Source organism: Clarias gariepinus, chromosome 16 (assembly GCF_024256425.1).
Source record: "Clarias gariepinus isolate MV-2021 ecotype Netherlands chromosome 16, CGAR_prim_01v2, whole genome shotgun sequence".
Lineage (NCBI taxonomy): Eukaryota > Metazoa > Chordata > Actinopteri > Siluriformes > Clariidae > Clarias > Clarias gariepinus.
This window is the reverse complement of record NC_071115.1, coordinates 30,746,091-30,818,179: the sequence shown is the minus strand read 5'-3', so window position 1 is coordinate 30,818,179 and position 72,089 is coordinate 30,746,091. Positions and strand designations below refer to the sequence as shown.

The following is a 72,089-nucleotide window of genomic DNA, read 5'->3' as shown; positions in this document are numbered from 1 at the left end:
CTCTGTTCCGCGTCGTCGTTTTATTATTCTGTTTGTTAGAATTTATTGCAAATTTTTCCTCATACAGTTTATTTTTATTTATTTATTTCCCATTTTATCCTCCATGAGCTGCTAGTGTAAACAAGAATCCTTTCTTAATGACTTGTTTGTTTAAATTACGAATAAATAAATAAATAATGGATCAGGTGGTGTTCGTGTATCCTTGGGCAAACGGATGAGAAAGCCTTGCGTCCTTAGGTTCGGGATGTAAACCATCATTGGTGTGAGAGCGTTTCTAATGAAACATTAACTCTGGAATTAATAGACGCGGCGAAGAAATAAATTCTGCGCAAACAACTCCCAGATGGTGTTGCTTTCACTAGCAATGCAATTAATATGAGAAATGCGCTTTCTCTAAAACGTTAGCACTGCCGGATGATTGCTAATTTATTACGCATTGAAAAAAGTAAATGGTTAAAATGATTATTTGAAAATAACAGTTTATGTTATTTATGGTGTGAGCTCCGCCACGCTGCTGTCTCTAAACGGGCACTGAAGAGCGTAAAGCGGTCTCAGTTTGATCCTCGGGATGCTAACACCTGTTTCTCATGTCACATAAAATGTGTTTAGAGACATTCGGAGGGATATAAAGCTGGGAGGAAACCCGCTGGCATCACTGGGGTGTCTACAGGACGTAGCTAGCGAGGTTAGCTCGCTTTGCTAAGCTATTCTGAGAACAGGCATGGCATGGAAATGTCACTCTAATGAATGCATGATTTTATTCAGGTTTAATTAGTTAGCTCGAAAAGTTATATTTGCAGACACAAAAATTCCCCGCTGGACAGGGCACGCTTATTTTTTTGCACGAGATTGGCATTTATATATTTTTGAAACATATCTTTAGCGTAAGGGCGACAGGGTGCGGTTAGTGTTTGTAGATCGTATGAGGTTTCTTTCAAACGAAGCGTACGATCGAGCTGAAAGCACCGCCCTGAGAGCACTGACCTGCTCCGCCCCTCCACAAAACAACTCTAATTTGTACTCGAAAAAATTGACATGCTTTTTTTTTCTCTCCAATAACTGAATCCTTCATGCAGGAGTCTAATTTTAAAAATATATTTGGCCTTCCTCTGCTTAGCCTCTCTATCTCCTGCTCCCACGCGCCTGTCACGCCTGGCAGTGGTCCTAATTAAGGGAAGTTTGCAGGAGCTGGCACAGCCGAGCCGCGGGCAATTATTCAGTGCCAAGTGTCATCACCCCTGCAGCTGAAGCGGTGGGCACAGCGGCACATCTCACACCTCGACTACTGCACCTCCTCCCTGTCACGAGGGGCTAAAAGCCCTCACACACACACACACACACACAGCCTACGCATATAAAAATGAGAAGTCTGCATTTTTCGTTGTGCTGATATTGAACTTTAATCACAAACCTTTTGTCACTGTTTATGTCTATTATAGTATAATAATTAAATAAAAAAAAACCTTGATATGCATCTTCATGAAGCCTTTAAAGCAGGCTCTAAAATCCACCCCAGTACATGATGTCATCAAAAAAAAAACCTCTAATAAGCTCCTTTGCCGTGCACGTCACATCATAAACAAAACTCTTCCTAACACGCCAGGTCGTAAAAAACTTTTCTTAATGCGTTATGATTGACAGGTTAAAACTTAAATCAGATAGTTGAGAAAATGCGGGGGAAAAAATAATAAAAGACTCGAGTGTTTAAAGTTGTAATCAATCACCTGACCTGTTTAGTCCGTGACCTTCGCCCTTCTCAGTCCCGGTTCTTAACCCTGACATTTCCAGCGAGCAGGTGGAGTAATCAATCAGGTACAATGACCTTTTCTTCTGTACGTACGTAAACTTGTTTCTCAGCACTTAACCGCACTAACGTGAAGTTTTACAATAACTGCTTTATATTAAATATATTAAACACTGCATGACGTTATTATCAGACAAGTACAAAGCGTAAAATAATATCAGCCTAAATCGAGCAGCTGGAACGTGTCAAGATTTTTTTTTAGATTTTTTTTCCCCGCCTGAGAGCATGTGGAAAGACCCCCCTGCTGGAGACCAGCGAAGTTATTCTTCATATTTATTTCCAAGTGCCGAGATGCAGGCTATGGGTCAGGAAATATTCACCCCGACCTGCGGGATATTCACGGCTTCTGAGAGGTGATAAATGAAGAACATACACATTTATGTGCCTGTAGATGGAAGTGGATTCTTCTACAGCCAGAAGCAGGCAGTTCCACTGACCAATGGTGCATTAACGTCTAAAAATAAGAGAGTGGTAAAGAGCAGAAGTCTGGACCACCGGGCATTTTTCTTCTTCCCTAAATGAGGCTGTGGAGAATTCACTCGTGTAGGCGGAAGACGTGTTTCTTCTGGGTTTTTTTTTTGTTTTTGTTGCTTTTGGATTAATGCTGTCATTAGCATCTGAATTTAAAAACTGTGAAAGCTGCAGTGGAAAGAAGTTTTAACACGCAAAATGGCAAAAGAACGAAACCAACCATATTTAACCTACAAAGGCGTGGTAATGGTGATGATCATCCTTCGTGTTGGTCCATTTGCTTCCAGCCCAGATGTGAAATCCACTTCAATCAGAACTTAATGCATCTGATTACAATGTGACATGGAATCAGAAACTGGTTGGGTTTTGAGCTCAAATGCCCAAGTCGTTTCCCCAAAGAACCCTTAAAAAACTCAACAGCTCCCAAAGAGGGTTCTAATTGGAACCCTTTACATGTTTTTAAATGTTCCTACAGAGGAACAACCAAAGAACACTTAAGCATGTAGCCACCATGTTGCCCTGAAACAAAACCTAAAATGTTGCCTGTCTGATGTCATACAGTAAACCTGTGTGCTTTCTGGATTCTGATTGGTCAAAAGTTGTTGATTTATTTTCTACAACATCAGCTCAGACGATAGAACAGGTCTATATTAATGTGCTTGTTCTAATATGTTATTGTTGCTATGGCAACATCTCACAGCAGACACGTCAAATAAACACGACATAAACAAATAAAAAATAAATATGGTAAATAATGGTAAAATCTTTCTTTATTTACCTCTCAGGTTTTAAAGGTAATGTTAAGTTAAATGAAGTAAAGATTTTTGACACAACAAGCCCTGTTTTTGCTGTTGTTTTTGTCCAGAGAGTTTAACGAGACACAACATTAAACTATAAATATACAGAATATTACATCTTGTTGTAATCGTTGTACTTGTAATTGGCACGGTGTCTTCAATAAAGCAATAAAGCACGTGCAGACAGGCCGTTACTGAGAAATAATCTCCAGAGTGGTAAGCACTGACTCGGCTCCATCACACCACCCTGTCGCTGATTAGTTTCCTGTAACTGCACTACAGCGTGTTATTTCCCACAGCAATTCTTTATTAAAACAAACAAGTTTTAGTGTTTTTTTGTTTTGTTTTTTTGCTCACCAGTCTTGCGTAAAGCTTAAGAAACTGAGTTGAGATAACCAGAGGTGGGACGTAACTGAGTACATTTGCAGTGGTCCCTCGGCTTACGAACGACCCTGCCTTTAAAATTTTTACTTTGGGAAGTGAAATTTTACAGGGAATTTGTCTCGGCATGTGGGGCATTTTCAGCATATGAGCTGAATTTTGTGCAAGAAGCTAATACAAGTCCTGTACTTTTGATACTTAAGAAGAAAAGGGAGTTGCTTGCAGTTTGGTTTTTAAACCAGCTGGTGCCAAGAGGAATCATAAATTAAGGTTGAAGTGAGGTTTAATGTCTATTTATTTCATATTTTAATTAATTTAAAGTTTTGATTGTGTGTAATATGCTAAAATATGATTATAGTTAAACCTGGGATTGCGAACATAATTCGTTCCAGAAGTACTCACATATCAAAGTAAATTTCCCCTATAAGAAATAATGCAAAAAAATAATAAATAAACCTGTACTTTACCTTCGAAAAGAATCTTGACAGAGCAGTTTTATGTTAGTGTGTGTGTGTGTATTTGTGCGCGCATGGAAAGGTGAACAGGAAAGAGGGAAGGAGGGGGCTACTGTGTAGGACGACTTTTGCACACAAACACGCACACACACACACACACACATATACTTACTAACGGAAACACTGCTCTGTCTGTAAGTTTCATTAACAAGGAATCTCTCTTACAACACTTGCTTTTGCTATACGCGCACACACATTTGGTCACAATGGTATAATAAATAGTACATGAGCGCACAGATGTTGACTATACGAGTGACTCATGGGCACTGAGACTGAGCATGAGAGACGATTACCCACAATCCCACAGTGCACAGTGCAAGAACAATTGGCTCAGTTGTGAACACGTGACGCTCGGCAGACAAAGGGTATATGTACTACTCATATATCAAGACTTCGCTCATTTATTAAGTTAAAATTTATTTTAAAGAACCTTTTTTAAAATTGCAAAGTGCTCGCAAACCGAGTTACCAAGGTTCCACTGTATAGTGTTGGAAATTGGTAATATTGATTACATATTTTTGTATGCAGAGGTACCGCTGTATTTTGTTACTGTACTTATGTACACATTTCATTATCGATAATTTACTTGTGTAGTACTTTGTACTTCCACTTGACTCAAAAGTACAGCAAATTTCTGTACTTTTACTTTATTTCACTTCTGCATTGCGTTGCGTTACCCATCCACAGTGGAGTGGAGTATTTTCAGAATAAATTTCACCACCTGCTGACTACATAGTTATGTTAAACATAATTGCATGACTTGCATTTCCAGTACATGTCTATTAACAGGCATTTGAAATCAGAAGCGGAGCTGGTTGGAGACGGCAACAAAAACAGCACGATCAGGAAGCAGAAAAAGAAAGAGAGAGAGAGAGAGAGAGAGATTTACTACTGTGAGCTAATACAAGTCCTGTAATTTTGATACTTAAGTAATTAAATGGAGGACTTGTACTTGTACTTAAGGCTTTACTTTTACTCAGGTACAGGATTTGTGTACTCTGATCAGAAAACTAAAGTGTTCAGCTTTGATCTTTTTAGTGCTAACTAGGCCTAAATTGAACATCACAATCACACACACACACACACACACACACACACTAAAGCATAATGAGTGTAATACTCCAGCTTTTGAACTCCAGGGGCTGTATTCGTCTAATTCCACAGTGTTAATTACAGAAGCCCATCAGTGGTAAGGGAGTGACGAGCGTGCCGACGAGAAGCTGCGCCTGTTCCCCGTCATTAAGCCGGCACTAACGACGGTGTCAGATAAATAATAGGATAAAAGGAGGATAATAGGGCCTGCTGATCTTCAGGCTAGCCCACGGGGAGAGAGAGAGATCCGAGTCACGCTTCTGCCTGAACACACCAGGAGACATGGGACATGAGCGTGATCTTGCCTCGCCTCGCCTTGCCTCACGACGCCTCGCCTTTCCGTCGATCTGATAGCAGATGGGAAGGAAAAGAGCAACTCTCAGCGCAGATGCAGAAATGTCAGCGCTTATTCACGCCTGAGTCGAGGTGACACTGAATTTATACTGAGTCACACTTAAGACACACTGGTTTTGCACGATCGAGGCCGTGCCAAGCGCAAAACCACCTCACGCTGCTTTCTCACTTATTTGATTTAGCTGAGTTACAAAAATTAACTCTGAAGTACGTGTCCTTTTAAAGTGTTACAAAGTAATACACACAGGCTATTAATAATCGCTCATTTCATTGGGTTAAAAGGTTTGAGGAATGTCAGGATCTACAGTACAGTATTAATATGCATGAGTATGTAGATCTGATTATGAAAATCAATAATGTGTAACATTTATATTAATACAATAGCTAGCGGAAAGCTAACTGCTTATAAAGTATATAGATTTGCATCATGGGATATTAAATAAAAGACAAATGTTGCAAAGTATCTTGTCATCATGGCAACAACAAATTTATTCTTCGTTACCATTAGGGAACTTAGGTACTAGTATACAGTATGTTAGCATAGCGCTAGCTCACACCATCACCAGCTTAATAGTTCATGAATTAACTGTAACTCCTGAAATCATTTGCATACCTTACATGATAGGATCATATTGTGACATCACAACCCGACCTCTTAGATAGCTCCTCCTCCCAAAAGAAGGAAACTATTTATTTAAACATATGCTGCTTAGTTAAACATTTCATTGCATCATATTTTGTATCTATTTATTTTTTCCACATATTCAGTTAGCTGTTTCCTGCATTACCCATAATGCCTTTCTGATCATGATGCAGTGGGATTTAGCAATAAACACCTATCAGATATTTTAAGTGTTTTGCAATTAAGTTTAGCTTTAAAATTTACAATAATAATTTTATAGAGTTTTACAATTTAAGAATGTAAAACATGCATTTAAATAACATATGCTGCTATTTACTCTTTGGCACTGGCCAATTGGATTTTCCCCCTATGTGACCTCATATAGGAAGAGCCCCTCTCTTGTTTTGTTGCTCAGCAGAATTTCACAAGAGGAGTGAAACTAATGTAGTCTAGGGCATTAACACACACACACACACACACACAGTAACACACAGACCTGAGATAACTTGTTAAATAAACAGTAAAATATGAGACCTTTAAGGCTCATAACTGAGTCGAGGATGATTTAAACAGCTGACATTCTCTCCGCAGTGGCATTGGTGCTGAGCTGCTTTTTAACCTTTTAATATTTTTTTAATGTTTCAAAATAGAGCCGAGAAATTCAAGGACGAATGTGAAGCAACGATTTATTTACACAAAGAAGCGCAAAAATAAAAGCCAGCTGTGCGTCTGGTCTCTTAGATCTGACAAGTCTGACTATCTGAGAGCTTTCATAGGTGTAAAAGTTGAGCTTCACGTTTCATTCTTGTCAGCTCGGCGCAGCGGGTCGTGGTCAAACCTCCCACATTAACATTTCAGCTCCTCGGCCTTTCAGCTTTCAAACACACAAGAGAAAAAAAAAACACACACACACCCCAGGAGAGACGCTAAAAGACTTTAGGATCGCTAGTCTCAATTCAAGCACGCATTCCTAGCATAAAGCTTTGCCAGAATTCAGCAGAGGAAGCTGAAGATATCGCACAGATGCTAATAGAGTTCACTCTGGATATTGATAAAGCGGTGCAGGATATGAATTGACAGTCGGTGCAGGAAACAGAGCGCTTCTGCCAGTGCTCTTACAGCCCAGTCAATTTCAATCAACCTCACTTTATTACACGAGCTCGCCACGGAAAATTAATTTCCTTCACAATCGCCCGAGTTACTTAAACCAAGCACGTGCCGGGTTTGATTTTTCCCCTCGCATTTAGAAAAGCTATAAGGGAAAAAAAATCCACCAAACTTGTTTTATACTAAAAGATGAAAAGGTTTGCTGCAGCTACAGGATGCGCTCCAGCTTTAATCAACACACCTGGCAGTCATTTTCAGGCGCTAGCAAAGACCTTGATTAGCATCGGCATTGTGTTAAATAGAACGGAAACTAAACGCTGCGGGAGGGAAGACCTGACAGTGATGCACGTTTAAAAATGCGAGAAGAGTTTTAAAAGCCAAAGAGGCCAGGTGGAAAAAAAAAAAAAACATCAAACCTGAACATGAACATTAGCAAACTCAAACCATAATTCATGCAGATTGTTAAATGATATTTTCTTGTTTTTATGAAACGACCAATAAGTGCTACAAACATCTCCACCCTTTTAATCAAAACTCTGAGAATATGCATTCATGAATATGCTAATTTCAACATATTCTCCTGCCATCTCAAACAACCAAAGATCGCTAACACGCTCATGCTTTATTCTCTGCTAGCTTGATGCTACAGTAGCCAACCAGCTACACATCCGATAACGATCTTTGGTTCTGTCCTTAGTGCTCGCTCCTTAGTAATCGCTTCTAAGTCCTTCTGAATCGCTTCTGAACCGTCCTTGTCGTTCTGTTCACGGCTAACGCTTAGCTACAAAGCTAACTAGCTTCTAACACAAGGCTGAATCCCAAATCCCTCTCTAACCCCTGAACAAGGGCACTATTGGTGTGTGGAACGAGGGATTATACACTCTACATAGTGCACTCTCTTTCCAATTAACACTATATGGGATTCAACCCCAGAACCAGGAAGTTAACAGAGCGAATATTCTAAAGCTGGATAATTAAGCAATATCACACTCAAGGTCATGCTGTTGTACTGAATATCAGCTCAGCTGTGATGCGGTCGTAGGCACAAGGGCGCAGCATGAGCACTGCAGATTATTTAGTAAAACTAAAAAAAAAAAAAAACGTTGAGTGAGATAGTGTTTTTATACAACAGTTCCACAAACACCATATATTTTTTAACCATTTATTTAATTATTTTATAATTATCAACAGATTATGATTTTTTTTATTTTTTATTTAATCAATTATTTTTTATGTCCCCCCGTGCCTGGCAACCGTTAGTTAGTGTCATTAATGATGGTAGATCACCTGGGATGTGGAGTGATACATATAGACTCCGTCCACACAAAGCCTTACAAAGTTCCCTATTCGATCATTTTTTTTCGTGAACACGGCGTCGTCTCAGGAAATATCTGCGTACACACGAAACCACTGAAAACGGTGTAGTATATATGCCAGACCAGTATGGGCCGCTGTAATTTTGCCATAGAGATACACTATACACGGAGAAGAAGACTTTGAGCATGCGCATAACCTTGCGCGTTGTATACGGACCAAGATCAAGAGGTGTTGTCCATTATCGCTTGTTGCTCATAACAGTTGCATAGAAGCAATAGATTTTGCTGTAATAAAGCAAAAAATAGCGGTTTCAGTCTCCTAAAACGCCGGATCCGTGTGGACGAAATGCCAATACGATAAAAAATGTATACGTATACAGCGAAACGCGTCTCTGTGTGGACAGGCCCATAGTTAAATGTCCCAGTGCTGTTACTGTCTATTATCACCACTCATGGAACGCTTCTCGTCCAGTCAGATTAATCATTTAATTAGTGTATAAGTGAAAATATAAAGTAAATTTGGTGAATTTCTCAGGACTGTTTAACACCTCCATGGTTTATTCTTCTCACCTTTTGGCTACAGAGTACCGCTAAGGGTTTAAAGCTACTTTCACACCTGTTAACTGTCGCTCGCTAAGTGTCAGTCGCCAGCTCCACCAGTCGCGGTTAGATAGTTCCAGCAGGTGCGGAAGAATATGTGTGCGCGGAGCAAAATAACTGGCTAAATAAAGAAACTAATATTTACTGATAATAAATAGTGTTTGTGGAACTGTTGTATAAAAGCAACACAGCAACTGTGTGGATATTTAGCTAACGCTACTTATGATAAACTTAACTGGAAGGCTTGTTACAGTAGTCTAATTATTACTAGGACCTTTGTGCCTCTTTCTCTCTCACACACACACACACACACACACAGTACAGATACAATAGAGGGTGATTAGGTTGAAAAACGCTGGAGAATTCCTTTCATATTAGCTGCACATCTATTCACAGCCTCAATCAGGAGCTATTACAGTTTTACGCTGTGTGTGTGTGTGTGTGTGTGTGCTGAAATATCTCACACCCTGTTCAGAGCCCAAAATACACAAGTGACTATTTTTTTTTTTTTTTGGCTGAAATGAAAATCTCTTATGCTACAAGCCGGGACACGCTTTCGCTTTGTACTCTTGTTTACGGCTTTCCATCGTGAGCGAACCAGAAGCCGAGTCACGGTCTTAATTTGAAATTCCGCGTCTTTGATTTATGCTATAAGGTCCGAGAGTTTTTCCTCCAGTGACCTCCGGGGTTGTCAGAACTTATATCGGATGCTGCGGAGGTATTAGCGATCCCCAGCCTGACACTGTAATCTCTGAAATAGAAAATGACCTTTTTGTTGAGAGGAAAACAAACGAAAGTGAGCTGTTTTGCAGCGTAAATGTAAATCATCGCTCTGTTGTAACAGTGCTGGGCGGCCTTTAAATGGCTTTCCTGTCAGCACTGTGGACTTGGGAAACTTTAGTTTTTACAGCTAGTAGGTCCAAGTGCAGTGTATAAACCTTACAGCTATCACCTATGTATAAAAAAATTAATTGAAAACAAATTGCCCAGAGTTTCTGCAATCAATAATCGACATATATTCATAAATCGATCGTATCGCCTTTAAAAGCAAGTGTGTATTTTTTTGATAATGCTTCTTGTATATTGTGGTTTAAAACTCTCAAGAGTGCAAACTAAGCAGTGAGATGATTTACTCTGTGCATCCCTGATAAATGTCAAGGATTTTTGTTTTAAATGAAACGGTTTGGCCGTCTGATGATGCGAGACCTTTCTCATTTATTTTCTCCTAAGTAAGAAAGTTGTTTTTGTCACTATGTATAATATTTAAGTTTTATTCAATCATTTTTCCCCACTATCTTGAAGGGTGCCAATAATTTTGTAAATTACTGTATACCACTCACTTCATGAAAATTATCATAAAACTGATAACATGCAATGAGTTATACTTTGAGCTTAAACACAACGTTTCTTTGTCATGTAAATTTCTCTTCTGCTTTTATAAGTATTGGCACCCTCTGATTATAGATCCTGTATCTCGAAGCCTCTCCTGGAGAATATCAGCTTGTTAAGTAGTGACTCATCACCCCAGCGATGGCCCCGTCGGGGTCCAAACTCGTTCTCCTCCGTTCTTTCGGCTGTTTCAGTCAGCATGAATCCAAAATAGCAGATCAGTCGTCGTCGTTTCGTCATGTTGGAACGAAGAAAGGTACATTTCCACAGCTGATTAGGTGAGTCACAACATTCTGTAATGAAACGTCTAGTTAGCATGAATTTAACGTAAACGCTGTGTGTTGATGCACGTCTCCTGCTGGTACAAGTAACAATAACAGCTGGAAACTATTACAAACCAGTAACCAGACATACTGTACTATACACTGGATACGATGTGGGAATATTGGGATGAGTTTAATATGATGAGTAAAGATGCTTGATGCCAGCGGGTGCCAGCTAACAGTTACTGATTCGTCCTTTTTATCATCGTTTCATCACTTTGTATCAAAGCAGCAATTTTACCAATTAAATAGTTTACAGGCGTGAAAACTTCTCCCCAAACTACAACTCCAGGTCTTCGGAGGTCTTCAAAAGTCTTTGTATAAAACATCAAGTCTTCGTAAGTGTTCCTAAGTCTTTAAAGGTAAATCTTCATATTTAATAAGCAATTCTTAAAAGGTCTTTGTTGACATTTTTCCAACAGATGTGAGCTAACGTTAGCTAGCTGATGGGTTTGTCCTTTAATCATAGATGGATGTATTAAAGTAGTAAAGTTACCATTTATTTATATGCAGGCATGAAAAGTTCTCACCAACTCCACGTCTTCGTAAGTATTTATGTCTTGGTCCTCAAACAAAAAGTCTTCATAAGCGTTCCTAAGTCTTCGTATATGTCACCTTCAATCTACAAATATTTGTTAATCTTTATAACTTATCATATTTCTTCTAAGGCTACTGTAAGTCTTCATTTTCATTCAACATGTATTCAGAAATTTTCACCTTCTTTAAGTCTTTGGTGACATTTTTCCAACGGGTGTCAGCTAATGTTAGCTAGCTGACTATTTTGTCCTTTTTAACAATAGATGGATGTATGTCTTTGTAGGTCTTTACAAGTTTTTGTGTTTAATCAGCAAACCTACTGTATATAAGGCCTTGGAAGTCTGAAGTTGATTCACTGAACAAGTCCTTATAAGTCTTTGTCTTCAATCAACAATTCTTCATAAGTCTTTGTAAGTTTCTATAAACCTTTGTAAATCTTCGTTGACATTTTCCCAATGGGTGCCAGCTAACATGAGCTAGCTAACTGGTTCGTCGTTTGGATATATCAAAGTAGCATCGTTACATAGCTGAATATTTTACAGGAACTAAAAACTTCTCATCAAACTGCAACTCCAAGTCTTCATAAGTCTTCATAAGTCTATTTCAAATGTTATTTGTCACATACACAATGATACACAGCATGAAATGCAGCGTATGTGCCCGTTTGTGACGTAAAATTAGAAAAATTTCAGTACAAATGAAAATATTGAAATAGAAAATACAATTAAACTAAAGATAGAATTTTTTTATTTGAATAAATAAAATAAGTTAGGTTACAAAATAAAAATCGGATGTATTAATTAGAAAGTAAATCACACATAAACAAGTTATCGTCTTGGTAAATCTTGTAAATCTTTGACAATTTCCCAACAGCAAAGCAGCTAGGCCGTCACGCTGAGCGTAGAATGAGGTTAAGACTTTCAAATTCCATGATAATAATGAATAAATCCAGTAATGCCTCACTATATAAGGGCGTGATTGTGTAGAGGGTGACAGAGGTCCCTAAGGGGGTTTGGAACCGGAAGCAGAACATTCCGTCACACTTAACAAGCGCATAACAGCAAAGCGGGATATTTTATACACTGGGCCTCATTCATCAATCCGTCATTTTATAGAGTTGTGTGTCACTGTACTTATGAGTAAACTGAGCTAAAGATTTATTAAGAATGTGCACGTGTGCATGATAAACGACACTCAGCCAGAAATTCCTGCGCATCTCCACGGCACATTTACACATAGCCACGCCCACAGAATATTTCCCACATGCATGAATTTAATCCCGGCTTGTTGCGCTCTTTAGATCGTAGAAAATCATGGGGAGATCATTTTGTGAGAGTTCAGTACGGCGTGTAAAAGTTCAGTAGATGGTCAAGCCAATAAATGAATCAGTGCTGGAGGTTGTGGGATGTAGTCACAGACTAATAACGCATCACAGCATCGCTCACGTTATTCAGCAGTGAATTGTCGTTTCTAGGTGGATTGTGCTTCTTTATAATGAATCACAGAGTCTATACTGACTTCATTTAATCCTCATTAACAGCCGTCCAGTTTTCATTAAATCAACTCGCAGCTCTTACAGCTCAACGTATTTGTTTTTATTACTGTTTTTTTAACAAACATATACAGTATAAGGCTCGGGATTGTGCAGTACAGAGTGACACATCCTTTATTTTAGCACAACCTGGGGAATATATGGCCGGAAACATGAATTTTACGTCATTTTAACCAACATGACTGAGCAAAAAGTAAGAAAATGGGTCACGTAGGCAAAGAAATAGCAAAGATACACATGATCACATGCTTTTTTTTGTTGTTTTTGGGTGTTTCTATGACCAAAAGATTTTATATATATAATAAAAATAAATAAATATATACTGTATCTATCTCTCCTTTTTGTTATGCTTGAGCTTTTTATACAGTTTATATTTATTTTCAGATATTTAATACAGTTATTCACTTCCAGTTGTTTTGAACTAATAGAATAATTCCATTTATTATGATTACAACAGTTTTACTTTATGTTAAATTATTTTCACCGATGTTGGTACATCTCATTCCATCTAAACGTCTTAATGTTGAAATGTTTGTGGTTTATTGTCCTTTGCCCTTTTAGACTCTTTGACAGATACACCTGATCACGTATTGTTACTGTGGTTTCGGAGCAGAAATGCATGGGCGTGTCAGGGTGCCTAATGATTGGCAGGTGTGTCTCTTTGAAAACAGGAAACAACTCAACAGTGCTAAAAAAATTTGGGAAAAGCAGGCAGCTAACATGGAAGCATTAGTGCATCTTCTGATATGGCCACGCCCACATTATACAGGAGAGAGCTGATAAATTTCAGCCCTTTAAAAATAAAGATTACAGTAGCCTTACAGGAGATATGACAAAAAAAATTATAGACCTGGAAATTTTAGCATGACTTCATTTGCAATTTTCAGATTTACTTATTCATTTAAATATGTTTAATTATATTTATTTATTTATGGACATTTAATCTAGGGCTGATGTGTTTCAGAGAGTGCAACTCTCCTCCAAGCGAAGGGCATGAAAGGAAAAAAGAAAACCGGCTGCTGCTTTTTCTCATGTGCTACCTGTAGCATTGCGACACGCTGTGTGTATTTATATACGACCTGTAGCACTGTAAGACGCACACAAACACACTTACACACACACACACTCACACACTCTGTGTCACTGCTCCCTGTAGGGACACGGTGCATTAGGAAGGCAATCTTGTGCCTCCAGGGTGTTTTTTTCCTGGATGTTTGTGAACCTGTTTCACAGCAGGGACGCGTCTCTTCTCTCTGCTCTGGACCGGGAGAGCGCCGCTCGATGCTGAGACGCTGTTATTCAGCAGCAGTGCTAATGTGTTCGCAGACAGGAGACCAAACACTCACGCCAACACCACACGTCGTGGGATACTGCAGGAGCACTTACTCACCCTTGATGTTGTGTTTTATTAAAACAGCGACCAAAGATGAAACACATCTGAAGATTTATTTACAGGAAATTAATACCATCCATAAATATCTCACAAAGTCATCACGGCCGTAGCGTCTCATAAAACATCTTCATTACGCAGCAGTGTGGGCAGATGTGTTCTGTTTGTTTAATGAACTAGAAATAAATAAATAAATGTAATAGATAGATAGATAGATAGATAGATAGATAGATAAATAGATGTGTTGACTGTATTATGCATTATGCAGTAGCACAGTGGCCTCGCACCTCCAGGGTCTGGGTTCGATTCTCTCCTCATACTCCGTGTACATGTAGTTTGCATGTTCTCCCAGTGCATGGTGGGTTTTCCTCCCCGATACTCTGGTTTCCTTCCACAGTGCCAAGACACGCAGATTGGGCTAATTGGTGTTCCCAAATTGCCTGTAGTGTGTGTGTGTCGATGCATTCGATGGACTCCAGGCCCCCCAACGACCCTGTATACAGAATAAAGCGGTATAGACGATGAGTGAGTGAGTGAGTGAGGTACAGCTGTGTTATACATTTTAAATGAATGAAATAAGGAAAGAAAGAAATAGAGAAAGAAGGAAAATAATGAAGGGAGAAACACAAAGAAAGGAATAGAAATAAGGAAAGAAAGAATAAAAAAGAAAAAAGAAAGAAAGGAAAAGAAAAGGGGGAAGAAAAGGAAGTAAGAACTGAAAAATAAAGAAAGGATAGAAGTTTAAAAAAAATTAAAAATAAAAGGAAAGAAGTAATAAAAAGTAAAAAAAAAGAATGAAATAATGAAAGTAAAGGAAAGGAGGAAAAAAGAACAAAAGAAATGAAGAAAATTAAAAAAGAAAGAAGGAAAGGACAAAAGAAAGACAAATTAAGAAAGGAAGAAAGAAAAAACAAGAACTAAAGAAACGAACGATCAAGAAAAAGAAAGAATTAACATGGCCTGATTTAGGGCCAGTAAAAGTTCAACTCTTCGCTCAGTGTTGCACTTTCTCCCTGCAAAAAGCAGGGTTCCAAAGTATTGGCACCCCATCTGAGTAGCAATTAGTGATGCTCCTTTAGAAACAGACAAAATGAACTCTTATTAACGTGATCAACCTCCACGTCACCTCCTGGCAGAGGCAAGCAGGGTCACGTGTTTATGAGAGCCTGGGACGCTGTGTATTTAAAAGATAAATACAGTAATATATACAATATAACAATATAGTTCTGTTAAACAGAAACTGTTCTCACCAAGATGTTGATGAACAACGATGTTGTGATGTGGTGACGTGATGACATGGTGATTTGGTAACGTGGTGATGTGATGATGTGGCACGTGGGGACATGGTTCACAGTGCTGAGACTTCAGCAGATACAGAAGCCTGAAGATGAAGCTGTGAGGAGTCGGATTAAACCTTTAACATTCGCACATACTCACGTGACATCTCTCCTAATCCTGTCTGAAAAAAACAAAGGGATTGAGAAATAGACGGATGGAGGGAGAGGGGGATAGAGGGCTACATTAGACATGGTGGAGTCACATCTCGTGATCAGTTAAAGTTGGGAACAAACGTCTCAAACTGAATGTGTGCTAAGACAGATGAAAAAGTTATTTCCTTCCTCCAGATGTACAATTGTGTGTGAGAAAGAGAGAGAGAGAGAGAGAGAGAGAGTCTAATTCTGCATCTAAAATAAGTAATAAGGAAGTGGGGAAGAAAGGATGGAACAGGGATGAATAATTCAGGCGGAGCCGTTTCTCAGGCAGGTGGAGGCATTAATCTGCAGCGCGGTGGAGGCGGAGCTCCTGCAGCCTCCATAAAGGATTATGAGTTACAGAGCGCGGGACAGGACCGCTCCGTCTCTGTCTCAGGGCCCGAGCGCTCCCGGTTACAAATGGGCCGGGCCGAGCGCAGAGCTGCATCACCACTCACATCATGGAGAGGAAGGAGGAGACACCAGAGCACACACACACACACACACACACAGCTGCCCAGAGTCTGACCTGATGGCCTGGTGTTCCACTTCACCTCCACATAAGTATGAAATAAAATAAACCTGAGTACACGACCAGAACGAGTTTACATCTGTCCTCTTCTTCTTCTTCTTCTTCTTTCATTTGTACGACTTAAAAATATGACAGTGTAGATTTGGGTATTTTTTTCTTTTTGTTGTTATTTTCCTTGTTCCTCTTTTTATTCTTTTCCTTCTTCTTGTTTATTTATGTAGCAGTGTTTTTAGTCTAGTTTTCTTCAGTTTGCTTCTTCCCTGTTTTCTCTTTCTTTCTTCTTTTTGTATGAAGAAAAACTGCAATGTTTTTGTTTTCTTTTGCTTCATCCCCTTTTTTCTTCTCTTTTCATGCTTTCTTTTTCTGTTTTTCTTTTTTCTTAAGACGTAAAAGACACTGATTTTTTTTTTTTTTTTGCTTCTTCCTTCTTTGCTTCTTGTTTCTTTTATTGTTCTTGTTCTCATTGTTTGTTTGTTTGTTTCTTTCTTTCTAACTTTCTTCATTTTTGTAAGAAGTAAAACTTTTTTTGTTAGAATTGAAATTGTCACAGTGTTTTCCCTTTTTTTTTTTTGTTCCTTAGTTTTCTTTTGGTTCTTCCTCTTCTTCCTTTTTCATTATTGTCTTTCTTTTCTTTGTAAGAACAGACTGTGTTTCTTTTGTTTTGTTGCTTATCAGTATGAACGATTCTTTTTTTGTCTGCTCTTAATACAGTTAGACTCGAACCTGGGTCATAAAACAGAGCAGTGACTCAGAGTGCAGTGGGAGGTCTGTATGCTCTCTACATGTGTGTGTGTGTGTGTGTGTGTGTGTGTGTGTGTGTGTGTGTGTGTGTGTGTGTGTGTCGCGGTCATTCGATGCAGAGGGCAGCTTTTAAACCTGATGTAGGCGATTAATGGCGGACGTTTCCCCGGCGGAGCTGATAAGATGCTGCGTAAGATTTATGTTCCATCAGAGGAGCAGAGCATCGGGTTCTATTGAACATCTGTCAGAGAGCCTCTGTGTACACACACACACACATACACACACACATAGCATAGCATATGGACACATTCTATGCTTATTATTCAATCCATAATGATTTATTTGAAAAGAATATATTCTAATACTCCAGTTTTTTTTTTAAATCACCTTTTATTAATATACTAAATAGAAGCACCTTAATCATGTTTGCCCCTCCCACTCCCCTGGTGAACTGCCCCTGCGTCCAGAGATAAAGAGCCTAACTGATATAAATACCCCACGCGTGCCAGGTTATTACACCGGCGTGGGACTAATCACCGAGCGATACGAGACGTCATGCTGCAAACCTGCGACCCATTTGTCTGTTTGCGTTCTTATGTAAAAAAAAAACAAAATCCTGGAAGCGATGATGTTGACTCGACAGTTGTATTAAATAAAAGGCAAACCTTCCATTAGGCTGGCTGATGTAGACCGATCCGCTCCCATTAGTGCGCTAACATTAGCCACCTAATAGGAAAAGAAGATGGATGAGCTCCTGAGGAAGGAGGAAAATGATCTATTTGAAATGATCGCTGTGTGAGGACGACGCACGGCTGCTCGCAGCGCTTTAATTCGCACAATCACAGCTTGCGTGCTTTGTTTACTTTGTTTATTTATTTGCCCTGGTTTGGGAAGTTTTGTGGAGGAGACGAGTCGAGAACATGTAGATAAAATAATGGTGAACAAGATGGTGATTTTAGAACAAGAGTGTTTTATGGACACAAAGGGCAGAAGAGCTCAAGTACAAGTACTCGCCTAAAAATGTACAAAACTACGAGTAGAAGTAAAGCTTCAAAATTTTAATTTTAAATCTACTTTAAGTAAAAAAGTACAAGTCTTTCACAAGAAACTGATTTATTTGGATATCTTTTTGTCTGAGACACTTATAAACTTATTATATTTTAACATGTTTTAAACACAATTGAAGTGAGACTAGTAGACATTTAAAGTGACACTAGTTATAGTCACTTGGTCACTCTGTATAACGCAAGTAGTCTACGCAATTAAACATAGTCATAGAGAAGACAATACGGTTAAAGGACGTGCCAAAACTTTAGAACTACAAGTTTATTTTAAAAACACTACATTGTTATTGGTGTGAAATTGAACTCATTTCCTCAGTATGTTAGCTAGTTAGCTAGTTAGCACTTCTGATCTTATCCTCAATACAGTAATATGGGCACTTGGTTAAGATGCCTGAAAAAGGAAGCAGAAGAATCCACAGCTCGGAGACCAAGTGGGCGGGATCCGTTGCCCAGGTGACTGTCAATCACATTGGTGCGCTAACCAATCTGCACTTCGTAATGTCCTGTTGGTCAGTTCTGTAAACTTGGACTGGTGGAATTTGTGTTCCCGCATGGGGCGGAGCTCAGGTCACGGAATGGTGCATTTATTCATTTTACTGAACTGCAGTATGTGTGGTTGAAAAGACAATAAAAAACTACCTGATTTGACTTGAAACAAAAAGAAATGCTTAAGAACATTAACGAATTACTTGTATTACTGTATTACTGTATTATTTAGCGTGTGCTTGTCCCCCACCACTATTTACCTCCACCCCCATCTTTTAAATAAAGGCAGGGCTGAAAATGCTAAGTGCTCCGCGCAGCCAAATGAAACAAACAACAAAAAACGTCCTTGACGTCCTTCAAATTTATTACAGAAGAAGAACAAGATCAGTATAAACACCAGTAACACACTCTGTCATGGTGAGATGTATCAGTCATGAAGTTGCGTAATCCAGGCGCACAGCTACTCTAGCAAAAATGTCACTTAACTAGATTCAAGAACATTTAAAAGTTGAATTAAGGTTTAATAGATTTGTTTAAGGGTTCTACTTAATGGTTCTCCGGAGTGACAAACTAAAGTTGGGATTAAAAATTTTTTCCTATTATTTACTTTGTCATGAACGTTGTGTCTGGATGACATTTCATCAACATCATCTCGACGTCTTGACATTAAGGAAAGGATGAACGGCGCTCGTCTTCTCTTTGCGTGGTATCTCTTCAAGCATCATCAACAGAAACGCGCGTCAATTTGCATCTCTTTTTTCTAAAAATCTGATTATCATTCTTAAAAATTCAAAACAGGATGTTTTTGGACAGAGACCTGGTTTGATCTCAAGGAGCACAAACGTCCTTCTGGCATTATCGTAAAGCAGAGTGACAGCAGTGATGTGAGGGGTAGGGGGGTGGGGGGGGGGGGTGATGGGAAGGTGTAGAGAGACAGGGAGAGAGAGAGAGAGAGAGAGAGAGAGAGGGGGGCGATCTTTAAAAATGACAGGCCACATCCATCAGGTTTACTGAGGTGCCAGGAGCCGTAAAAAACACAGGATCTGATATGCATATCTCTATAATTAGGTGGATGAATAATTCATAGGGCCTGAGTCAATATCACACACACAGCTGACCACGAACCGATGAAACCTGAGTGTGTGTGTGTGTGTGTGTGAGTGTGTGTGTGTGCAACCATTCAGAAAGAAACCTTCTGATTTATTTAATCTTCGCATTTTGCAAATGATGTGCTAATCTGATTCAAACTGCCAGCAGAGTTATCAGTGATGGTGATCTGGACTGGAACAGAAATGAGATTAATAGATTAATGAGCTAAGAGGAGAGGAAAATTCTCCAAACAAACACACACACACACACAGACATACTACATTTCCCTGTCAGCACAAAGTGTAAAGGAATAGTTTGGATGATAATTAATCGACTCGGTCGAGTGTAGTCGCTCAGACAGGACATGTCGGTTAGGTGAGAAGTGAGAAGTGTCCTGTTAAACTCTGGATTCTGATTGGTTGGAGTATTTACTCCATAACATCAGTCCAGAAATAAATCACATTAACAATAATAGAAAAACAATAATAATAATAATAATAATAATAATGCACTTCTTCTAATTGTTATTGTTTCCATAGTAACGCCAAAACCGCTAAAAATATCTTAAAAAGCATGTGTGTAGTTGATGATCAGACTTTTACTTAACGTTGATAGAAGGAGTCTCCAGTTTTAGAGGAAGAGCTCTATCTTTTTCATTTTTTCCAACATGCTTCACAACAGAGGACGTTCCGCTTCCTTGCAGTTCCTCAAGAACAAACTAAATGACGGTTTATATCTGCTATAATTTGTCATACAACTTGGTCTCTAGTAAATAAAGAAGTGAAGTCCTTGGCAAATTGCTGTGGTTTAATTTGAATAACACAGCTGAATCACTTTCTATAGGTGGAGGCGGAGTTGCATAAGTGAATTTGCCTGGTAACATATAGCGGTGACGATTTAATGTTGTCTGCGTTTTCTATGAAGTTTATTGTGCAGTTTGTTGTTGATGATGCGAGTGTGTGATGATGGTAACTCCTGGCTCTGTACTTCCTTTACTTGTTAGCCACTTTAGCCACGTAGCTAAAGGCAGAACTAAAGAAGCCCAATTCAGACCCTGGACACGTAAAGAAGCTGCGGTTCGTCCTACCTGCTAAACGTGATGAAACACTCCTCCATACCTGTACCCAACGCCACACTCCTTCAGGAGCTATAAACTTTTACGATTGAAACATTTTCTTAGCTATAAACACGTCGCTCCGCTTAAAGCTCGGCTCCATCTGCGGCGGATAAACGAGCATGGACTTAATTAAAGCCCAAAAGTGCTGAAGTCACCATGACGAGAGAGACATGACCGAGCTGTGGTGTAGGGTTTTAATTACTATTATTATTTATTTATTTAATTTTTTTGTAGGAACGTTCCGGTTCCAACATGCTCCTGAAGTACCTTTAAGCCGCGCAGTGCTGATCAGGATGCTAAAGGATGCGAGCGACTGATCTGTTTGTGTTCTCCTGAGTGCCGTGTCATCCGGAGGCCCTCGTCTCCTCTCTGCACTCGACAGTCAGAGCAGATGCCTGTGTGATGCCATGCACACACTCGAGGACGCACTTGTCAGAGTATTGCGCTGTTGCAAGTGCAAAGAGCAGAATAACAAGTGTATGTGTGTGTGTGTGTGTGTGTGTGTGTCTGTGTGTGTGTGTGGCATCAACACAGTGCATGTCTTCAGACTCAGACACATCACAAATAATGACACAGATGAAACGTGGAGCGGTGTTTAACTTGTTTTAAGGAAGAAGATGTTTTTTGACTAGATGTACGTTATGTTTATTGTTTTATTAAGAAATTTAGCCTATGGATAACTGGAGCAAGCAGGGTTGTAGGATTTGGCCATGATTACTTACATTGTACTCAGTTTCCGGGTGACAAACTTCACACTCTTTGTGCAAAACAGAAAAACTTATAACGTGCCTCTAAGTGGCGCAGTGGTAAAGTGCTCGTCCTCGCTGGTTCGATTCCCGGGTGATGCTGTAACCTCTCACAGCCGGAGGTCTAGAGAGAGCTGATTGGCTGAGCTCTCTCAGAAGGGATGAGAGGGACTTAGTGATCCCACAATAATCACGGCTCTACATCCAAGCGAATGTGTTACTCTACCAACAACGGTGCATAAGCAAGCGGTTCGACACGTGGTTCGGAGGAAACACGGGATGGTCTTTAGCCCTCCTGGCTGAGTGGTAGTAGTAGCCTTAATGGGGGAGCCCCCTAGTGATGGGGAGGAATTGGACACGACTAAATTAGGAAGAAAATCGGGGAAAATCCAAAGAAAATAAAAAAAAATAACAATCAAGACCTATTGTAATTTATTAATATGCACCTCACATTTGATTTAACACAATTTATTATTATAAACCCAGAAGTATTCCTTTACATTCTATTTAAAACTATTTAACTCCTTATTTCCATTTAAACTCCTCCCTTAATAACGGATCATAGTGTTCAAAACAGAGGCTGTCTAAAAAATGAATGAAATATGTAAATAAGACCAAAAGCAAAGGCACTGCTACTGTAACAGAGTTAGCAGAGTAACGACGGCATCACCAAAAAAACAAACTGCAGCGAGTTCAGTGATCGAGCAGACGCGAGGAAAATAAAGCGATGAATGAAAATGTACAGGTTTTGGCTGGTGGACTCGCCGCTCCGTATGACAGCGTCTCCATTCAGTGATCAGTCACTATGCGGAGTCCCGGGGCCGAGCCCCGCGCCCCGGTGATGAATGTTTGTTGGAGGGTTTTTATGAAGTCGGTTACCTCGTGGACAGCATCAAACGAACCGTGTCAAGGTTAAAGACTCGGCCCGTGATGCGGCTCCGGAGGCCATTTGGAGTCCATTTGGCAGCGACGCGCTCTTTCATGATGACAGAAGCGGCCGTTTGGTTTGTTAGCGTCGTGCCATCGTGGCTCGAAAAGGAAATATGGGCAGCCGCTGGGGGATTGGAGCGGGATCTGATGATAGTGAGAGTGAAGAGAAAAAAGTATTTGTGTGTGTGTTGGGGGTAAATAAATAAAGGTGCTTGAGAAACATTTGAGATATAAAAGGCTTAGTGGAAAAAGGAAGCTCGGGGCGTCAGCACTGACAGGTCATTATCATAACGACCTACAGTCGCACGCCACATTAGCTTCCCCGAAGCAGAACATCTAGCCGCTGTGAAGCGTACAGCGCTCGGGTTTTTATTTTGGCAGTCATTAGTTCCTCTTTTTCAGGAGGGGTAAAAATAGGGATATAAATGTGCTCTGTGTGTGTGTGTGTGTGTGTGTGTGTGTGTGTGGGGCACATTTTTTAAACCCTATAGGATGAAAAACATCATCATCTTGGTTTCATAAACAGCAGAACTGTTATATATGACATCAGTTAGAGAATAGTTCCGAGTTGGTACTGATGATGGCGCTAGATTGATTGTGCAACAAAAAAAAAAGGGTTTTAAATGATGGAAGTTTTGTCACAAACAGAGCTTTAAGACAAGGTTCAAAGCAGAGACTGTTTAGGAACCTAGAAGTTTTAGAAGGATGCTGAACCCATTGTGGGGTTCTATGTTCTGTCTAGAATCTCAGCAAGAAGTTTAAATGTAATTTATTTTGTACATTCTACAACTATACTGGATTTTTTCTAAAACTATGAAATAACACGTGGCATTCGGTCATTGTGTAACAGCACTAACAGTCAGATGTTATTTTAAGTCATGAAGGTCAGCTGTGATGGAACAGTTCTTACAGGAACAGTATTGAACAGTATATTCCATGATGAAACTGTCTCTCATGAAGACCAGAACTGAGCTCTGAGAAGTTCATTTAGAGTCACCAGCCTCAGAAATCACCAGTTAACAACCAGCACCTCAGATTAGAGATGTTATGAAGCTTTACAGAGCAGAAGTAGCAGATATACATCTCAATATCAACTGTTCAGAGGAGATTATTGTGGATTTTGGAGAAACGCCTTCAGTGTTGTTTTACAGTGTAGAAAGCAATAAACATCAGGAACGACCATGGAGTTAGAGAGGGGTGTACAAACTTGACTGATAGGCTACATATTTTGGAAAAATTATTACCCCAGACTCTATTAACAGGTGAGGAATCATATACAGTAAAAGACTCTAAAAAGTCTTAAAATTAAAACATTTTTAATTTATAAAGTTTTTTATGACTGCCCTTTAAGAATAAAAATATTTTTAGAAACACTGATAAAGTTAAAGGCATGTTCATGTAAACATCAAAATGTGTAAAAAATACAAAATGATAATAATAATAGTGCAAAAATATACACATCACACAGACGTTAACACACGTGTCCAGTGAAGTGTTGAATGTCAAATGACCCCCTGATGTCCTTTTCCCCCCTGAAAGAGGACACTTTTGTAAATGTTAAACAAATCTGGTTTCTTTTGTACATTTTTGTTTTTTAGGTTCCATTGAACTCTTCATTATTAAGCTAAGAACCATTTCAAGCTTCAAGAGACAAATACAAACTTTACATAAGAATACTAATAATCTAGAAACAAAATGTTCTGATTGGTCTCTTTGGTGGAACGCTTCTGTGTGGAACAGTGCTGTAGAAGGGTTCTGTGTAGAACCCATTAAGGAGCTAAACACCACCTAGGAATTATTTTTATTCCACATAATATTTCCACTTGAGTTAGATCTAGAACTCTGAAGTGTTTTTTTTTTATTGTTCTTCTGGGACCCTATTAACTCTAGAGCTCTCTAACAGAAGCTTCCTCTATCAGAGTCGGTTCCAAGGAGAATCCCTCAGAAAGCTGTAAACCGTTATCTTTATAAAGAACCTTTATTAAAGATCTGACTTAGAGCCGTAAATTGTTGTCCATTTTTTTCTCCAGAAGGAACCGTTAAAGTGAGAGATTCCTTATGAGAAGGTTCCAAGTAGAACACATTCATGAAGCTCCGAATTGAAAGAACCGTGAATAAACCTGTGTGTGAAAACTGAAAAGTCGGCTTGGGCTCTGAGGGTTAAATAAATATGTAGTGTGGAGTGAAGCCTTATTAATTCACCTAAATACAGATTTATATTAGTTTTGGACTTTCTCTCTCTCTTTCTCTTTTTTCCCTCTCGCTCACATACACATGCAGTGGTGTAGAGCTCTGACACACTCCTCACACACTCGGAGTCTCTGTGTTAATATAAGTCGAGATCCACAGAGGTTCTTCATGTCCTCATCTCCCGAAGCCGACGTGACAGACGCTCAGACGTTCCATTTATTACTGAAGGTGAATAAATATTTGTTCGACCCGACACAGTAAGTAACGATGGAGGAGGTTCTACTGCACACCAATTTTAAATTACACTTCACTATGGACGTGTGAGAGCAGAACCGTCCTCACGTCCTGACCCCCCCAAAAAAAATTTAGTATGCTGGGATGTTTGGAGAACGTCACGGAACCATCACTGTTCCTCAGCACTTCCTGTCTGCTGTTCCCTAGTAAAGGACTAAACTACAAGGACAATGTCAGTGTATGAATCCTGTGTTTGTTTGCAAATCATAAGGAACCTCATGTCCTTGTTTATCGAAGGATAATTCAGGGAGCGAGTTCTAATTCTGTCCATGAGGCACTATCACGGTTTCACCTTTTTCCTGTCATGTTACATGTGTCCTGAGACATCGGGAAGAAGTATGAAGCTTGGCAGAGACTGTTGCTCCCTATGGTGAGTCTACATAGCTCATTTTGCAAAAGAAAGAAGGAATAAAATAAAAATCCGCGAACGAAGCTAGCACAGAGCCGAACGCATTATTTGTAAATTTAAAAAATGTATTTCACAATGATTAGCAAGCTATTAGATTTTTTTTAATTAGTCAGATTTAAAAGTGATTTATATCTACAAGTATTTTTTATATTTTATTTTTTTCCCGTAAACTGGCCCCGCCCCCTTCCAAGCAACAACAGTCGCTAAACATAGACGGACAGAGTCAGTTTGATAGAGACAAACTAAGAGCTAGCGTTAATGCTGATTAATATTACAAAGATATTTTCAGCTTATCTCTTAGATTTTTTTTTGCATATACATGTGCTTTTAGAGACTGTTAAGGTATGAAATAAATACAGTGCAGGTTAGGTAAAGGTTACGTTTTTGTTTTGTTCATGTTCCATCATCTCAGATGTGCTCTGACTCTGACCTGGTCATTAAGCTCTGAGCTGAATCAGCGTTTAGCACTGGACTCTGAGCTGGATTCAGTTTAACACCTGGCTCAGGATCATGTGGAATTACCTCCGCAGCTTTGGAGTACGTTCTGCTTCACATCACACAGTCAGTGCTTAAGCTCTGTGACGGACATGATGCTGGGATCAGGGTTCAGATCCTCGGCAAACGGGAGCGGGTTAGCCAGAGCTGAAGTAATGACAGGAGCTAGGGTGAAGGCATGGGCTCCTGTATTAACCAAGACATCAGGAACAGTTGTGGAGAGGAAGATGACGGCCAGTCATGATTCATGAACATCACGAAATATCTCCAAGATTACATTTATTGCAGTTACCTGAAATTTTATCATCTTTATAAAATCTCCAGGATTAATTTCAACCAGGAGTTCCATTCCCTAGTTCTCAAACATCTTTAATAAAATGTCTTGAGTTCCCTCCTGGAGTTACCTGGAATTCTAACATCTTTATGGACTATCTCTGTAATAGAGTTCATGGGTTCCCTAGAATTCTAACATCTCCATGGACTGTCTTCATGATGATATTCATCCAGGAATTCCTTGTAACTTGACCATTTTTGTGAAACTTCTTCAAGATGGAGTTTGGTGAGGTTCTCTAGAAATCAAGCATCATCTAATGCATTCAAACTTCTCTAATGAAATATCCCCAAGTTTATTAGAGTTATCTGGAAGTCAAACATCTTCATGGTTCTCACTCACAAAAATGGCTACAGCCCCACCTCACAACTTACAGGATCTCTGCCTGGGTGACAGATACCAGAGCACACCTCCAGAGGTCGTATGGAGTCCAGGCCTCGATGCCCGAGCTGCTTTAGGAACATAAGGAGGACCAACACAGTATCATTTAGATAGATGGTTTTAATGTTACGGTTGATCGGTGCATGTGTCTTCCGCTACCAAGGCATGATATCTTTTGTCATGTTTTTGCCAAAGCTTATACGTAACGCTACATGATTAAACGCTAATGCTTATGTGGTTTTAAGCCTTTGTTTTGATGTGAAAGCGCATTTATAAAGCCTTTAGGGACTGTGTGTGTGTGTGCGTATGAGATAATAAAACAAAATAAGTGAAAAGTTCACAGATTTCCTTTTTTTTTCTCCATTTGATAAGCAGCGTGGACGTGCCACATTTTACGATTACAGTTATACGCAGGAGGATAGCGAGAGGGAGAGGAACGCAGTCCGCGGGAATGAAACGGGGAACCGGAGCAGTCTGCCACATCATTTAATTACACCGAGATGTCGTCCATCCCTGACTCTGCATTTCATTGCGGTTAGTGTGTGTGTGTGTGTGTGTGTGTGTGCGCGTATCCCTGGCCTTTATTCAGAACGATGCCTGATTTAGACACTCGTCTCTGTTGCCTCGTGTCCTCACCCCCACAGGCGGATCAGCAGCTCTCCCTCCGCAGTAGATATGATTACCCGTTCCGATCGGGTTTCGCCGCACTAGAATAATCCTCCCCATTACTGCCATAAATATTTCATGAGTCATTTTTGACAGAGTCACAGAGGCACTTATTTTACCGATCTCGCTCTCCTCTTTTGTTGCTTCTGTCTGTCAGGAGCGTGTGTGTGTGTGTCATAGCCGGGGCATTTCCGCAACATTTCCAAAATTCTACCGAAGTCAGCTTTCACACTTATTTACTTCTTACCTTGTTGCTTCTTTATTTATTCATTTACTTTTATTTTTTTTATTTTTTTTTTACTAAAGACACAAACAAGTAAAGAAGACTTATAAGTCACCTCACACTCTGCTCAAACACCTTCATTTTAGGGCGGAGTACACATTTAAGATACGCAAGTGAACCCGATTATTGTTAGGCCACGACTCTTATCTGAAACCTGACTCTGTGCTCACACACTAGCAAGCCAGACATATATTTTTAAAGTTATATTCAGCTTTTAAAGCTGACTAGTTGAAGACTTCTAGCTTCATTCACAGATAAGCAAAGCATGTTAAGTATGCTAGTTACAGTACATTCACTCACGGAGACACAGACGATCTCTGCTACTTCCTTCCAAGCTTAATTTCAAAGATAAAAAGGTAAGATCAAAGATTAAAAAAAAAAAAAAAAAAAACTATTCACAGGTAAAAACTAAATAAGAAACCTCGGCCTACGTGCGAAAGGATCGGCCAGAGGAATCGTTCGAGACGATCGTTTGTATCCCGCGATCACAGATTCAGACGATGCTGGACACTGGAAGATTTGCGCTGACACTCTGACCTTCAAGGCTGCTGGTGTTTGTGGATGGCTGACATGAGTTGGTGTGAGAGGCCGTCGGAGGTCGAGTCAGAGCTCTACTCCTCAGGCTGTGAGTGTGGAGAGGTTCTCACCCTCTAATTAGCCCGACGTCTGAGGTCACATCCGAGCTAACAGAGTCAGGGACCTGCAGCGGCGAGAAATGAAAGGTGACATGTCTGTCTGATTAGACACACAGTAACACTGAAATATCAAGGTGAGAAATATTCAAATAGGAATAGACTCTCCTTAATATTTAGGCCACGCCTCCTACATGTACAGCAGTGTACATTATCTGTTAGCATTTCAGCACTAGTGCGGCAAAATTCAAACATGACGCATGTCTTAACTGATGAACACCGCTTAAGAAAACATTTTAGCTTCTTTCCCTCTAAACATACGGTATTTTTTTACCAGCATCGATGACGTGATGTCCGTCTTTTTAAAACATATTTCCTTCTGTTTTAAATTTCTGACTGTGGCTTTATATAACAGGATGGCAATAAAATATGTTCAGTAATTCAGCAGTAGGATTCTGCAGGGCTGGGTAGTTGTCATCTTATTCAGCATCCTGTTGATGGTCTAAGACCTGTTAAAGTGTGTAGCAACACTGCCACCTACAGGCAGAGGATGTGACAGCAAACACAGAGAGAAAAAAATCTTTTAAAAAATTTATATGGATGAGATTATGAGTTAGTTCAGGGTCAGGAAAAAGATGGAGAAGTACCACTTTATTCTAATATTCACAAAATGAACAAAGTTAAAAAATAAATGTGTGTCTGCCCTAAAACAAGGCAATTGCTGTTTAAATATTGTGGCGTGGGCGGGGCGGCGGCTGACGACCAGCATGCCTTGAGGGAATGTCGGTGTGTTCACCATGATGGGGAAAGGTGTTTGGGTTAGTGGCTTCGGCCCTGTTGTGTGTGAGGCGGGTGTGACGTGTGAAATGTGCTCCAGTTCAAGCTAGTGCTGAATTGGATGTAGGCTCCTGAGTGAAGGTGCTGCTCATGCCTTGCATGCTGTGTGCTTAATAAAGTACTCCCAGCTATTGCATTGGGTAGCAAATAAGCTCACTCGTCTCTCCAGCATTCTTCCCGGCGTAAAAACGCTACATTGGTGTCAGAAGTGGGATGGAGAATAACGGGTTCGAGCGCACAAAGGAGGATCTTCTAAAAATCCAAGCGGGCCGCCGAGTAGCGGAGCAACTACTCGCGCAGAAAAAGTGCTTTCCTGGCGGAGCTAGCGCGAGCACACCACGTCAACCAACGCGGAGCGGGAAGCAGAAAATTCCGGCGCTGGATCTCGGGGCGGAGGCTGGCGCTGCGCAAGCGCCGAAGCAAGATACAGCTCCGTGCGCTGTTAGACGGCAAAGCGACCTGCCGCTGCGCGAGGCCGAGCGCGCTGAGCCCATATCGGCGGCACATCGCGGCGGAAGAGCCGAGCGACCGCCCGCGGCTCAGTGGCGCTCGGTTCGTGAACCTAGCGCGGGTGACCGTAAGGAGGTGCTGCGCGAGGTCGAGCGCGCTGAGCCCATAATAGCGGCACATCACGGCGAAAGAGCCGAGCGACCGCCCGCAGCTCAGTGGCGCTTGGTAGGTGAACCTAGCCGGGGACAGGGCTACCCGTCGCGGCTAGGCCTCGACACCGCTTCCGAGATTCCGCGACGACGCCTAGGCCAGAGACCGCCGGACTACCGCTGCAAGGTTCTCAGGCCTGAGGGACAGCGTACACCAGCAGCCGCTAAACTAGCGCCGGGTGGACGGTTGGGGAGCCCCGCGGGGCTTTACATCGACTGTGTGCCGGACGGCGTCTTACTGCGGGCGCTCGTGGACACCGGCTCCACTGTTTCCCACGGGTTGTGGAACTGTGAACCGCTCATCGCCAGGCAGAAGGGCCCCGCCCAGCGCTCGCAGGCACCGCAGCAAGACTTTTGGGTGGGGGCACCTATGGGGCGAATGGGCGTGGACACTCACAGCCAGCTCGGCTCTCCGATGTCATCTACCGGGTGCGGTTGGCAGGGCGGGCACGAGTTTTGCCCCACCGGGACCGTCTTGCGCCTCCACAGCCGCACGCCGGGGAACCATCGAACTCTGGAGGCCGGACCGCCTCAGGACTACATTCGCGTTCACCCCTCACCTGCCAAAGGACGCCGGCGTTCCCAGCGCCGACCGCCTGCACGCCTCCGAAACGGAGTTCGTCATGGTGACCAGGGACGGTCACAGCTCGGGTGGGGGCAGTGTGGCGTGGGCGGGGCGGCGGCTGACGACCAGCATGCCTTGAGGGAATGTCGGTGTGTTCACCATGATGGGGAAAGGTGTTTGGGTTAGTGGCTTCGGCCCTGTTGTGTGTGAGGCGGGTGTGTGACGTGTGAAATGTGCTCCAGTTCAAGCTAGTGCTGAATTGGATGTAGGCTCCTGAGTGAAGGTGCTGCTCATGCCTTACATGCTGTGTGCTTAATAAAGTACTCCCAGCCATTGCATTGGGTAGCAAATAAGCTCACTCGTCTCTCCAGCATTCTTCCCGGCGTAAAAACGCTACAATATATATTTTTTTTATTGAATTAAGAAGTCAAACATGACTGTCTCGAGCTTGAAAAGTTACGCAGTGTATGAAATTTATATTAAACTTTTGTTCTAATGTAATTCGCTTTTTTTCACTAGCATTATCTACTTTATCATCTGCATTTTTGTATGAAATATTGGTAACAATATGTATCCATTCATTACATCATCCAGTGTTCTGTATATACAGTATAACAATTTTAAATCATATTAAACATTAGATAGCAAAAATACTTTCTTATACATTTTGTATGATGGTGTGCAAACTTTTGCACTCCATGATAAATAGATAGATAGATATCCATAGTCCCATTTTAAGTCTTTTAATTAAAACTTTTGAAGACATCAAACTTAAAAGTATTATTTTATTCATTATTATTGTGAATGTGACAATATTTATCAATTAATTAAATAATTTTGTGTTTTATATCCTACAAAACATTAGCTAACAAAAATATACTTTGCCTTCTACATTATGTATGAAGGGTGTACAAACATTTGCACTCCATGATAGATAGACACGGATTTTTCCAAGTCTTTTTAAAATAGTATCTGTATGTTGTTATTTTTTATATGATATGATATTTAGTGAGTAAATAATCCATTGACTGTTTGGTTTAAAATCCTCTCAGTAACGGTCACAGCCACCATAAGCTCTGCGTCAGTATATCGGGCTCCGTCTGAAATCTCGCTGCTCTCTACACAGTAGTGGACTAGGTGTGATGCAGCTACTATATGTCATAACAGCCTTCACACTCTTTATAGTGCACTTTATATAAAACAGCGATGGATTTGGGCTCAACCACAAAACATGCGCTGCACGTGCCTAATGAACGTGCCCTGACGGTTGTTCCTGAGGTGATTAAACATTCGCTAGCTCACTTGTGAAGGCTGTTAATAATTCAACTGACTTTTTACACATTTTGCACTAAATTTGTGACAATATTGAAATAACTACATAAGTGCTTAATTTTTGTCTAAATGTCAGGAAAACCGAGTTTCTGACTAAAGGTAATTAAAAGTAACGATAACTACAAGACATTAGCAAATTAATTATTAAGCTAGGCTAACTGTTTTTGCTAACGCAGCTAGCGAGTTAATGGGGCATTTCCTTTCTCTTCAATTATCTCATTAGTCATTTATCTTTTCCGACACTAAATACAATAAATAATTCTTATAAAAGTTGCTAGTCAGGATTAAATGTAGTAGAATGTGTCTGAAACTGAAATCGTAACTGGGTAAGTTAAGTGCTTTGTGTAAGTTAAGAGTGTAGGGTGCCATTAATTTTAAAGTCATGTCCAGAAATAACTATTTAATTTATTTCTGTACTTTTATTCTGCTTATATATTATTTATTAGAGATGAGGAAAAAATCTATTTAGTTGTGAATCGCTATGCCGACTCCCGTATTGCCACACTGACTCCAAAATCAATTTTTGTAAAACTTTTTAAACCTTTATAGTAGAGATGAACCGGTCGATCAGCCAGTGACCAGAATCTGTGTGTGCCCGCGCGCTCACTGTCAAATTGAGTTTTGAGACTTCGGACGCTTTTGAGGCGGTAAAATGTCACCATTGCTTTATAATCCTACAGGTGGCGCACTCTGAACTATTTATACTGTATATACAGGTTCTTCTAAAAAAATTTGCATATTTTGATAAAGTTCATTATTTTTTGTAATGTACTGATAAACATTAGACTTTCATATATTTTAGATTCATTGCACACAACTGAAGTAGTTCAAGCCTTTTATTGTTTTAATATTGATGATTTTGGCATACAGCTCATGAAAACCCAAAATTCCTATCTCAAAAAATTAGCATATCATGAAAAGGTTCTCTAAACGAGCTATTAACCTAATCATCTGAATCAACTAATTAACTCTAAACACCTGCAAAAGATGCTGAGGCTTTTAAAAACTCCCAGCCTGGTTCATTACTCAAAACCGCAATCATGGATAAGACTGCCGACCTGACTGCTGTCCAGAAGGCCATCATTGACACCCTCAAGCAAGAGGGTAAGACACAGAAAGAAATTTCTGAACGAATAGGCTGTTCCCAGAGTGCTGTATCAAGGCACCTTAGTGGGAAGTCTGTGGGAAGGAAAAAGTGTGGCAGAAAACGCTGCACAACGAGAAGAGGTGACACGACCCTGAGGAAGATTGTGGAGAAGGACCGATTCCAGACCTTGGGGGACCTGCGGAAGCAGTGGACTGAGTCTTGAGTGGAGACATCCAGAGCCACCGTGTACAGGCATGTGCAGGAAATGCTGCTACAGGTGCCGCATTCCCCAGGTCAAGCCACTTTTGAACCAGAAACAGCGGCAGAAGCGCCTGACCTGGGCTACAGAAAAGCAGCACTGGACTGTTGCTCAGTGGTCCAAAGTACTTTTTTCGGATGAAAGCTAATTTTGCATGTCATTCGGAAATCAAGGTGCCAGAGTTTGGAAGAAGACTGGGGAGAGGGAAATGCCAAAATGCCTGAAGTCCAGTGTCAAGTACCCACAGTCAGTGATGGTCTGAGGTGCCATGCCAGCTGCTGGTGTTGGTCCACTATGTTTTATCAAGGGCAGGGTCAATGCAGCTAGCTATAAGGAGATTTTGGAGCACTTCATGCTTCCATCTGCTGAAAAGCTTTATGGAGATGAAGTTTTCATTTTTCAGCATGACCTGGCACCTGCTCACAGTGCCAAACCCCCTGGTAAATGGTTTACTGACCATGGTATTACTGTGCTCAATTGGCCTGCCAACTCTCCTGACCTGAACCCCATAGAGAATCTGTGGGATATTGTGAAGAGAAAGTTGAGAGACGCAAGACCCAACACTCTGGATGAGCTTAAGGCCGCTATCGAAGCATCCTGGGCCTCCATAACACCTCAGCAGTGCCACAGGCTGATTGCCTCCATGCCACGCCGCATTGAAGCAGTCATTTCTGCAAAAGGATTCCTGACCAAGTATTGAGTGCATAACTGAACATAAGTATTTGAAGGTTGACCTTTTTTGTATTAAAAACATTTTTCTTTTATTGGTTGGATGAAATATGCTAATTTTTTGAGATAGGAATTTTGGGTTTTCATGAGCTGTATGCCAAAATCATCAATATTAAAACAATTAAAAGGCTTGAACTACTTCAGTTGTGTGTAATGAATCTAAAATATATGAAAGTCTAATGTTTATCAGTACATTACAGAAAATAATGAACTTTATCACAATATGCTAATTTTTTTAGAAGGACCTGTATTCATCCTGCGTGGTAGAGTAAATTATTTGACAAGTTTGTTTAGAAATAATAATTATGGCGGATGACAGAGATATGCGCTGCTCAACAATGTAACTTTTCGCTTAATTCATAAATGCTAAACACTTAAATTTTAAGTTTGTATTATTTAAGTGCTGCATTTGGTTTATAAGTGAGAAAAACTGTTATACTGTAAGGAACGAGCTCTGTTTAACTCATTAAACTTTTTTTAAGACTTAAATTTGTATAAAATAAAATCTGCAATTTTGTACTGTATATTTAACAGGCGCTTTTGTTTTGTTTTTTGGATTATTTTTCTATAACACTGCATCCTGAAGTGATTATTTATTTTACACCAAAGCAAATTTCCATCGGTTACACTTCCTTGTGATAGGTACAGAAATGGTAAATTTTGTCTGTATATACGGTACTTTCATTTTATTTCACTTTTAGTCAGTCAAATTTACCAAATTGTGACTGCTGAGACTGCTTTAATCTAAATCAGAATCTGATTATTTACTCTTTATAGGTTCTTTGTATTAATGACTCAAAACTTGAACTATTTCTATTTCACATTTATTTTACATCTATTTCTATTATATAACTATTTCACAAGACTTTCAAGAGAGGGGTGAAATACAGAACTCAATGTGTGTGTTTTTTTTTCTCCTCATTAAGGCGTTTGTCATTTCCCCCCTTGTATCAATGTCATTTATAATAAGACGGTGTGCCGTCCTCTCCACAGGCTTTCTCGGTCGATGGGATCAAGACAGACAGAATAACAAATGATAACTTGTGCAGGGATGAGTTCGGTTTTTGGTTTATGTTTCTCAGCACTGCTTTGTATAATCCTAAACAGATAAAAAAAAAACTTTCCCTGATGGATTGCAGCACAGTTAATGCACAACTAACAACTTCTCTCTTTCTCTCTCTCTCTCCCTCTCTCTCTCTGCTATTCGATACGTGTCAATAAAACTCCCTACTGCATCCTATTGGTTCGTGATAAACCGTCACCTAGACAACTGTATACAAAGATAGGGATAAGATACGCCCTGTGTGTACTTTGTCTCCCACTCAATAATTAAAACCCCACTTCCTTGTTCCAGTAAAGCAATCAAGCAAACTGTTGTTCCTTCTCTCTCTCTCTCTCTATCTCTCTCCCCCCCCCCCCTCTCTCTCTCTATACCTCTCTCAACCAGTGCTCCAATGCTGAGAACACCCAGGGGAGATTTATTTCTCTTGGTTAGAAGGAGCTTATAAAAAGAACAAGATGATGCGGAGGATGAGTTTGTTTCCCCGCCACGGGGATTCTGTGGAGAACTTCGAGCTAACCCATGACGAGATCCAGGAGGAGGTGGAGAACGGTGGGCTGCAGGCGTTTATCTGATACAGATTAAATAGTTCATTTTGTTTGACTTGTGTAAAATCAAGAGAAAACATTATTATTAATTATTCTAGCTTTTATTTTAATTATTATTGGTTGTGGCTTTAATATTAAAAGTTGCTTATTTAATAGTTCATAGATTAATAAGTAAATGAGTTGATTTAAATTTACTGTTTATAAAAATAAGGAAAAGAGCCATTTGCAGATTGTGTTCTGAACATGTGATAAAAATCTTTTGCTGTTTGCGTAAAAAATAAAAATGTACATCAATTAAATGAATACGATGTTTAATAACATTTACACAAAAAACAGCATCATGTAATAAATTATAAAAAATAATAAAAAATAATTTATAAATGTATAATCAGGTACATGATAATTTTTTTTCTTTTACAATAATCAGATAACTGGAGCTTGAGTCAATACACATTGACTTTTTCACATAAACACATTTCACATTATCTTTTTTTATTAACCTAAACAATTACCAGTCAAACTCTTTAATTAAAAAATAGCATGTAATAAAGTATAAATATGATAAATCTATCCTAGAAAAAAAAAACAGTCCAGTCTTGTTTTATAAACATTTCCATTTCCAGAAATTTAATTCTAGTCTTTACTATTTGTAACCTGAAATATACGCGATATCTGATATGCTGGGATTTTTTAATACTGATACTGGATCAATGCCAGGTCTGATATAAAATAATTCTAGTTAATAACAATAAAATACCAATACTTAATCTTACGTGTATTTAGGTAAATGTTTGACATAGGCACTCACTTACTCAAAAACTGTGTTTTTTCAGACACACGTGAGCTGGTGTCCGAGCTCATTGATCTCCCAGCCAGAGCCAGAGTTCAGGCCATACGAGCTCTGCCCATGAGTTTCCACGAGCGGAGATATGTTAGGTTATAATACTTTTCTCTGTAGAATGACTGTCATTATCTAATCTACAATTAATTGGTTGTTATTTTGCATCCACATACAAACACACCTTTTGGGCTTGTTTTCAGGGGCAGAGTGATGTCATTCAAACACTCAAAGAAGAAGGACCTCCTGCCAATGTGCTGCACCGACTGCCATCAGCAAACCTCTCTGGTAATGAGGACTGACTTAAGAAATCAAGTCAGGTTATTTGTCATGTTCATACTTATTTCCTCTGCATATTTCCTAAATGATGAACAAAGTCCTAAGATCAGGGTTACACAGGAGCTGTAAAAACCATAAGGATGAGACAGGTATGAGAGAAAGTGTTCTGGTACCAATTTTATTCAAAAAAAAATAGTGCAGATGTTTTGATATATCCTAACGTCGTCAGCACCATGTCTCTTCTCTTGCAAACCACAGGTTCCTGCCTTCTGGAAACAATCACAAGTCTAAACAATGTTAAACAAACAATGTTAGGTGTATTGTATTATTGTAAAAATACTATAGTTATAGTTATATACTATGGTTTTAGTTATTGTTAATACTATAGTTGAGAGAGACGAAATGTGAAATTTGGCTTCAGCAAATGTTTGCGTTCAAGTTATGGTCTAGCCCTGAACCTACAGTATAACTTCTCTGATAGCCATTCTCAACTAAAACCTTGTCTCCCGTTGTCTCTTTCTGTCTTTCTCTGTCTCTGTCTCTCTTCTTTCTCTTTCTTCAGTTTTTCCGTAGGTTTGGTACAGGCGTGGCCACAGCACGCAGGCATTTGTCAATCTGGCACGATGCTCTAAAGGAGATCGGCGGCCGCTTCGGCACCTCCGTCCTCTCGTACTTCAGCTTCCTCAAGTGGCTCCTCATGTTCAACATCGTCTCTCTGTTTATCAATTTCTGTTTTATCACCATCCCACAGATAGTCCACAGCCCCAACATCACACACACAGTGAACTTCAGAGGTCTGGATTTGCTCACAGGAGCCGTGAGTCAGTTTCTACTATAAAACTAGCAGAGGTGCTCAAGACAAACTGTGTGATGTAATTTAATGACTGATATTATGATGTGTAACTTCATAATGGAGCAGATCTTTCATTGTGTGCATTTCCTAGTCTGGTAAGTTTATTACGATGTCTAATGGTAGACAAAGTAAAAGCTCCAGAGGGCTTTCCCAGTCCTCTGTTTAAGTTTGAATGTTAGCGTGACTTGGCTCAGCAGCTCTGACACTACCATCTTTGAGAGACTTCATGAGAAAAGGATGTTTTTTTGTTTGTTTGTTTGTTTTTACAAACGTTAAGTCCTGACATAAAATTATTCCGAAGCAGGCTCCAGGTTTACTGATCATTAGTAGTTTTACTTGGTGTAGCATTTACAATTTCTTCTGGCAATGAATGCTGACTGTAATTTATTATTATTAATCTTTTAGAGTTAGTTTTAAAAAATTAATGTAGTACATTTAAAAACCTGTCATGATCAGTAAAGTGCACTGTGACAGGTTTTATGACTTTGTTTTTTGTTCTATAGGTTAATTAATAATGTGTTTATCTTCAGGACATATACAGTAAACTTTCAATTTGCAGAAAATATATCGAGCATTGGTTCCTGTCTCTGTGTTCATGTGGTGGCACTGAGAACACTTTTGCTTGCATGTTATCGTTTTTACTAAAACTTTGTGTGTGTGTGTGTGTGTGTGTTTGGACAGGGCTACTTCAACCAGACGGTGTTCTTTTACGGTGGCTATAACGGTGCAATTATATCAAGTCCGCCTTCTTACAACATGCAGCTGGCTTATTTCTTCACCACAGCAGCTTATATGGTGCTTTGTGGAGTGTCGCTAATTTACAGGTGACGTGGTGTGAAAACATGCCTGATCGTGTCCTGTGATGAAAATTACCAGTAGTCTCTATTAAATACACCTGAAGGTTTATTAGCAGCGCTAATGCAACATGCAAACAAACCACTCAAACAGACCCTCTCGGCTGTGTGGTGACATCTGCATGTATTTTCTGTGCCTTTAGCATGGCCAGATCCTTCCAGAAGAATTTTGTGTTGGTGTCCGGCCCAACTCACGGCGGAGCATGGCGTCTTTTGTGCAGCTGGGACTTCAGCGTGGTTAATGAGAAGGCCATCCAGAACCACAAGAACAACTTGGGCATCCAGTTAAAGGTCCGATCCAGTAGGATTGTATAAATCTAGCAAGGTGCCAAGGTCATGGTTATACATCATGTTTAACAAGCAGGTCTGAAAATCCTTTTTGACATAGAACTAGGAGAACACAGTACACAGATAAAACAAAAACAGGTCTCAGGTAACAGCAAACAGGTGGGAACAAACGTCACACACGGCATTGTGTGCTCTAAACATTCACGCTTATATGACCTGTTATTATCCTGTTCCTGGTACTGTTACATCACATGACCACTTAAGATCTTATTTATGAGTAACCAGGCTGAATGAGTTGTACAGGTCAGAGATATGGTGGTGATATCGTTTGAAATTTGTTTTACGATGCATGAAAACAAGCGTAATCCAACACAACCTGTGAGACAGGACAGAAAAGAGACTCTCAGGGGTGCTGTGTCAGTTTTGGGATTTGATTCTCGTCTGTTTTCTGCAGGAGACTCTATCTGAGCGGCTGCAGAGAAAAGCCACAGAGTCTGCGTCCAGTGTCGCGAAGCGCCTCGCGCTTTATCTCCTGGCGTGGACGCTGTGTGTCAGCCTCGCCGTCGGCTCCTGTGCAGCCATCTACTTCCTGCAGTTACACCAGAGCGACCTAGTGAGATTTCCCTTTATATTTAGGCCACACACTTTGAAAAACAGTATGTGGGAATGTAATGGTCATATATTATACAGTACAGAGGAAAGTTTTTTATTAAGATAAAGATGATTACCTCCGCATCATCTTCTTTTATTATTAAGATAAAGATGACTTCCTATTTAACAACAGTGATATAGATGTTTTGTTAATCCGGAGTTTTCATGAAACTAAATGATGATGATAAAGTCTTTTTAGCGGCATCTGTGTAATACTTTCATTTATAATAGGAATAATATAATAATTTATTATAATAATAATTAATAATAATAATTTCATAATTAATTTCAGCACCTATTTACCACAAAAGCAGCTTTGTAAGGCTGAACACCAGAGTTAACTCCTTGTTCAGTTATAAATTTTTCTTAAAGTTAGCTTAGTGTCTTGTAACTTACTTGTTTGTAATTTCCATACTCACCTGTCAAGCTGTCTGTGTTATATTTGTGCTGATATATAGTAGTTATAGTATATGATAGATTTGCCACTGACCTGATACCTGTTCGATTAGAATTTAATAAATTTAATCTGGTCCTCTAGCAAAGATTAGGAGTATGTTTGCAGGAGAAAAAAATAGTATATTTTTTGTTGTATTTGAGAAAAAGCTGCCGTTTTGTGTGAGTCATGTATGTCACAAACTTCAAAAATGTTTTAAGGTGTAGTGGTATTTAAAGATGTCATTAAGTTATCGACATAACTTTGGATTTCAGTAACAGAAAAAAAAGAATTTATATAGAGTAAAGGTGAACAAATAGCCCCATACAGCAATCTTTAGTGGTAATGGGAACAATTCCTGGGTTCTTCATTTTCTCAATTCTTTAATCAATGCAAAATGCATTTCAAGCCACACATTGACACGCTGTCAGATGCTTTTGATTCTTTTAAGTTGTTTGCTTAACATGTGCCTGATTTCTTATTTTTACTTGTTGCACAAACAACTTAAAAAGGTTTCAAAAGCACAGATTTTCCCCCCAGGTGCCAGGCATTTCCATGTTCTCGGACGATATAAACGCAGAGGCATCTACGCTGACCCTGCCTTTCGTCGTGTCCCTCATCAACCTGATCATCCCGCTTATCTTCTCGCTCATTAACAAAATGGAGCACTATCCCAACCCCCGCATCAACATCTACATCGGCATCATGAGGTCAGTTGTTCGTAACCTAGCGTAAAAGACCTTGCGTAGCCGTAAATGGGATCAAAGGCGATGGCAGCTCTTTAATTATCCACTGTATAAGTCAGAGACACTGACAGCTCTGTCATTACTCAATTACTACGTCCTGTTATGTAATTGTCCATTATGTTAATATAATATGATATAATATAATATAATATGGAATTACATTTGCATTTATAAAATGTAAGTCACTTTTGCAATAACCAAGTAAGCCGAGTGTTTATTTTTCTTTTAATGTAATTTCTCAGAAACGTCCTGCTGAAGCTCTCCATCCTGGGAATACTGTGTTACTACTGGGTTAAAGAAGTTTCCAATACCGCCTCAGTAAGTCTTAAACTTAGGGATTAAAAAAATTGGGATTAAATCGTAATATTGCGGAAGTGATTTTAACAGTAAGGCTGAATCTGGTGGTAAATTTAAACTGTGTATACATACATGTATTTCTTACCTGTTAGCTAAGACGCTATCGCCCATGAGCTGTGTTCAGATCTTACAGAAGGAGCACTGTTATACTAAAGATGGGGTATATGAGGAGGTCTACGATTCACAATGAGAGCATAATAAGGCACGAAACAGGATTGTAGACAGGCCAACTAAATATATCCTAGACGTACTGTAACCAGGCAAACATTTCTCTCTTGCACCGTATGTTATTACTGTATGTTATTATTATTATAGGAATCTTTATATCAATCAGAAGTTTCTTAGGTTTATTTTTTGTCTTTAAATAATTACTGCAGTTATTTTTATCATACCCAGGGTTACAGTGTTTTTTTTTTTTTTTGTTTGTTTTTTGCCTCTGCCTCTTCTTTTATGTTTTATTCTATTCAGACTTCATACAAAGTTACAGCGAAATGTTTTTTTTTCCTGGTGCTAGAGAAATTTTTCTTTCACTTTTTTTTTTAGTGCTGGGAATCGTTCGTGGGTCAGAGTGTCTATCGTCTGGTTCTAGTCGACTTCATCTTCTGCCTCTTCGGCTCATTCTTTGGAGAGTTCCTCCGAAAGTAAGTCCAGTCCTTCAGAATAAGCTGCTTATTCAGGGCCTGTTAGTTATTAAATCGGTTAGATTTATCACACATTATCATTGTTTTATTTTATTTTCACAGCATAATCGGAACGAAATGCATCCTGAGTCTCGGCGTTCCCGAGTTTGATATCGCTACAAACGTTCTCAATCTTATCTACGCTCAGACACTAGCGTGGTGCGTTGTAATCGTTACCGTTACGTCGGGAGTGTTAAACAGTTCTGCATTAGATTACATTAGGCTTAAAATTTTGTTTCCTTATTGCAGGATTGGGATCTACTTCTCTCCCCTGCTTCCCATCATCCAAGTCATTAAGCTCCTTATTATCTTTTACCTAAAAAGGGTATGTCATCGTCCTTTTAGTATGCAGTGTGTGTGTGTGTGTGTGTGTGTGTGTGTGTGTGTGTGTGTGTGTGAACCTTGACCCTATGTTCCTCGGCTCTGACACACAGGTCAGTTTAAGTATGAACTGCCAGCCCCCGAGGCAGAGCGGCAGAGCGGCTCAGATGCAGACGGTGTACATAGCGCTCCTGTTTTTCCCCTCCTTTGCAGGAGTGCTCTCCCTGGTGGCCTACACCGTCTGGAGGTAGGAGGAGATCCAAATGCCTTTTTTCACGATATTATCACAGTACCAGGTGCTGATTTGAATTTGTGGTTATTTTTTAAGCATCATGATTTTATGAATATCTGGATTTGATATTTAAATTCTTTCAGATCATGTTACAATTTGAAACAAACTTGGCAGATAATTCCTTCCATCCACGCAGGATACAATAAGAATAATATTCTAAATAATTAACTACTTAATTGATTAATCAATATATTAATAGTTTTTATTATCAGGCTTTGACAACCAAATTTACTTTTACTTCAAATACAAAAAAAAATCAAATTATAAAACTACACTAAATACTTTAAAATTACAATTAAAATAGTTAGTTTGTTTGTAACACGATTAAAGACTATACAGTATGTGTGTGTTTTAAATAAAGACACCGTACTAATGATCCACTGGATTTTACTCATAAAAAAAAAGTACTGGATCTGAAGGTTTGTGCTGTCTGGACATTTGTCCTTAAGCATTGTGGCCCATATGGTCTTCCCCTTAGATGTCATGCACCTGAGACAGACCAACACTGAAACAGGACACTGTTATTCCACAGCTTTAAATATTTTATTTAATCCCCAAGTCTATTGTTTAAACATTTTTTGATTTGTTTCCCATTCTGTCTGTCTGCAGCCCAGAACAAACAAACAAAAATAAATGAAATGAAAGGGTTATAAATCCAGAAGTCCTGTTAATGCTATGTGCTTTAGAGGTGTCAGTTGGTTTATTAGCAGTAGGTTTTCTCCTCCACGCTGGAGTATACTGGAGCAGTTTGTAATTTAAAGTGTACAGTGTGTACAATCTGAACACCGCCCTTGTGTTTGTGTTGTAGTCTAAAGCCTTCGGAGCACTGTGGGCCTTTTCAGGGTCTGAGCACACCCTTCCAGGCCGTGAACCAGTGGATGAGCTGGGTGAGCACAGTCCCGGGGTCTGAGTGGGCCTGGTGGATTTTCGAACACGTGCTGCGGAGCGAGCTGTTCTTCTACCTCATCTCTCTTATCATCATGTAAGGTCTTTGGATCACTGCTCAGTGTTTGTATGCACGGTCGTGTAAAGTGCTAAGTGCTAAATATTTCAGTACATAGCAAAGGAGGTGAAATGAAGATGATCTTTGCTTATTTCTGTTAAATACCCTTAATGTTAAAGTTTCAAAGAGTGGAACATGCTGTAACGTTGTATATGTGATATTAAATTCGTCATAGTTAGGTGGATGTTTAATGTTGATGTCAGGCTGCTATTTTTGGACGTGTCCTAAATCTCTACAGCTAAAGTAAACCCCTGTATTCGATCCAGCAACCTCCCAGCCCATGGTAAGCGTTCATCAACGTGAGCTATACCTCACTCACCAATGGTTTCAGTTCTATAGAATTTTAGTCCAGCAACCTCATAACCCAGATGTGAGTGCTCATCCAGATGAGTTACAGGATCTCTAGGGTTTTACCTATACGTAAAACAGAGGCAAGGGATTTGAACTAAAGACAGATGCTTCTGACTGAACTTATTGGTGTGCATATTTATAGGTGTTTGGTTAATTAGGCTTTCATTTACAGTACTTACTTTAATTATCCTTACACCTCCACCTGCCCTGCAGCGATCAGTGCTTTAACCACCTCACCACTGAGGATGCAGCTGGATCTCATCACATTAATGAGTTTTATTAACAGCTGCGCTTCAGGAACCAAATAAAAGACATTTTTGGTAATGTTCTGCCACTCTGTCTTCATCTTTCTCTCAATTGGTCCTGGTCCTGGCATTCATGTGGATGTTACTTTGACACGTATCACCTATCAGACCAAGTTACACCCCTTCATGGTAACGGTGTTCTTTAACAGCGGGTCATGCACACTGACACGCTGCAGAGTCAGTGTGAAACAGTTAAGAAACAGTTTGAGAAACATTACAAAGTGTTTTGCTACCACAAGGGGCAGCTTTCCTTTATTTTTTTATTTTTTGATCGGTGCATATCAGTGCTTTGGGTGTGGTTCAGTACCTGATTTTGATCCAAGACTTAAAACTCTGAAGGAGTTGCTTTGAAGTCATTTCATGTGAATCTTGACTATTGTTTTCCAAAAGCAATCGATTCCAGTCATCACCTGTTAACAGCATGTATAAAAAACATGTAAAACGGTAACACGACACTAATGTTTTAGGCCAGTCTCGCTCCATTCTGATCGAATACATTTTGCAGTCCTGAAAATGTGAGGCTTAGGTGTGTTTTCATGATGTTCATTCGAAACATACACAGGACAAGGTCGAAGACATTTCCACTTTTAAACTTAATCCAAAGCACAGTTAATTCCTTTCTAATGTCCTCCCTGTCCGTTCCAGCGTCCTGACTTACTTCCTGTGGCAAGTCGCTCAGGGCAGGAAGCAGCTCATCCGGACCCTGCGTGAGCAGATTGTCAACGTGAGTTTTAAAAATAGACCTCAAGCACTTCTTTCCTGACAGGATCTCTCCCTCTCTTCTCCATGTATAACCTTAACCTTCTGCATGTTTATTAGGAGGGTAAGGACAAGACCTTCCTGCTGAACAGATTACAGAGCATCCAGAAACAGAGGGGAGCCTCCGCAGCCTTCAGGCCCCAGGTGAGACGATAGCCTTAGACTTACACAGGATGCTGCAGGTGGCCTTGTGTGCAATTTAACAACATAGTCTTGGCAAATTAGTACGAACACTCAGTTATTAATCATACACAGTAATACGGAGCAGGCCACAGAATACACGGATCTGCTGTAAAGGGAAAGGAGTTTGGTGTTCATGTTAAAAAAAATGTGTGTTAAATGAACAGCACTCAACAATGAGAGACAACACTCATGAATAAGCATTGAGCTGTTTAATGTTATGCTTGGTTTTTAGTCATGAATAAAGTAATGCTGCTGTTACTGTACTGGAAATGTTACACCAAAACACTAAAGTTGTCTTTTCTTATGAGTAAATGGACTGACCAGTAAAAATGGATGCTACTCATGTCATTTATTGGCTTTATCTAACTATGTAAATTTCCAGGGCAAAATAAAAACATTCTAATGTAGTGATTGAAAGGTTGATAGGTTTATCATTATTTCTATTATTATTAATAATTTCCCAGGACTCCATGGCCATTCAGAAAAAAAAAGGAGTTTAAGTATTTTTATCAGTGAACTTTCCTTTCGGTGTCCTGTAAAAGATTGTCACACTTCCAGTCGCTGCACCGGCGTTCGGTACATTTTTTGTAATTGAACATATTTACACACACATGAACATTGTTTAAACTCCTGACAGCTCATTAACTGTGCATTTCAAATCACATCTACTGTCACTATTTTATTTATTATTCCACTCAGCTAGCTAGTTTGTTTTAGTCGACTGTAGGGTGAAGGTTCTAATGAGTACAGCACCAATAGTCAGAGTGCATTGTTGACAAAATTTTGCATCCTATGTACTGTATTGTTGTCCCTGCTGCATTTGTCTTAAAATCTTATTACAATCAAATCACCGGGAAACAAGTGCAAGTGTGGAAAGTATTAACAATTTGTTCAATTTTTTTTTTCTGTCCAAAGCTCCTAAATCATGTTTTGGTTGTCAGAACTATTGAACTGTCACTGAAATACTGTAATTGTGGATCTTTAATATCAACGATTACAAGTCTGGACTAATGTCATTAGTGTTATGAGGACGGCAAATGTTTGTGGTCATATTGATCCATAATAATGGTGAGGGTTTTTTTTTTTCATCCTTTTTTAGGAACACACTGAGAGAACATACTTCAGTCAAAACTGGATGAACACCTTACCGCTGGAAATGTGAGGGAATATTTTTTAAAGACTTTGAGCCTGGCGATGGTGAGTAATTCGGAGGCTCTTGTAAACTTGTTCCCATCAGACGAGGACTGTTTACAAACAGAGGAAAATCTTTGTTCCTGGATTAACACACTGTTCGGTTTAACATTTACTGAACACACACACACACACACACACACACACACACTTAATTCAGTTTTTCTACAGAAAAAAAAACCAACCTATGGTTCAGGGTGAAGATTTGTACTGTAATACAGAATTCTGTCCAGTAGGTGGCAGCGTTTCCATACACAGCTTATGGACTTTTCACGTAACGCTGTAAAAGTTTAGTTTTGCAACATAAAAAATGTATACTGATCATTGTATCAGATGTAAGTTCAGTAATCAAAAGAATAAAACAATGAAATGAACTGATTTTTATTGTGAAAAAGGCATCTTTTCTTCATACACTAAGAACTGTACAGTCAATAATTTAAAAACGGTTCGGTTCTTCGTTCCAAGAACATTTTTACTGATTCCTTAAATTACTCAGCAGCTTTTAGCTTACACCCGAGAAGAAAAAAAATAGTGTTTACAACTGTGTGCTCATTGCATTCACATTGTTCTTCCCTTTCATTTTATTTACCCAACACCACAGGACATGTTTTTCCACACAGATTCAACCTAAACCAAAATCCATCAATCATGAATTTATTACCAGGTTTAATCTGCGTTTGGAAAACACTTCCCATGATTTAAAGCGATTTAAAAGAGATTCAGGAAAAGGCAAAAGATTAAAACTAGAGGCACCAAAACAAACAAACAAAAAAAAAAAGCAATGCAATGCAAAGCCCGACCGTACGATACAGAACCCCCAAGACGACTTCTATCTAAGCTCTCCAGAACAAATATTACGAACTAAACCATGACTGTAGGCCGATTATAACTTTACTAAATGATGAACAGTGGTCACCTCTCTCTAAACACACATTCTCACACAGGACACCATCACATTTCGGTCTCAAGCAGATCATGTGCAGATGTCCTGCTTTGCTCCGTTTCTCGCTGAATGCAAGGACAGAAGATGCATACAGCTTAAGGGTAAAGCAGACGTTCGATTCATACCGTGGCATGTTTATCGATCTGGGTTTGTTTATTTATTTATTTATTTCCAGCAAAATTCCTGAGATAGACAGAGAGAAAGATCTCGAAGACTTCATGCGGCGTTTTCGATGATCTGCGGAAATTCATTATTTATCAGGGTTCAAAAGAAGTCGCTGCTCCTTTCACGGAGATCGTAAATAATTTAACAAAATAATCAGGACTGCAGGGGGTGGGGGCATTGGTTGTCCGGGTCTGATTGCTCTTTAAAAAAAATACAGTTGTTACAGGGTTTGTGCTTAATATTTATAATGTTTATATTATTACAATATTCAAGTTCTCCTCTCTGAAACTTTTTAAATAGATCGAGTAATCATTAAAAGGCCATGATTTTAACACTGCTACAGAAACACTGAAAGTAACAGGACTGGGTCTGATACGCCTCAACCTGATGCATTTAAAGAAATACTCCAGCACTTTTACTAACACATCTGAGGTCTGTGTGTGTGAGTGTGATTATTGCAGACAAGTATCAACAAGATGCCCTGATCTGATTAGGAATAAACCCCACAAAACCTGTTCAATTATCCTTAAAGTCGAGCAAAACATGTTTATAAGGAAAACTTTAACTGTGAGCGAGTTATTCCGTACAGGGAAATATGTTGAAACTTGTTATCTCTGATCATCACACAAACACTACAGATGTACAGCGGGCGAGATTAGACTTAAAAGCACCGGAGTACCCCTTCAAACGAAACAAAAAAAATTAAACAATGCCAGATTAGACAGACAGGTGGTTTGGCACAAGGGCTTAGCGCAGACGGGTACGTGTTCCACTAAAATCTATATGATGCAAGACCACGATGTGCATTTACATATAAAAGAAAAGAGCAGAAAAGAAAAGAAAAGGCAGATGAAAAGAAGGACGTGTCTCTGTGAGAGCGGGAGATCTCAAACGGACCATTCCCCGGAGGACGTGAGATTTTTTCCAGAAATTATTGAAATCAAACAAAATACAGTCACACTATCAGCGTTCATCAATGTGTGAACCACGACCTCACAATGCAATTCAGTTACGCTAGCACTTCTAAACCGTCATGTGGCATGGCGAGCAGGACGCGGCCGTGTTTATGACGAGCCATCCATCAGCCAAGAGAAACGAATCGAAACCTCCGGCGGGTTTATTCAAACTTCTTGGAACTGAAAAACATGCTGTTAACGAACCGAAGCTTAACCAGCTGAGTGAAGAACCTGGCCACCTCTGGGTTGTCTGAGCGCTGATTCTGTGCAGATTCTCCAGACAGACAGAGGGATGGACGCAGGATGTGTTCAGCGAGCTGTGTGTGTGGGTGTAACACGGTGTTGTAGTAGTATGATTAACTGCAGCGGATATGATCCGTCGTATTCTCCTGAGAGTCCCAAGGAAGCTTTTAGGGGCGGAGCTTGGATCCCCACCCAACTGTTCCAGGCTAGGAGATCTTGCAGTTGTTGCGCGTGCAGTTCTGAGGCGGGCTCTGCGGCGGTCGGATGGATTTGGAGCGTTTCAGGCTGTTGCCTTTGCTGCCGCCGCTGTTGGCCAGCGAATACGAGCGTCCGTGCATCATGACCGCGTTCATCCCGTTGGCCATCGAGAAGGACTTCAGGTGGCTCTTGATGGCGACGGGGAGCGGCAGCTTGTCAATCAGGTGCACCGGCGTGCAGGAGACGATGGCGCGACAGCACAGGTCCTGCAGGCTGAACACTGGGAAGGTAAACACGGGGACAGAGTCATGCTAATGTTACCACCACAAACAAAACACATTCAACCACACAATACACCTTTAATAAGCTCCATCCACTTTACCATTACATCAGTCAAGTCTTGGGTTTCCACTGAAGAGCTGAAAGAGGGCGGGGCTTAGCTAAGGGTTAGCTGCTGTTTCATATTTTAATGTCTGAATAAATGCAGTGATGAAGACCTGACCCAATGTTCATGACGTACCTAGCTAACTGTGAATTCTGGGAAATGATTTGTAAAACAAATTGTGTGCTTGTAAATCGGGTACGTGATTTGTTTCATAAGAATAATGCCAAGTTGTAGGTTTGTTGTGTTCTTAGTTCATTTAGAAAAAATAAAGAGGCAGGTGAGGAAATAACTCTTTTAGAGATAGCTTAATACAAGTGTGAGCAGACCCTAACTTATTTCACAGAAGTTCCACTACAATGAATGTGTCTATAAACAGATACATGTGTTTTAATTAATATTAGTATTTTATTAATATAATCTTTGAGAAACTGGAAACACTTGTAGATGTGCAGTTACTGAAAAATAATCAACTCGGGGATGCTACCAGTGACACCGCAATCTCACCTACGCAGTTTGACTCACGTTGAGAAACGCGGTGCCTAACAGAGTGACTGCCTAATGTTCAGCGAGGACCAGCAAAAAATTAAAACGCTTAATTTTTTTTGGCACGGAAAGTTTAGAAACGTAATCACTACAGCAAAACTCTGAATCGTGAAATTGTGCGGTCACTCCACTCTGTCACTGTTTATTATACAAAGTCTGGCGTTGTGTTTCTCAGGACCACACCCCCAAATTTTAGCAGAAGCATCCAGTCATCACTAGTAGGAACACCTGTACATCTGCTCGTTCATCCAGGTAAATACTCAGTCAATCATGTGGCGGCAGCAGCAGTACAATGCCTAAAACCGTGCAAAAACACACAGAACCTGATCCTCGACTGCTGCAGCTGTTGGAGTTTTGTGTGTGCCAGCCCTCTTTGGTTTTCGCACCATTTTGTGTAAATTCTAGAGGAGGTTGTGTGTGTGAAAATCCCAGGAGATTCAGCAGTTTCTGAAATCCTCACCCCAACCCGTCTGGCACCCACAACCACACCAGAGTCAGGAGTTTTTCTCCTTTTGATGTTTCCTTGCCCTGTATCTGTGCGTTTTTTAATGCACCGTGCTGTTGCTGCTGCTGCTGTATAATTAGATGATCATATCTAATGTGTGTTTTAAGGGGCATGGCCTGCTGGACGGACATAACACTCAACCCATGAATTTCTCTCTCTCACACACACAGACTGACCTCGGTTTGGCCTCCAGAACTTCTCCATTCCGTGTCTCATGAGCACAATGCGCGACAGCTCCGTGAACGACTCGATGACGTTGAAGTTGCAGAGCGGACTCACTTCAAAGAAGGTCATGGCGTTCTTCTCGGCGTAGGAGCGAGCCTGCTCCGTGGGAACCTGACGCTTAAATGCCAAGTGCAGCCGGTTCCCCACCAGGATTCGAGGAACGCCAGGAGCATGCTGCAGATACACGAGAGGAAGATCAACACACTCCGGCATGTAATCACCGACATTCAAATAAAACACATTCATGCTGAAATAAGGGAGTGTGTGTTTTGAAGGGTTTGGAAGGAAAGAGAAACTCCTCTGAATCCTCTCTTTCTCTCACACACACACACACTACTGCAGCAGGAAGGGCTGAGCGTTTAGGAATTGCTGTGTGCACGCTATCTGTTCTACTTATGCACATAAGAGCAGCACACACATACACACTAGTGAGTAGAGCTGTGAATCAGACATTGATTCATTTTTGAATGTTGCAAATTTTCGATTTAACAGCAGTAATGTTTGTCTCAAACAACAATATTTCTTACAGATTTTGAAGGTACCAATGCTATTAATATTTGATATTTAATAAACAGAATTTTTGTGCAACTTGTGGAATTGATTGTTTAAACATCATGTATGTAACAAAGCCATATTTTTTCCTGCTCCACACTTCACTCCATTAGGTGGCGGTATTGCACCAACTGCTCATTAAACATGAAAGAAGAAAACATTATAATCTTGCAAAACCAGTCGGCAGAAGATGGAAGTGGTTTGTATTTTCTGCAAAAGCTGAGAGATGTTTTCAAGAAAATTTGCCAATTTGAGAGCAAGTTTCCCAAAATATTATTTACAAGTGTGAATTTCTAATTAAAAACTGATCCATCACTGTAGTGAATCAAATCGACCAATAAAAGAACATTAAATCGAAATAATCTATTGAACTGTTCAGCTCTACGAGTAATGGGCTGGAGTCACGCACAGGACAGCCTGACTCATCAGCAGTTGTGTATGTTTAAAATTCTAATCTAAGAACTAAACTACACCGTGTGGCTTATTTTCATTTTTGATTCGAAGTGAATCGACTTGAAGGTGCTTGAAAATACACTCAAGTGTAAGAGACTTATAACTCATACCTAGGAAGCCACATGGTGGAAAGAAATTCTCTTCTGTTACGTCTGTGATGTGTAACTGGTTATACTCCGTGAATTTACTCTGTAAACCTGTCATCTTTCTATAACAATCAAAATGGTTTAAATTCCTGATCACTGGAAGGGCAACCTAACCTCAATGACTTGTATGGTTTTACTTTAAACTTTATAAACATTAAACGCCATGTTATCTGTTTATTTGTTTATCTGTCTAATTTATTTGGGCAACCTGTTCTCCAAGTTGCTTCAACTTTCAGCTTCTCACCTCATCTATCTCTCGAATCCAGCGGTCAATCCCATCAAAGGACCAGCGGTTAGTGATGTCATACACCAACAGGATGCCCTGAACAGGACAGAAAACAGGTAGAAGGAATTAGTTGTTATCAGTTACACATTCACACATCATAGTTTGATAGATTTCACGTGACAGGATAAAAAATTATGATGTTTCTAAGAGGCAGGACATTACATCATAGCGATCCCGATATGATATCACATACGTGCTGATTTGATTTGTATCACGATTTTATAAATGTCCTGATTCAATATTACTTTTTTAAAGTTATAATTTTATTACAATTTTAAACAAACTTAAATAATTTACTCCTACCGCACAGGATACTTTACTAACAGTCAATGTATGGATAATTTAGAGCACCACCTGTAGGATTATAGAGGAACTGCAACATTTAACCGACATTAACTGCTACACAAAAAAACATGATACATCACTGAATCAATGTAATAAAAAAACATTTAGCTCAATAAACTGGGGTGTGAGGTAAAAACTGCTCTTTTTTTTCTTTTACACACTGAAGCTGACTGGAGGAAACGCTGATGAAGCTGTCTGATGATCAAACGAGTAAAGTGTGATGTTTGTTGAGAGTCATCGTCGTATGCAAACTACGAGCGTAAAGTGGAAAACAATTGTAACATTAAATAAAGGTCACTCATACAGGGCCGGTCTAAAGATCCGGATCCAGAGCCCCCTTTTTTTTTGCCGGTTTCGAACCAGTTCTTTGTTTGTTTTTATACGGCCAAAGCACACCGGCCCTCAGACAGAAAAACCGGTTCCATGGCGGCACAGACACTTTCTTGGGCTAGAACAAAGAACTGCTTACATCAGGGGCTGGAGGCGGGGTTATCACAACCAAAAACATGATCCGCCATCTTTAAACCGGACTAGTGTAGTCATGTAAAGCGTAGTGTTGTGCTTACTGCAAAAGATGAAGACAAATGGACTCTCAAAAAATTAAATTAAAAGGGCAGCACAGATGCTTTCTAGTAATGGTTTAATCTTGGAGTAGACTCACAAAGCCATATTAAAGTTTGTCGTTGCTGTGCTTGTCACTAGCATCGCTGGGAAAGTACAGATGTACACGCACGTATACGTAACCTAATGACATATCTCTCAAGCCCATGCGGGGAAAAAAAACAAAACCTTACTGGAAGTTCGCTTTTAAACCAGCACTCGCACCAGACGTGACCTGGTACACTCTGGTGGAAAAGAGGTACTAGAGAATTTTACAGCATTTGTTCATTAGTCTGTGAATCGAGGCCTTTCAGGCTTGCGGTGTAAAGATGAGAGTAAACCAGGTTTGGAATCTTTTCACCGTTCAGTTAATGAGGTTCTGAATAATGAACTCTGTTAGTGAGAAATAGGTTATTAAATAAACAGAACCACATGCGCAGTGTGTTTACTAACTGACTACACTGCTGTTGTATTCAGGTTCTTTTGATAGACAGACAGATGGAGAGAGAGAGAGAGAGAGAGAGAGAGAGACGGAGATGATGTTGTCTTCCTCAATTGTATTTTAACTCATGTTTATTTCTCCACCGTGACCTGTGAGGTGTGATAAACGCCGGGTCTCTCACCTGTGCACCTCTGGAGTAGGAACGGAAAATGGTACAGAAGCGGCCTTGGCCTGACGTGTCCCTGTAAACACACACACACACACACACAGAGACAGACATGTCAGGACATGAAACACTGCCACAACCTTTTTTTTCCTTTTGTTTACCTTCATGACGGTGACAGAATGTTCTGGATCTACACAGAGCTGTTGGGTTCATGAAAAAAAAAAAAGAAAAATAATAAAGTGACTTGTGTTAGTCACGGCCACGAAAAACCAGTTTAACAGCCTCTGAGATCACACTGGGACTCCACACACACACAAACACAGAGAAAAAACACACCTGATGTGCAGCATGTAAAATGTGTGCACGCACACACAACACTTATGTTTACTGTGAAACAGAGAACCAGACACACCCACATGCTTCTCTCTCTCTCTCTCTCTCTCACACACACACGTAAATTTCTTACTCCACTGATGTGACCATTTCAAACATGTCTCCTAGCGGTCATTATATTAACACTCTACTCTGTTAAAGAACGTATAAATCCCTGTTGAGCACTCAACCACCACAACGTGGCAAAAAAAAAAAATCCGATATAAAGTGAACTCCTATATACATGTTCTTGGTCTGAGGGTGTGTAAACTTTTGCATTGTCATCTTTAAAAACAAGATGTTCATGCAGCGATTGTGTTGAGTGACACAGGTTTAACACTACACTGTCTATTTGCAGCTCAGTGTCTTTAATGCACAGCTCTAATGGCTTACAGAGCAACACACACACTTCCAGTGCACTACACATATATCACTTTTCCACTCTTCCTTCTCCAGAGCCTGACTCATCATTAACAGGAAGGCCGCGCTGTTCCTCTTCCATCCTGAACATTAACACACACCAGGGTTTATATTAAAGTGCCGCCACAGAGACGAAGCCCCGCCTCCTCGTCTCCGGCAGGATTGATGGGGACGTGGTAGTCTAATTGCAGCTGCGGTCTGACAGGACGTCCATCTCGTCTCTGTATCACGACTAAGAGCTTTAAACCGCTCGACTCATCGCTTAGAGTCTTTGTAAAGCGCTGGACTGACGTTCAGCAAGGAGACCGGTGAGGGAGCAATAGAGCTCTGACAAGTGTGTGTGTGTGTGTGTGTGTACTAAAAACAGGTGGACAGAAATGAGTAATAGCAAAACAGCTGATAAGCAACGAGAGTGTAGAAGATCAGCTGCAACAATCATCATGATGTTTTAAGTTGCAAAATATTTTGAAAAAAAAAATAATAAGTCATCTGTTTTGTATTATTATTTCCTCTGATGAGAAACAGTCTCAGCTGCTGCTAATTACTGAATCCTAAATTAAATACTGTTTACTGGAGAGGCGTCTCTGAGACTCTGGAGATCATGAGCGAGTGTAATGGTTTTATTAATTTAAAAAAACAAACACAAAAAAAAAACCTCAAGGCCACCTTGTTAGCATTTACAGAAGTTTTAAACACTTCTCGAAAATTATATCACATTTCCTCACTGGCCACGCCCACTTTATTATTCAATTGTGCCAATTGAAAAATAGAAGGGAACAAAAACAGCTGTTCATTTCCTATTTACAGCGTACTGTATTAGACCTACAGTATGTCACTACTGATCTGAAGTGTGTGTGTATGAGAAAAAGAACACACTATGTTCTGTTAAAACACTTACCACAGCTCCAGCTTCACGCGCCGTCCGTCCAGCAGGATCGTAGTCGTCTTGTAGTCGATTCCTGAATGGAAAATAAAAAACACATTGTCAGGATTTTTAACGTCTCAGCTGAGCTGGTAAACACAAACACGGAAGTGCTGTGGCATCCCGGGAGTGTGTGAAACTCGAAACCCTCTCCCCAAACACTTTAAGGCTAATCTTAGCAGTCTTAAACCCTTCCTGTGAATCATGTCTAAATCAGTCAGTTTGGATCTCGTCTTTAAGTCACTAGATAATCTGATCCGAGTTGCTAAAGCGACTCGCTGTTAACGCACCTCGGGATTACGGTGCGGGTTTACACGAAACACAGTAACGCAGCAGGGATTGGAACCTGCATCTGATCTGCCGTGTTTAAATCACCGCTTGTGACTGAGGACAAACCCAACAACTGCTCCAGCCTGCTTTGAATTTTCATGTCCTCACTAATGACCAACGTGTCCTACTTAATCACTTCTAACAGAACAGAAACAGGGCTGTGACAGTGTCTTATTTCCTGATCGCCTCAGACACACACACACAGAGTGAATCCTTCACCACAGCCCATCTCCTGCTTGACATCCTCGGCTTCCGAATTGGTGTTGGTTTACGTCCAGACAGGAAGTGAGACGTGCTTTAAAGGAGAACGAGCCTCAGAGGGAGAAAGAGAGAGATAGCAGATGGTTCTTCGAGGCGTTTCGTAAAGGCTTTCTGAACCTCCAGGCTTTCTGCTCGTCCATGGATCTCACACTTCACGTCTCCTAAACTCTCTGTGTGCTTGTTTTTATTCTAAACAGCTGCTTTTACACAGAGAGATGATGGGTTGCTTGTCTGTCAGTGCCCGTTGCCATGGGAACTATTTTGCTGTTCAGTGTTTTGGGGCCTAAACAACAACCATCACGCCACGTCTGTTTAGAGATGTGGTTCGTTCTGTCTGGTCTCAGCTTCCCTCTGTGCTGCTGAGGAAGTGAGGACGGCACGCTGTAATTAGCGGCTCAGTCTTCGCTCCTCTGGAGAAACAATCCAAATCGCAACGCCGATTTATTTTTTATTTTTATCTTCGCACACTGCAGAGCTGCTTCATCCTGCGTCCTGACTGATCGTCTATTCTAATGTTGATGAGAGTAAGACATACTCAGCATTAATACACAGCCTGTCTGTCTTTTGTCTGCAAAAGTGCTAAAACTGCTCTGCTTTATTGCTGACACTGGAGACTCCTTCCCTAAATCTTGTATAATTAGCTGTACGAGACCTGTCAATAAGCTGCTGCTATAGTAACCATAAGGCATGATAACTGAAACGAGGGCATTGATATAAACCTGAGATTGGACGCTTTCCGGCGAACCAGAATCCAGAGCTTGACGTCAGTACGTTTCACTGGAGACTGAACCTGCTGGAACTGGACCCTGACCCGTTATTGTTCGTGACTCAGTCGGAATCTCGGTATCGCTCGGAAGCTGAGCGAGATCCGCCTGCGTTCCTCACAGCAGCTCGACTCTTTAAATATTTACACCCGAGCTTTTAGAGCCACGCAGAAACAGGGCAGTGCTGAGAAAGGCTCGGAGTGTAAACACACCAGCGATACACTGCAGAGTTTAATGAAGACTCTGGGGTTTGGATCGGATCTCTCTCTCACTCTCTCTGTGATTTTCCAGGGTTTGGACAGAGATGAGGTGGTGAGAAAAATGCTTTCCAACATCCCACTCCTTAAAGCCGTCTGAGAGTAGTCACTATACACAAACATATGCACAAAGAGAGAGAGAGAGAGAGAGTGTGTGTGTGTGTGTGTGTGTGTGTGTGAGTGAGTGAGTGAGTGAGTGAGTGAGTGAGTGAGTGAGTGAGTGAGTGAGTGAGTGAGAGAGAGAGAGAGAGAGAGAAAGAGAGGTGGTTCACTTCCCCTTAAAAGCCTTTCAACATTTTAGCAAAACACTGATAATCAGAAACATCGAAAAAAAATTAGGCAGTGCTGAGATTTTGGAGGAAGTCACAGTCTACAGGTACTTCCTGCAGAAAAAGCTTCTCCTCTGTATCAGGAACGCAGGCGAGGTTCTGTACTGCGGCCTGAATTTCTGTACAGTTCGGTTTACGACTACACGGACTTGCGTGCGACATCGACAGATTTGACATTAAAATCTGAATTTAACTCAGATTAACACTGGCTCTGGTGGCCAAAGCCACAGAAGAAATTATAACATCATCATACTCGGTTAATACCTGCAACATTTCAGAAAATGTATCATGACAACAATTATTAGAATATCAACATCATATGATCAAACGGCCCCGATACGCGAGAGATACAGATTCACGTTGTGTTTGTTTCATTCTTTTGTTTTCATTACACGAGTACAGCTGATCGAATGTTGGAAGTGTCATATTCATTTGGTTATTTATTGAAAGAATTAATTACATTTTTTTTTCCCCATTTTAAACCACTTTTCATAAAAAGGATATTTTTTACTTTTTCCATTATCCTACGTTTTTCTTTTTTTTTAAGTTATATTAAATAGAATATAACTCGTGTTTAAAGGAAGCCCACAAGACTACAGCACACTGAAGCATGTTACGCAAACGTTTATCAACAACAAACACATCAGATTAGATAACACCCTGAAACCATCAGCACACGATGGTGGTTCTTTTCAAGGAGACAACGTCCTGAGCTTCATTCTTTTGAAAACATTTTAACGTCCTAGTCTTAGAAAAACTTACTTGATACACACACACGAAAAAAAAAGGAACCACATTTGGTTTAATATTAGCGTCCAAGCCGCTGCATGTTCTCCGTCACCGCTCTGCAGACTGAGATCTGGAAAATATGACCGCTGTCTAAGGGAAAACATCGGCATTTTTCCAGCTGGACCACAGACAAGAATTTGGGATTGGGGGGGGGGGGGGGGGATTGAATTAAATATAGGGGGGGAGCTGTTAAACTCATAACCTTAAAGTAAGGTTATAAACGTGAGGCATAAAAAGCCACCTTGAAACATTACAAATGTGTTTATTCTGACTGTGTGTGTGTGTGTGTGTGTGCCGTTATAGACGTGATGGATTGGTGGAGAGTGTGATTTGCACATAAAAGTAACCCCTGATGGTGGTGCTGGACTGGAACCTACAACCTTCTGTACCTAGCAGTAAACTGTAACAAAAGGTGTCAGACTTTTAGACAAAAAGTGATTTAGGTATAGAATTAATCCATGATGCTGCATTTTTAGAGTGTGTGTACTGTGTTTGAAGTTAACCACGGTTGCTCTCCTGGACTGGTGGGGACTGTGATCTCTGTGTAGGAGTAAGCTCTGACAGTGGTGCTGGAGAGAGCATGATTTGATTATGCATAACCCCAGAGGGTGGTGCTGGACCGGCTGAGAATGTGATTTGAGTACAGAGGCTACACCTGAGGGTGGTGCAAGATTAGGGCAAAGTGTGTTTTGCATGCAGAAATGAACCCGATGGTGGTGCTGGACTTGTAGAGAACATGACTTTAGTACAGAAGAAAATCCCCAACACAGAGAGAGAGAGAGAGAGAGAGAGAGAGAGGGAATACATTGTGTATAAAAGTGTAACCCCTGATAGAGGTGTTAGACTTGTATAAGAGCATGATTAGTGTGTGTGTGTGTGTGTGTGTGTGTGTGTGTGTGTGTGTGTGTGTGTGTGTGTGTGTAATTACAATCCCTGACGGAGGTGAGCAGTGTGGGTGTGTGTGTGTAAGACTCTTAACGGAGGTGAGCAGTGTGTGTGTGTGTGTGTAAATGCAATCCCTGACTGAGGTGAGCAGTGTGTGTGTGTGTGTGTGTGTGTGTGTGTGTAAGACCCTTAACGGAGGTGAGCAGTGTGTGCGTGTGTGTGTGAGAGACCCCTGATGGAGGTGATCAGTGTGTTTGTGTGTGTAAGACCCTTAACGGAGGTGAGCAGTGTGTGTGTGCTGTGTGTGTTTGTGTGTGAGACCCCTAACGAAGGTGATCAGTGTGTGTGTGTTTATGTATAATCCCTGATGGTGGTGATTGGGATGATGTGTGTGTGTGCGACCCTTAACGGAGATGATTAGTGTGTGTGTATGTGTATAATCCTTGATGGGGGGTGATTTGTGTGTGTGTGTGTGTGTGTGTGTGTATATATATATATATATATATATATATATATATATATATACACACATATATACACACACACACTGATGCTGGACTCACCGCTGCTGTATGCGTATGGACTCTCCGCAGATCCGTCCTGCAGACTGTCCAGGATCTCTCCTTTCCCCACATCACTGTCTCCCACCAGCAGGAACTTCAGCAGGTAGTCGTAGCTCTTCACCGGGCTGCCCTGAGAGCCCATCCTGCTCACATCAGAGCCACAAGCTCCAGCACTTCACTCGGTCTCATAAAAGCGAATAAATTCATCCAGGACCCACAGCGTCCAGGCTAGCTACACCGGCTAGCTCACATCAGACTCCCGCTCTTATATAGATATTTTTTTTATTATCCAAAAACACACGAAGTAATTTGTGAGAGGTTTAAACACTGAGGAGATAAAAGACAGCCTGAGTGCTAATCAGTTAGCATTACTCGCTAAGCATTGTGTGCTAGCTAAACGCATTTCGCAAAATAACAAAGCTCGTTCTGAACAAAGAACACGAATATTAAATATCTATATATGTATGGGAAAACAAACCAGAATTGACTTTTGAGGAAATAAAATGTCTATATTTTGTTAATTGTTGTGCTGTAGCGATGCTAATATCGCATTAGCTTGCTAACTAACGCTAGCTGTCAAAAATGAATAAACGCGCGAGACATTTAAAGCCTACCTCAGTCCAGACCACTCACTGCAGAAAATAATAATAATTTTTGGATTTTTTTAAACTATAAAAAAATATATTTGAGGAAACACATAGCGAACAGTTGCTCATCCGCAGCCTGTTTACGGAATATTAGCTTAGCATAAACTACCTTAGCCTGCTAACACTGCTAGCGTTAGTTGAGTTTCAGCAACGAACATAAAAAAAAAACTCGGAATTTTTAAAGAAAAATATCCCAAAAAAAACCTCTTATCTGGAGTCCGATAAAATATCCAACATGTATTTCAGAGATCCCGCTATCTGTGGTATTAAACCTCCGAAAGGTCCAGTTTAACTGTGCGGATTCCCGTCGCTCAGGTCTGTGTGTCTGCGCCTACACTGTCAGTCTCTTAGATTCGGATTCACCCAAGAGTCGATTCACTTCAAACAATTCTTTAACACAAAGAACCGACTCATGTGTGAATCATTTGTATTTCAGTGTGGAGCTGCTCGTTTGTTGCAGTTTCCTGTTGATTAATCTTTAGTTCAGTTAAATAGATGATTAAACTCTAATAGATTTCTGATCGTTGGTGGGAAATTGTGAGCGATGAGAGGCGTGTTTGTTTCTGAGATGTGTGTGTGAATCATGAATCAGTGAGTACGAGTCACCAAAGAGGATCCGTCTGCATCGCACTGTGTTATTGTTTTTTAGAAGGTAAAAACAAACAGATTTCGAGAAATATTTGCAGTCTAAATAACAACAACAACAATAATAATAATAATAATAATAATAATAATAATAATAATATCATAACCATTCAGGTTTAGGTGGAAAATAATTACAATAAGTCATGAGTCGATTCTTAAATTAATCGAGTCGAATGGTTTGATTTAAAACTGGAACACAAATATTATATCTCATCTTAAAGAGATAGAGAGACATAAAGACAGACACAGAGAGACATAAAGACAGACAGAGAGACACACACAGAGAGACACACAGACAGAATAACTCCAACTAACTATGATTTAATATCACTATTATTCAGATACTTGATTGCTTTTGTTGTTTTTGTTGTTGTTTTTGGTATTGTTTACTTACAATGATATTATTTCATCTATTGCATATAATACAATACTACATATAATATAATATAAAACTGTACAGTAGTGTGTCTGTACATTGAAGATATTCACAATAAAATAATTTGGGGGTAAGACGGGTAAGAAGTAGGATGAGTAATAGGACACATCAAGATGTTTTATTTATTTTTTAAATATAATTTTTGTCTTTCTGTTTGTCTGTTTATGCATCACATAAAATCGACTGAACGAATGTTAATGTGGTTTTCACAGGTGTATTTTACAGGGTTAAGGTAAAATATAGGCTTAGTTTTATCACACCAGACCCACAGGAAGAGAAGATTTGCTACTTTATAATTTACATGTAAAAATCGCTGTTATATCAAAAACAATCCACCTTGAAAAAATCATTAGTTCATTTCAAAATTGAACAGATGGTGCTGTACATTTTACAAAACATGCCTGAGTGTGCAGTTAAATTCCACGCAAACAAAGTCAAAGGTGCATCTAGTTTTTCATATGTTTATAAATGCAGATGGATTTTATTTATAATGCAATCAATATTCTATTCTAATTTCTTGGGCAGCAATGTATTTTTTTTTTACATTCATGCCAAAAAAGCCCTTCTGAACTCAACTTCTGAAAGAGAGAGAGAGCGAGAGAGAGAGAGAGAGAGAGAGAGAGACATCACATACAGACAGAGACAGACAAAAACAGTTGAACAGACATTCATAGCACCAGACAGACAGACAGTCAGACACATTTAGACCTCTTTAGGAGTTGGAGGTCAGACACAGTAGTGTAAGCATGAAGAACAGATCCACTCATTACAGCAATTAGAATTAAATATCAAATAAAACATAAAAATGCATGAGGAGGAAATCTGAGGCTCTGCTGCAGCGTTCATATTAACAATAACACTGTTATGTGATAAACACACACACACGCGCTTACAGAAAGAAGTTCCTCGTTTCTGTTGGGATCCAGGTGTTTGTCACACAACAGCTTGAGAGGGTTAAAGGGCCAGGAGAGGTGAAAGGTCATCTGGAACATTAAAGCACGGACAAGCCGCGACTTTCCAGAGAAGAGATTAAAAATGCAAATTGCTGCATGTCTTTGTGGCCAGAACGTGTCTGGATTAGAGAAATGTGAGCATCTCATGGGACACGAGGGGACATATGGAGCACAATTGTTTGCTTTACCTCAGCCTGCAGTATTAGCTACACATGCACACACAAGGCTTTAATGACTTCATTTAAAAAAAAAAGGAGTCCCATCACCTCTCTATCATCTTCATGAGAAAAAGGAGTTTTTATATAATTCAATGCTGCAGGTGTAAACTGCAAGTTATGAGTTGTTAACCAAACTGAGAATTAAAGTGATAAGGACAAGAGAGAGAGAGAGAGACAGACAGTGAGGGAGAGGGGGGTAAAATAGGCTCCCAACGAAAATCACTCAATAACTCACAGAAAGACAAACAGGCAAAGATAGAAAGACAGATGTAGCAAAAGAGACAGACAGATACACAGAGAGAGATAAAAATGACACACACAGTTAGACAGATGGGTGGATTAACTGACAGATATACAAACAAAGAGACAGACAGACACAGATTTTTAACGCAGACTGACAGAGAGACAGACGGCTACAGAGAGGAAAGAGAAACAAAGAGACAGAAGGAAAAATGGATAGAATAAAACAATAACAATAATAATAATATAATGAATATAACAACCGTTCAGGTTTATGTGGAAAACAAATACAATGAGTCATGAGAAACTCGGAGAGAGAGGGAGAGAAATCCTGCAGGAATAAAAACTAAAAACTTTAACACATGCAGCATGCTTCAACACACACACACACACACACACACACACCTTCTCAATTAAAGACACTTTAACTCTAAAATAAACACACTACTGTTCTGTAAATGCTTTATAAAGAGTATTTTAATGCAAATTAGAAAAAAAATATTCTTAAGTGACAAAAAATGTATCTGATTCCTCCTGATCAATAAACATGCTAATGTGTTTGTAATCAACAAGACACCACAGAAACAGGAGGCTTAAATGACATGGCACAAGTCGAAATGCTGAGCGCAAACCACACCTGAAGTACGAATGATTCATTTACAAATGATTCAGTTCAAACGACTCACTCAGGTGAACGAATCAGTATCAGTTCAGATGAACCCACCTCAGGTCACTACATCACTACTTTATTATTACAGGATTTTCAATCTTCAATTTTTTCAATTTTCAGAATTTTTTAAGGACATTTTTGTTAAACATACACCAAAATACACCAAAAAGAAATAAAAACTACACTTCATCAACTGAATGTTAGAAAACAATGTATAATCATCAACAAATCAATAAGTTAATAATCATAAGAAAATAATTAGGATCTGAATTTAGGATTAGATTTTATTAAGACTAAGACTAGGATTAAAATACCATAAGCAGCACCAGACCAGGGCAGAACATTTATTCAGTTCAGAAAAAAACAAAATAAAAAAACACAGACACCTCCGATGCCATCTCACACAGCGGGCGGAGAGAGAGAGGAGTGGGCGTGTCATCGGAGTGGTGATTGTGTGATTGCTGGGGGAGGGGTGTGTGTGTTGGTGAGTGTGGTGGAGCTCAGGAGAGTCTCGGGTGCGTTTCAGTCAGTCTTGGTGCTTTTCTGCCTCCAGGGGTAAATGAGCTCTCCTACAAACAGCTTCTTACACAAAGCGAGCCACGAGTCTCTGGACGAGCAGCCGGACGTCTCGATGCGATAACACTGCAGCACCGAACCGCACTGCAGAGGGTTAATCTGCACAAACACACACACACACACACACACACACACACACACACATTACTAACAGATAGATAGATAAACAGATAGACAGGCAGACATTAATGTTAGTTTGTTACCTCCATCAGCAGGTGAAGTGGAGCACCAGGTTCTTCATGCAGCACATGGAATTTCACTCCCTCTGAAATCACACCAGATGCATTTAAACTTTAAATGACAGTTTTATAGTCGTATGCATAATATGAGTTTATAATTATTCATTTATCCATTTCACCTTATTCTACTTTCCTCTTCTACTGCTACTTTGTTTTTTCCCCCAGTTTATACAGTTTATACTTATTTACAGATATTTTATACAAATGTTTATTTATCATTATTCAAGCAGTAGTATTTTATTTATGTTATTTTATTTAGTGTTTGCAATGATGGCTTTTTAAAATTATTATTATTATTATTCTAACTACTCTGCGTGCCTTAAATTGCCCCATGGGAATAAATAAAGTTTTTTGACTTGACTAAATATTAATAAATATTTAGTAACAAACAAGACATTAACCAACGTGTAATGAAAAATAATGTACATAATGAATATTAATAAATGTATAGTGAACAATAGGTAATACAAGTTAAATAGATAAGATTTAATTAACATTAAAGTGTACAAGTCTTTATAAATAACAGCATTACTGATTATATTATGAATAATGAGTACATACTGAGTAAATAATGCAAAAAGTGTATGACAAAAAAATGAAATGCTTATAATTAATGTTAAAAAGTATCTAATGAATATTAATAAGCGTTTAAAATATATTTATAAATGAACACAAATATTACTAGGTGTATAATAAATAGTAACCAGCATGTGATGGACAATAATGAGTGTATTAATGAAGACTGAGTGTATAATTAATAATAACAAGGTTATGATGAATAATAAGTGTATAATTAACATAAACAAGTGAGCGAGTAATGAATACTGAGTAAATAATAAATATTAACAAGTGAATGTTGTGTACAGTGGGAATATAAACAAAAATAAATCTAAAAAGAAAGTGATTTTGGGTGAATTATTTTGTAAAATCACTGCTGGATGTTTTGCACACATCCTGTAGACACTCTGTCCATTCAAAGGAAAACCATTAGAAACCAATGCTAACATGTGTGTGCGTGTGTTTGTGTGTGTGTGTAGACACTAGCAAGACCCACCAGCCAGTCGATACGGCCGGCAGACGCGCAGCCCCACGGCGAACAGCGGGAAGGAGTTGATGAAGTCCACGCTGAGGTGGATCAGACCCTGGAACATCACCACCACCAGCCGCAGCTGCAAACACACCAGAACAACAGCCACTCTCGTGAGGACACCGACTCCACCAGGCACGCCAACAGATCATGAATAAAATACACATTTCCTCCTGCATCGATCCGCTTCACTTACCAGGGTAAAGACCAGGTAATACAGCGCAGTGGTGGGGAGCAGAAACAGCAGCACGGTGAAGAGCAGAGTCCCGAGAAACAGCTGCAAGACAATAAAAGACAAACAGGAAGTAAACTTTCTCTCGTCAAGTTAATAAGACACAATACATTATAAAGGTGTGTGTGTGTGTGTGTGTGTGAGGTGTTACCTGGTCTAAGTCGTAAGAGCACGAGTCCACGCGCTGTCTCAGGACGTTCCACTTTTTCCCACGGAAGAGCCTCCAGAGAGATGACAGGCCGTAGATCTTCAGAAAGTAGAGCCTGCGGAGACAAACGTCTCTCACTGAGTGTGTATCTTCACATCTTCATTATTAACTCTTCTATGTAGTACGACACTTTGAATTTTTACACTGTATGGACAAAAGTATGTGCGCCCCTCCTGACCATCAGACTTGTCGAACGTCCCGTCGCAGATTTATTCCCCTTTACGCTCTTACGTTCTCTGAAGGCTTCGCACTGGATGTTGGAGTGAGGTGATGAGGCTGCAGTTCGAGTTCAACCCAGAGGTGATGGGTTTCAGTCAGGGCTCTGTGCAAGACACTCGAGTTCTTCCAGTCCAACAAACTCTTAACACACTGTGTCTTCACGAAAGGAACAGTTTTAGGCTTCGTAGTTTAATCATGTGCTTTGAACATTGCAGCAACAGTTTGGCACAGAGCTGTTGTATGAATGTGATGGTCATGAAGAGTGCATACTTTTGAACAATACAGTGAAATCCAATAATTTAGGGAAAATATGATACATAAATTGAGACCAGTATTCCAATTTTTTTCCAGTTTTTAGATATAAATGTCGTGTCATTTTTGAACAACATAAAGCAAAATTCTTCCTGCAATTTTAAAACGGTGTATGATAAAAGTGCTCCCTGGAGTCGGGCACAAAAATAAAACAATTTGTTCAGATAGTTTGTAAAGATCCATCAGAAACATGCTGCAGGTAACAGTAACAGTCTCTCAGTTCGATAAAGTATTTTCCTCAAAATCAGCTTTGTATTGATTTTCTAAATGTTGAAATGCTGAATAATTAAGCAGAGTCATGTGTAGAGACGTATAAAACCCGTTACTGCTACAGATCGTTATGAGCAAGTCATTAATGATCAATATAAGTCATGATAAAGCATACAATAAGATATACTGTACAGTACAGTATATATCTTTTAGTATGCTTCATCACGGATACTACTGATTATTAATGACATGCTCGTAAAAAAGATATATAATAGATAAAAACTATAAATACTAGGAGTAGATCTCAGCTTTAATTCATATAATTATTAATCTGATATGTACTGTAACAGGTCTGTTTTGACTCGTACAGAGACGATGTTTATAGAAGAGTTTGTGTACAAAGACATTGTACAGTATATAATAAGATTTGCGCACAATAACGATGCTCATAAGAAATCATTAGACCTTTTCACTGGCTATGAGCTGCTGAGGTACGAAACAGGATTAACCAATCAGAATCATGTATTTTCTCTAAGACAAGCTCAGAGATATCCATGTAAAAATCAAACAAGTACTAGAAATGTATTTCAGGAGAAGGAATAGAAGCCTAGGTCTAGTTTTAATACGATAAAATACAATTTCCTCTCAGTTACTCGCATCTTATTATAATCATGTTATAATTCTTATTAATATTACCATGCTAATTTTAATAACTTATTATACTGAAACTGTTATAAAAATCATTGTATTATTTATAATACTCTAAACCTGCCTGACGGTAGATCTCACCTTAAATGATTAAACAACAAATCAGTGTGAGAGACTCATGAGCACATCACACTCGTCACTGTAAACAAACATGCGCAGAAGATGTGTTTTTTCTTTTTTTTTTTTAAATGTAGAATATTTTTCTTACCTGCCCGGAAACTTATTTTAGTCATTCTCCAGAAACTTGTTTTAGTTATTTTTAAACAATATTCCTATGATTTTAAAAGAAGCCGAGTCTCTAAAATGAATTTGACTTCCTGTAACTTTGCCCTCGATATTATCTCTGTACGTCAGTAAGTGGTGTAGACAGCATCATGTTGTGTCTTACCGAGCTCCATACACGTAAAAGCAGTAGATGTGGAAGGTCAAAAACGCCACGATGTCCGACAGGACAGACAGAGCGAAGGTCAAACCCAGGCAAGCAGAGAGTCCGACGTACCACAAGATCATTTCGATAAAGGGAGACATTAGACGGATGTAACCTGAGGACACACACACAAAAAAAAAACCCACACACACTAGATAAATAACTAAATAACTAATGTCTGTCTGACTTTATTTATAAATTCTAAATAAATCATATTTATGTGAGATATTTGCCCCGTTCTGTGGATTGAGCAATATTAAAACAAAACGTGTTTATTTTTTCCCTCTGAATTACGGAGACGCCGTCACTCACTGATCCACAGGTGAATGTGGTAGAGGAAGAATCTCCCCAGGACCTCGTCTAAAGCGCGATTCATCTTCAGACCAGCGGGGGCGCCCATGAGCCACTCCAGCAGCTCCTGCAGCTCCTTTGCTACGTGCTGGAAAACAAACCGAACAGTTTCTCTGTTTACGATACACACAGAGCATACGGCTGAGTATCTAAAACACACTGTTTCTACTGTTAACTCTCGTGTTTATATCATCCACAAATCCACAGGTGTAGAACTGTGTTCCCCAGCGGGGTGCTAGTGGTGCATGTACAGGGTTCTCACGTCAGCAGCCGGCACTAAGGTGTTAGCGAGCTGGCTGATGCGGTTCTCTCTGTAGAGCCAAGAGATCAGCAGCAGTCCCAGAGCTATGTCCACAAAGAAGGACACAAACATGTTCGCCTTCCTGCAGAAAGATAAAAACATTTTTTTTTTTAAAAAACACTCCAAGGAAAGTGACGATTCAGGGTTCGAATCCCGTACCTCATGAAGTCCGTGTGCGTCGTGGCTTTCCTGGTCGAGAAGACGGTTTGGAAATGATCGGTCCTGTATCCCGCCTGAACGCAGGTGGACAGCTTGCCTGCGATGAAGCGCAACGGCCAAATATTCAGCACCCTGCAAAGGGAAAAAAAAATTATTAATTAACTAATAATAACAACTTATAATTTGTGCCAAACATTCAATTCAATGTTATTTATACTTTTAAAGTGGTCATTGTCACAGAGCAGCTTTACTAAAGCTTTACTCATTTTAAAACACATTGTGGTCCAGAAGTTAGCTCTGCCCTCTGGTGGACCAAAAAAAAGAAAGCATTATTAGTTAAACCAGTACACTGAATATATAAGTTTCAATTGGACTGAGAGACACCAGATTGCTCAAAAATCTTTTTTTTTTTCTTATTTTGTCTCTCATGGTTGAGGTTTACCTATGATAAAAATTACAGGCCTCTCTCAGAGTGGGCGAACTTGTACAATTGGTGACTGACTAAATACTTTTCTGCCTCACTGTAAATTTCTTTTTTAAACTTAAAATAAACCAAAGATATTGCAGGGTCGTACTTACAACAAGAGACACTTTACTCCACACACACACACACGCTTTGTACATTAACTAATCCCAGCATACCTGAAGCTCCACACCCATCTCCACCAAGACACCAGCATGGTGAGGAGGATGCAGATGGGGACGGAGGCTTGCTTGACCAATTCGACGATGATGCTCGCCTCCCTGCCATCTGACTGCCAGTGGGTCAGCTTCAGTGGCCCGTCGTCATATTTATCGAGGAGGAACAGCGGCTCGCTCTGTGAAACCGTGTTGAAAACCGCGCGTAGCTCTGAAGACTCCACATCAGCGGCGTTCTCGTGGACAGGGTGAAGCTGCGAGAGCATGACCTTCCTCTGGTCGTAATGGACGAAGATGGTTTTGTCTTCCTCGCCGCCTGCTGGTGCTTGTCCATTTTTGGGCACCAACTCACATGAGAATCCTCGCTTCCCAGGTTCACGGCTCAGCTGCAGCCAGCGCGTGTGAGGGAAGATGGTGCTGAGGTCATTCAGGAAGCCGTCCATTTCCTTCTGGCCGTCCTTGGAGAAGCTCCACGAGCCCAGGATGGTCAGATCCAGCTGAATCTGGCTGCGCAGCTCACTCAGGTACTTCTTCACGTGGCCGGGTATGAAGGGGTAGTGAACGACAGCGAGCACCACGGCCGAGTCGTGGCCTGGGATCCAGCGGCCTACGAGCAGACCGCTGTCGGCCATGTTGCAGCACCGCGGGAAGAAGATCTTCAGCACCATGACTGCGCTTTCTAAAAAAGTGACCTGTTGACGAAAGACACAAAAATCTGTCAGAGTGACTCGGGTGAACGATCTGTGTTTACTTTACTAAACTAGGATTTTTCACATTTGTTTAATTGAGCTGTTAATACCGTGATATCGTAAAAACCGCGATATATGTTCAGGTATCGTAAAATAAATCCACATCATAACACCGTCAAACATCTGACTTGCAACCAAAAACAGTTTATTTATTCATTTTTCTACATTTAAAATAATATTTTTTGTTTACCTCAGTGTCCTCTCTCTGCCCTTCACATACTGGGTCCTGGAGCCGTTACTATAGAAACCACACGCCTCAGGCACAAATGGCATCGATTTGTCCAGTCTACCGTAACGTTACTAACATTCTTGAATTAAAATATATACATAAACATTTAATTACTAATATATCGCAATAACGAGGTGACAGCGTTGCACCAATTCAAGCTAACACCGCTAATGTATCTGGCATGCTAACTACTCGGCTAACTTTTTAACCATACGAGTAAGTTTGACGTTAGCTTCTAATGCTAGCTTAATACAATAAACTATCCCACAGAGCGCAGAGTACGCTAACCTAAGCCGCTTTCCAAATGCCTCCTCATTCAACACAGAGTGCACTAGAACTAGAGCGGTAAGGAAAGTTACTGCCGCCCTAGATAGGACACCTAAATAGGAAGTTTATAGATATTTTGAAACACAATCAGCAGCCTTTTTTTGTTTTTGGGTGCTTCTTGAAAAAGCCGCCGGAGGAAACAAAATATTTCACAAATTGAGTTCCGGGGAGAGTTTTAACCAAATAGAGTGTGAGCTAAATAAGAAAATAATTATTTTAAGAATCACACAAAAAAGATATAGTTTATAATAAAATTATTAAATGTTTACATTTAAAATGAAACTTTTAGAATATGCTTTTTTTTTATACACCAGCTCTGACTGTAACAGCATTCATATTTTAGACAAATTCAGATAGCCTGTATATCAGATATTTAGTTTTTATTCTATACAGACCTACAATGGTAACCTAAAAGATTATACAGTACTTGCATTAAATCCCCATCTCTCTCTCTCTCTCTCTCTCTCTCTCTCTCTCTCTCTCTCAGATTTATTTAATTATTACTCTATTAGTATTATAAACTGAAATAAAAAAAAAAGAGTGTAATATTTGAGTATTTTAGAAGTATTTCCTTACTCGTGTGTCCTGTCGTGTCCTCAGCACTCACCCTGGACAGAGAAAGCTATAAATGATGCTTCAAAAAAAAAAAACGCGCGCTTTTTAAAACTCAGTGTAGTGTCAGTGATAACAACCTGCAGGAGATAAGAATGAGGTTTGGGTGGGAACTGAACACACACACACATGTAGCCTGTGATAAGCGGGCTGGGGGTTACAAATCTCCTCATGTGGCAGTAAGAAAAATATGACGGAAAAATAAATCCCGCAGCGCTAGAAGAAATAATTATATATACAGTACTTATATACTTACATATGTACAGTATACACTTAAATCTGTATATACACACAGGTGCATCTCCGTAAATTAGAATATCATCAAAAAGGTAATTTATTTCAGGATTTCAAATAAAAAAAGTGAAACTCATATTATTTTGATTTATTACTCCAAGGCTGATAAAGAAGACTTTTATCCACTGAATAACAGCCCAATCCTTTTTGTCCTTAGCCCAGATAAGACGCTTGTGATGTCGTCCCTGGTTCTAAAGTGGCTGTATAAAAGGAGTGCGACAGTTGTAGCTCGTGTCCTGGATTCGTCTGTGTGTGGTGGCTCTTGAAGCACTGACTCCAGCTGCTGTCCACCCCTTGTGAATCTCCGCTAAATTCTGGAATGGTCTTTGTTTCACAACCCTCTCACAGCTGTGGTTATCCCTGTTGCTTGTGCACCTTTTTCCTTCCACATTTTTTCCTTCCATTCAACTTTCCATCAATGTGCTTGAATACACCACTTCTTTAGCAATGACCTTTTGTGGCTCATCCTCCATGTGCAGGGTGTCAATGATCGTCTTCTGGACAACTGTCAAGTCAGCAGTCTTCTCTATGATCCATGATTGTATAGGCTTCTGAACCTGACTAAGAGACCTCTTTGAGAGGCTTTTTAAAGACTCCTTTGCAGGTGTTTAGAGTTAATTATGTGATTAGACTGTGACACCATGATACATGTTCATAATGTTCAAATTAATTTGAATAGAGATACTTATTTTTTTTTGTGTGTGTTTTCATTAGCATAATCATCAAAATGAAAAGAAATAAACAATTGAAGTCTGTGTGTAATGAATCTATATAATATAATATATGAGGGTGTTTTTTTTACTGAAATAAATCAGGTTTTCAAAAGTTTGGGATCACTTTCTAACTTTATGTTCGTTCCTGATTTTTATTTCTTTCTACACTGTAAAACAACACTGAAGGCGTTTATACAAAACACATAATAATCTCCTTTGAACAGTTGATATTGAGATGTATCTGCTACTAATTTTGAGCAACAGATATACTGCATGTACACTACCGCTCAAAATTAATTTCGTTGTTTTTGTTTGTGATTTATTTTCTAGATTTTACAAAACTGGGGATTTCAAAACTATGAAATATTTCAAAATTTAACAAATTTTCAGGTACATGAGTATATATACAATACGTAAGTATAACTATAGCATTTCTTCTAGCACCACATATGATTCGGTAACACTCCTTGAACATCTATAGATTATTGTACATGCATAATAACATACATGTTTCTGTTAAAAAAGTTTTTTAAAACATATAGAATTTGCTAACTATTAGATTTTATTAGATTTTATTTTATCCCAGATGAAATAAGATGAACACTGATGTTTTTCCCTAATAAATTGAATCTACTTTTAAAATAAAAAAAATGTTAAGAAGTCTTTATAATTGTATAGCTCTGTACTTCATGTTGACCCTATACAACCAGCAGGTGGCGATGTGCACCATAACTAGCCAATATTTAGATTTGATATCAAAACATAAAGATGATAACAGCAGTCTCTCTCTCTCTCTCTCTCTCTCTGAACAAAGCTAGAGGTGTTAACTTTGCTGAAAAAACTTTAAAAAGACTAATATATATTTAAAACCATGTGTTTTTTCCAAGATGTTCACTTATTGAAGTGCATTTTTTATTTTGAACCTTCTACCGTTCTTTGGTTTGTGTCTCTTTCTGATGTAAGATTTCAGATTTCAGCACTTTTTTATTGCCGTAAAAGCATAAAATGTCCAGAGAAACCATAAAATGCCCGTTTGTCTCCCTGTAACACCTGAGCTCTCTCATAAATGAACAAG

At 39.8% G+C, this 72,089-nt stretch overlaps 3 protein-coding genes across 3 annotated transcripts; 1 reads left to right on the top strand and 2 right to left on the bottom strand.

The window, feature by feature from the left end:
* The first annotated feature begins 31,467 nt into the window (after positions 1-31,467).
* tmc5 (transmembrane channel like 5) lies at positions 31,468-45,702 on the top strand. Its single transcript, XM_053514242.1, has 18 exons — positions 31,468-31,600; positions 35,024-35,188; positions 36,018-36,120; positions 36,226-36,310; positions 36,864-37,118; positions 37,836-37,978; positions 38,152-38,299; positions 38,751-38,909; positions 39,921-40,090; positions 40,369-40,444; positions 41,027-41,124; positions 41,227-41,322; positions 41,413-41,488; positions 41,598-41,731; positions 42,585-42,758; positions 44,081-44,159; positions 44,255-44,338; positions 45,477-45,702. Exons 2-18 carry the CDS (start codon positions 35,095-35,097, stop codon positions 45,537-45,539), a joined length of 2,037 nt encoding a protein of 678 aa, XP_053370217.1. The 5' UTR covers positions 31,468-31,600; positions 35,024-35,094; the 3' UTR covers positions 45,540-45,702.
* Positions 45,703-45,933: 231 nt separating this feature from the next.
* On the bottom strand, positions 45,934-59,584 carry rab40c (RAB40c, member RAS oncogene family). Its single transcript, XM_053514243.1, has 6 exons — positions 58,614-59,584; positions 54,412-54,472; positions 52,737-52,797; positions 51,127-51,204; positions 49,683-49,905; positions 45,934-48,353 (listed from the first exon to the last, which is right to left on the bottom strand). Exons 1-6 carry the CDS (start codon positions 58,753-58,755, stop codon positions 48,082-48,084), a joined length of 837 nt encoding a protein of 278 aa, XP_053370218.1. The 5' UTR covers positions 58,756-59,584; the 3' UTR covers positions 45,934-48,081.
* Positions 59,585-62,219: 2,635 nt separating this feature from the next.
* On the bottom strand, positions 62,220-69,346 carry pigq (phosphatidylinositol glycan anchor biosynthesis, class Q). The gene is made up of 11 exons (XM_053514170.1): positions 69,030-69,346; positions 68,094-68,782; positions 67,452-67,583; positions 67,254-67,374; positions 66,953-67,079; positions 66,602-66,755; positions 64,708-64,819; positions 64,521-64,601; positions 64,292-64,406; positions 63,202-63,263; positions 62,220-63,097 (listed from the first exon to the last, which is right to left on the bottom strand). The coding sequence occupies exons 2-11, from the start codon at positions 68,756-68,758 to the stop codon at positions 62,945-62,947; spliced, it is 1,722 nt and encodes a 573-aa protein (XP_053370145.1). The 5' UTR covers positions 68,759-68,782; positions 69,030-69,346; the 3' UTR covers positions 62,220-62,944.
* Positions 69,347-72,089: the final 2,743 nt, after the last annotated feature.

What these genes read in the sequence shown, in the direction of transcription:
- tmc5 (XM_053514242.1), top strand. Translation starts at nt 35,095, where the DNA reads ATGATGCGGAGGATGAGTTTGTTTCCCCGCCACGGGGATTCTGTGGAG. An exon ending in TGGATTTGCTCACAGGAGCC is followed by an intron (nt 37,119 to 37,835) that starts GTGAGTCAGTTT and finishes GTGTTTGGACAG; the next exon opens with GGCTACTTCAACCAGACGGT. An exon ending in AGTTACACCAGAGCGACCTA is followed by an intron (nt 38,910 to 39,920) that starts GTGAGATTTCCC and finishes TTTTCCCCCCAG; the next exon opens with GTGCCAGGCATTTCCATGTT.
- rab40c (XM_053514243.1), bottom strand. Translation starts at nt 58,755, where the DNA reads ATGGGCTCTCAGGGCAGCCCGGTGAAGAGCTACGACTACCTGCTGAAG. An exon ending in CGCGTGAAGCTGGAGCTGTG is followed by an intron (nt 52,798 to 54,411) that starts GTAAGTGTTTTA and finishes GTGTGTTTACAG; the next exon opens with GGACACGTCAGGCCAAGGCC. An exon ending in CCTACTCCAGAGGTGCACAG is followed by an intron (nt 51,205 to 52,736) that starts GTGAGAGACCCG and finishes TGTCCTGTTCAG; the next exon opens with GGCATCCTGTTGGTGTATGA.
- pigq (XM_053514170.1), bottom strand. Translation starts at nt 68,758, where the DNA reads ATGGTGCTGAAGATCTTCTTCCCGCGGTGCTGCAACATGGCCGACAGC. An exon ending in TTTTACGTGTATGGAGCTCG is followed by an intron (nt 64,820 to 66,601) that starts GTAAGACACAAC and finishes TTGTCTCCGCAG; the next exon opens with GCTCTACTTTCTGAAGATCT. An exon ending in ATTACCTGGTCTTTACCCTG is followed by an intron (nt 64,407 to 64,520) that starts GTAAGTGAAGCG and finishes GTGTGTTTGCAG; the next exon opens with CTGCGGCTGGTGGTGGTGAT.